The sequence below is a fragment of the Anomaloglossus baeobatrachus genome, chromosome 6, assembly GCF_048569485.1.
Source record: "Anomaloglossus baeobatrachus isolate aAnoBae1 chromosome 6, aAnoBae1.hap1, whole genome shotgun sequence".
Taxonomy (NCBI): Eukaryota; Metazoa; Chordata; class Amphibia; order Anura; family Aromobatidae; genus Anomaloglossus; species Anomaloglossus baeobatrachus.
This window is the reverse complement of record NC_134358.1, coordinates 131748578-131820666: the sequence shown is the minus strand read 5'-3', so window position 1 is coordinate 131820666 and position 72089 is coordinate 131748578. Positions and strand designations below refer to the sequence as shown.

Sequence of the window (72089 nt, the reverse complement as noted above, 5' to 3'; positions counted from 1 at the left end):
GTGCAAGGAAATAAAATAGGCATGCTTTTCTTTTTCTTTTATCAAGCAACTGTGTTTTTATCTGAACCCCTCCACAAATCAGATTTTACTATCATCTTCTAATCAGTGAGTAATACAGCCAGTGGAGGAAGGGTATTTTCCTGACCAGTGTGTACTAGAGTTACCTTTCCTAATGAATATAAACCTGAGGTTACTATCAGTGTCCATTTCTAGAGGTTACATTTGTTCATTGTATTTTGTGCAGTTTTATCACAAACTGACTTTGGAAACAAAGTGCTCATTGCCAACAAACAAGACCATATGATTTGTATAAATAACTGATGACCCCCATGCCCCTTGTAAGCAAGTATTTGAAGGACGAATAATAACAAGAAATGCAGAAAACACAGTGGCTACAATCAAATGAATACACAATTGCGCATACACCATGGCAGAAGTACAAATAACAAATGTCAAATGTGTGTGTATATATATATGTATATATATATATATATATATATATATATATATATATATTGCTATAATTGCTATACACATAAATGTGATATGCTTAGTGAATATATATGTGTGTATATATATATATATATATATATATATATATATAAAAAAAAATATGTATACCGGTACATATATATACAGTATATAAATAGCTATACACATAAATGTGATATTCTCAATGCATATTTTGAGTAGGTGAGTGCATCTGCTACGGTAGCTATATTTAAGGATGTGAGTGCCTTCATTTTGGTCATGTACTCTGTATGTCACTGGCAGTTGGGCTCCCACCTTTTTATTGAAATGTGTAATGTGCGGCTGTCCATGTTTTAATATTTTTAATGTCTTTATTTTAATAGGTCATTGAGTATAGAACTGTTTTCCACTACAATTGCCAACCCATTGGTTCCAAAAGTAGAGAACTTGTGTCCAGTGTCCAGAAAACTAAACCAGGACAAGAACGTAAAATTGTTACCAGGACCATGAACCTCATGTGAACCTGGTAACGTATACCACCCACCTGGTCTGTATTTGCTAAAGTCATGTAACCATTTGGTGGCCGTTTTATCAAGGCTGGTGCTTTTCTATGCCAACCTTCATGAAGTGTCTATTGGAGTAAGATGCACCAAATCCATTAAAATGTGTGCACCTCTTAATGAATTTGACTCTTCCTTTAAGAGGTTGTTACCTTTGAGTAAGTGAATATTACAACAAACAAACAAACAAATGTTACTTGGCTTTCCTGGCTGTGCCATCAACACTACCAGTGTCTTGCATTGCCTACGGTGCTGATGTTTCATCAACAGCGCAGCAGGCAATCAGTGCGCTCAGCGGCTCTGAAGGGGGAATTCCATCTGAGCACATGGGTTATCTGCTGCGGTTTTGACATGACATCAGCACCGTAGGCACTGGAGCCTCTACGTTTTAAAAGTGAACACAGGTCTGTGGCTGTCGAGTGGGACGTTGTCACGATCACTGTGGTGTTAGTAGAGTCCGTGACCGTTGTACTCTGATTTTAAGAATGGAAACATCTCTGCATATAAAGAGGCGGTGTCAGTGGACTTGATCTCAGCACTTCAGGTCTAGGAGTACGAGGGAACTTTTATTTCATCTTGTACATTCTGCTTGCCTGTTGTTGGGGACATTGTCTGCCTTAAGTACTGAAGTAAAATTCCCTAAATATCCAGGGTACCGGATTGAAATATTTCACAAGTTTTAATATTATATTGGCCAATTGTCATCACAATAGATATTGATTTTAGAGTTAATGTATATATATATATATATATATATATACTAGAAGGTGGCCCGATTCTAACGCATCGGGTATTCTAGAATTTATTGTGTAGTTAATGTATGATTTTTGTTATATATATAGATGTTCTTGTGTGTAGTTGCCAAGTGTTTGTGTAGGGGCTGTAAATGTTCTGGGTGTTGTCTGGGTGGGGGGGGGGTGTGAGAGCGGTGTTGTTTGTGTGGAGCGCTGTGTGTGTGTTGTGTTGTTTGTGGAGCGCTGTGTGTCTACAGTGTTGTCTGTGTGTGGTGCTGTGTGTGTTGCGCGGTTTGTGTGTGTGTGGGTGTGGGGTGTGTGTGTGTGTTTTGGGGGGAGGTATGTTTTGTGAAATGTGTGTGTGTTGCGCGGTATGTGCGTATATTTGTGTATGCTGCAGTGTTTGTGTGTTGGGTGTTGTGTGTGTGCGGCGTTATCTTTGTGTGTGGGTGTCTGTGTAGGGCGGTGTTTGTGGTTCCCAGTGTGTGTGTGGTGTGTTGTGCGGTGCGCGTGTGGCAGTGTGTGTGTGTGTTTTGGGGGGAGGTGTGCACCCCCATCGTGCTCCATCCCCCATGCTGCGCACCCCCCATCGTGCTCCATCCCCCATGCTGCGCACTCCCCATCGTGCTCCATCCCCCATGCTGCGCACCCCCATCGTGCTCCATCCCCCATGCTGCGCACCCCCCCATCGTGCTCAATCCCCCATGCTGCGCACCCTCCATCGTGCTCCATCCCCCATGCTGTGCACTCCCCATCGTGCTCCATCCCCCATGCTGCGCACTCCCCATCGTGCTCCATCCCCCATGCTGCGCACCCCCCAATGTGCTCCATCCCCCATGCTGCGCACCCCCCATCGTGCTTCATCCCTTATGCTGCACACTCCCCATCGTGCTCCATCCCCCATGCTGCGCACTCCCCATCGTGCTCCATCCCCCATGCTGCGCACCCCCCATCGTGCTCCATCCCCCATGCTGCGCACTCCCCATCGTGCTCCATCCCCCATGCTGCACACTCCCCATCGTGCTCCATCCCCCATGCTGCGCACTCCCCATCGTGCTCCATCCCCCATTCTGCGCACTCCCCATCGTGCTCCATCCCCCATGCTGCGCACTCCCCATCATGCTCCATCCCCCATGCTGTGCACCCCCCATCGTGCTCCACAGTCACACATCAGACAGTATACACGCACACATCTGATTGCATACACTCACACCCCACTTCTGCCTGTGCCCTCCGGTGGGCGGTCCCAGCAGCTGTGCTGTACGCAGTGCTCCTCTGCCTTCTGCCGACACGCACACATCCGATCGCATACACGCACACATCCGATCGCATACACACACACACCCGATCGCATACACGCACACACACGATCGCATACACGCACACACACGATCGCATACACGCACACACACATTGACGATATCGCACATACGCGCTCACACTCACAACATCCGGAGATACCACATGCTTCCGGCCATGTGATCCTCCGGCAGGTCCTGGAAGGTCATTGCACGCACAGTATCGCCGCCGAGAAGCAAGCGATATCACTGGATGTTGTGAGTGTGTGGATGCGATCTGATGTGTGTGTGAGGTGTGTGTGAGAGTGAGTGTGATCTGATGTGTGTGTGTGTGTGTGTGTGTCTGTTCTTATGTGTGTGCGTGTGTGTGTGTTACGCCGCTGCAGGACCTTGATGCGCTCACCTGGTTCCGGTCGGCTTCTGGTGAGTATGATCGGGGGTCTTCTTTCTTCTGTCTTCTCTCTTCTGCACATGTGTACCGGGAGCTGGTGTACGCTGGTAACCATGCTACACAATATTACCCGATGTGTACCATGGTTACCAGCGTACCCCGCCCCCCGCACGCACGGGAGCCCACACCATCGTACGCCGGCAACCCCAGCAATGCGAGGGTATGTGTCGGCTGGGTTGCCGGCATACACTGGTGTGGGCTCCCGGTGGAACAGCACTCACCTGGGAGTCGGGGCTCCGTGTCGATTCGGGGAATGCGTGCGGGGCCAAAGCGAGCGTGCAATGCGTGAGGGGGGCGGGGCGTGGCCGAGTTGCCAATGCGTGCAGGGGACCGGGGCGAGAGGCCAATCCGTGTGGGGGGCAGAGCCTGGGCGAGCGGCCAATCCGTGCGGGGGGCAGAGCCGAGGTGAGGCGAGCGGCCAATGAGACGCTTGTCGCGGTAACGACAGAATTTTGGAGCAAGACAGACAGACAGATAGAATAAGGCAATTATATATATAGATTTTCTTTTCTGCACATGTGTACCGGGAGCTGGTGTACGCTGGTAACCATGCTACACAATATTACCCGATGTGTACCATGGTTACCAGCGTACCCCGCCACCCGCACGCATGGGAGCCCACACCGGCGTACGCCGGCAACCCCAGCAATGCGAGGGTATGTGTCGACTGGGTTGCTGGCGTACGCTGCTGTGGGCTCCCGGGGGTACAGAACTCACCTGGGAGTCGGGGCTCCGTGTCGGTTCGGGGAATGCGTGCAGGGGGCGGGGCCAGAGCGAGCGTGTAATGCGTGAGGGGGGCGGGGCGTGGCCGAGTTGCCAATGCGTGCAGGGGGCCGGGGCGAGAGGCCAATCCGTGGGGGGGCGGAGCCTGGGCGAGCGGCCAATCCGTGGGGGGGGCGGAGCCGAGGCGAGGCGAGCGGCCAATGAGACGCTTGTCGCGGTAACGACAGAATTTTGGAGCAAGACAGACAGACAGACAGAATAAGGCAATTATATATATAGACTAGAAGGTGGCCCGATTCTACGCATCGGGTATTCTAGATTTTACGTATTGTGTAGTTCATGTATGATTTTTGTTATATATATATATATATATATATATATATATATATATATATGTTGTTGTGTGTAGTTACCAAGTGTTTGTGTAGGGGCTGTACATGTTCTGGGTGTTGTCTGGGTGTGACGGGGGGTGAGAGCGGTGTTGTATGTGTGTTGCGTGTGTTGCGTTGTTTGTGGAGCGCTGTGTGTCTGTAGCGTTGTGTGTGTGTTGCGCGGTTTGTGTGTGTGTGGTGTGTTTTGGGGGGAGGTATGTTTTGTGCAATGTGTGTGTTGTGCGGTATGTGCGTATATTTGTGTGTGCCGCGGTGTTTGTGTGTTGGGTGCTGTGTGTGCGCAGCGTTGTCTGTGTGTGTGGGTGTCTGTGTAGGGCAGTTGTTTGTGGTTCCCAGTGTGTGTGTGTGTGTGTGATGTGTGGTGTGTGGTGTGTTGTGCAGTGCGCGCGCGCGTGTGTGTGTGTGTGTGTGTGTGTGTGTTTTGGGGGGAGGTGCGCACTCCCAAACGTGCTCCATCCCCCATGCAGCGCACTCCCCATCGTGCTCCATCCCCCATGCAGCGCACTCCCCCTCGTGCTCCATCCCCTATGCTGCGCACCCCCCATCGTGCTCCATCTCCCATGCTGCGCACTCCCAAACGTGCTCCATCCGCCATGCTGCGCACTCCCAAACGTGCTCCATCCGCCATGCTGCGCACTCCCAAACGTGCTCCATCCGCCATACTCCGCACTCCCCATCGTGCTCCATCCCCCATGCAGCGCACTCCCCATCGTGCTCCATCCCCTATGCTGCGCACCCCCTATCGTGCTCCATCTCCCATGCTGCGCACTCCCAAACGTGCTCCACCCGCCATGCTGCGCACTCCCAAACGTGCTCCATCCCCCATGCTGTGAACTCCCCATCGTGCTCCATCCCCGATGCTGCGCACCCCCCCATCATGCTCCATCCCCGATGCTGCGCACCCCCCATCGTGCTCCATCCCCCATGCTGCACCAGCATCAGCCTCTCTGCCCCCAGCATCAGCTTCTCTGCCCCCAGCATCAGCCTCTCTCCTCCCAGCATCAGCCTCTCTCCTCCCAGCATCAGCCTCTCTCCTCCCAGCATCAGCCTCTCTCCACCCAGCATCAGCCTCTCTTCTCTGTCCCCAGCATCAGCCTCTCTCCTCCCAGCCTTCCCCAGCATCAGCCTCTCTCCTCCCAGCCTCCCTCCTCCCACCCTCCCCCAGCATCAGCCTCCCTCTCCCAGCCTCCCCCAGCATCAGCCTCCCCCAGCATCAGCTTCTCTTCTCTCAGCCTACCTCTCCCAGCCTCCCTCCTCCCAGCCTCCCTCAGCATCAGCCTCCCTCTCCCAGCCTCCCCAAGCATCAGCCTCCACCAGCATCAGACTCTCTCCTTCCAGCCTCCCCCAGCATCAGCCTCCGCCAGCATCAGCCTCTTTCCTTCCAGCCTCCTCCAGCATCAGCCTCCCTCTCCCAGCCTTCCCCAGGATCAGCCTCTCTCCTCCCAGCCTCCGTCCTCCCAGCCTTCCCCAGCATCAGCTTTCCCCTCCCAGCCTCCCTCAGCATCAGCCTTCCCCAGCATCAGCCTCTCTCCTCCCAGCCTCAGCCTCTCTCCTTCCAGCCTCCCCCAGCATCAGCCTCTCTCCTTCCAGCTTCCCTCAGCATCAGCCTCCCCTTCCCAGCCTTCCCGAGGATCAGCCTCTCTCCTCCCAGCCTCCTTCCTCCCAGCCTCCCTCAGCATCAGCCTTCCGCTCCCAGTCTCCCCCAGCATCAGCCTCCCCAAGCATCAGCCTCCACTAGCATCAGCCTCTCTCCTTCCAGCCTCCCCCAGCATCAGCCTCCCCTTCCCAGCCTTCCCCAGGTTCAGCCTCTCTGCTCCCAGCCTCCTTCCTCCCAGCCTCCTTCCTCCCAGCCTCCCCCTCCCAGCCTCCCTCAGCATCAGCCTTCCGCTCCCAGTCTCCCCCAGCATCAGCCTCCCCAAGCATCAGCCTCCACCAGCATCAGCCTCTTTCCTTCCAGCCTGCCCCAGCATCAGCCTCACTCCTTCCAGCCTCCATCAGCATCAGCCTCCCGTTCCCAGCCTTCCCCAGGATCAGCCTCTCTCCTCCCAGCCTCCTTCCTCCCAGCCTCCCTCAGCATCAGCCTTCCCCTCCCAGTCTCCCCCAGCATCAGCCTCCCCAAGCATCAGCCTCCACCAGCATTAGCCTCTCTCCTTCCAGCCTCCCCCAGCATCAGCCTCCCCAAGCATCAGCCTCCACCAGCATCAGCCTCCCTCGTCCCAGCCTCCCCCAGCATCAGCCTCCCCCTCCCAGCCTCCCCCATCATCAGCCTCTCTCCTCCCAGCCTTCCCCATGATCAGCCTCTCTGCTCCCAGCCTCCTCCAGCACGCCGTGCTCCTCTGCCGACACTCACACACCCGATCGCATCCACTCACACACACCCGATCGCATCCACTCACACACACCCGATCGCATCCACTCACACACACCCGATCGCATCCACTCACACACACCCGATCGCATCCACTCACACACACAGACACTGACGATATCGCACATACGCGCTGATACTCACAACATCCGGACATACCACATGCCTCTGGCCATGTGATCCTCCGTCAGGTCCTGGAAGATCACAACAGCACAGTATCGAGGCCAAGAAGCAAGCGATATCGCCGGATGCTGTGAGTATGTGGATGCGATGTGTGTGAGGTGTGTGTGAGGTGTGTGTGAGGTGTGTGTGAGAGTGAGTGCGATCTGATGTGTGTGTGTATGCGTGTGTGTGTGCTGTTATGTTTGTGCGTGTGGAAGTCCCGCCGCTGCAGGACCTTGATTTACTGGTAACTATGCAAGCATGGTTACCAGCACAACACGTCCCCCGCTCGCACGGGAGCCAACACCAGCATACGGCGGCGGCGTACGCTGATGTGGGCTCCCGTTGGTGAGGGGGGAAAGGGGGGGGAGTACATTACTCACCTGGGATTCGTGGCTCCGTGACCGTGTCAGTTCGGGCAATGCGGGGGGGGGGGGGGCGAGAGCTAACGTCTATTGCGTGAGGGGGGCGGGGCGTGGCGTGGGCGAGTTGCCAATGCCTGCAGGGTGCCGGGGCGAGAGGCCAATCTGTGGGGGGGGGCAGAGCCTGGGCGAGCGGCTGGCCAATCCGTGTGGGGGCGTAGCCGGGGCGAGAGGCCAATCCGTGTGGGGGGGCGGGGCCATGGCGAACCCAGCGGCCAATCAGCTTTGTGTCACCGTAAGGACATGTCACGGTGACACAATTTTGGAGCATGACAGACAGACAGACAGAATAAGGCAATTATATATATAGATGAGAAACATCGTGTACAGATAAACACCTGTCCACATTTGTAAAGGTGCTGCCAGTCCGGTTTGAAGTTAGGTTAGTATCAGCGTGGGAAACCAGCAAGGGAACCCCTGTTTCATTCTGTTTTTTTCTCTACATTTTCTGTTTTGTCTCTACTTTGTATACTGTCTTTATTTATAACAGGGAAAAGGGAAAGGGGAAACATAAAATGAGGTGCAGCAAGCATTGAAATTACTTATTTTACAATTTTTGTCATTTTTTAACAAACAATAGGCTTTAGATATAATTTGAAAGGCAACATTAAAAAAATAAAGAAATAAAGAAAAATATACAACTCCAGGATTCCTAGCAACTATTACTATGCAAAAGAAACATACTGCAAATATACGGTAAGGCAAATTTTGCAAACAGTAAGAAAACTCAAACAACTAATATATGAAGAAAAAAAAACAAGAGAATAACATCAAAGGTCGTATATCTTAAGGGTTGGGTTAAATTTAAGAGACCACAGATACCACCTCTCAGCATATCTAGAAAAGTTACCTTCCTTCAGGGCTATGTTGTACTCATATATGTTGTGTAAGGAAACCCTATGTATAACTTCTTGTATTGAGGGGACATCTATTTCCTTCCATTTGGACGCTAGTAAAGATTTAATGACCAAAAGAATATGGCAAGTAATTTGTTTACACCGCTTTTTCAACTCCTCCAAAACAATAGATAGGAGAACTAGCTCAGAGGTCAAATGAATTCTAACTGAGGTCACCGTATATATAAGATGTTCTGTGTCTTTCCATAGGGTACACAACAAAGGACAACTCCAAAAAATATGGAAAAAAGAGCCAGTACAGCCACAACCCCCTCCATTTGTCTCTACTTTGTATGTAACAGGGAGTGGTGCTCTGTTTGCTGGATTTGCCCCCCAGCTCTTGGCTGCTTCATTAGCCTCCATTTTGTTTACCAGCCGATCTTGTAGGTTTTTAAAACCCAGAAAATATGCAGTTTAGTGTAGGACCCAGCAAAGGAGGGTGCCATGAAGGGGCGCTGGGCTAGTATTACAATGGCCATTATAATATTCTAAATACCTCCATTAATATTTTTTAGGTAGAATTTATTTTGTTTTTTGACAGTGTACGACTGTTCCTTTTTTCTCATATATTTCACATCACGTACAGATACGCACCTGTCCATATTTGTAAATTAAAAGGAACCTGTCACCAGGTTTGTCCCTTATATTTATAGTGAGCCCTTATATACAGCATTCTAGAATACTACATATATGCGGGGCGGTCAGGTCAAATGGGTGTTGCTGGTCTCGGTCCAGAGCCTCCTCTCTTCCTTCCATCGCCGTCCTCCTAACCTGCTCCGTGTGGATCATTGCAGTGAATATTCATGAGCATACTGAGCAAGTATTACAGCAGCGCTGGAAACACGTAAGTATATATATATATATATATATATATATATATACAGTCAGGGCCAGAAATATTTGGACAGTGACACAAGTTTTGTTATTTTAGCTGTTTACAAAAACATGTTCAGAAATACAATTATATATATAATATGGGCTGAAAGTGCACACTCCCAGCTGCAATATGAGAGTTTTCACATCCAAATCGGAGAAAGGGTTTAGGAATCATAGCTCTGTAATGCATAGCCTCCTCTTTTTCAAGGGACCAAAAGTAATTGGACAAGGGACTCTAAGGGCTGCAATTAACTCTGAAGGTGTCTCCCTCGTTAACCTGTAATCAATGAAGTAGTTAAAAGGTCTGGGGTTGATTACAGGTGTGTGGTTTTGCATTTGGAAGTTGTTGCTGTGACCAGACAACATGCGGTCTAAGGAACTCTCAATTGAGGGGAAGCAGAACATCCTGAGGCAGAAAAAATGAAAAAATCCATCAGAGAGTTAGCAGACATGCTTGGAGTAGCAAAATCAACAGTCGGGTACATTCTGAGAAAAAAAGGAATTGACTGGTGAGCTTGGGAACTCAAAAAGGCCTGGGCGTCCACGGATGACAACAGTGGTGGATGATCGCCGCATACTTTCTTTGGTGAAGAAGAACCCGTTCACAACATCAACTGAAGTCCAGAACACTCTCAGTGAAGTAGGTGTATCTGTCTCTAAGTCAACAGTAAAGAGAAGACTCCATAAAAGTAAATACAAAGGGTTCACATCTAGATGCAAACCATTCATCAATTCCAAAAATATACAGGCCAGAGTTAAATTTGCTGAAAAACACCTCATGAAGCCAGCTCAGTTCTGGAAAAGTATTCTATGGACAGATGAGACAAAGATCAACCTGTACCAGAATGATGGGAAGAAAAAAGTTTGGAGAAGAAAGGGAACGGCACATGATCCAAGGCACACCACATCCTCTGTAAAACATGGTGGAGGCAACGTGATGGCATGGGCATGCATGGCTTTCAATGGCACTGGGTCACTTGTGTTTATTGATGACATAACAGCAGACAAGAGTAGCCGGATGAATTCTGAAGTGTACCGGGATATACTTTCAGCCCAGATTCAGCCAAATGCCGCAAAGTTGATCGGACGGCGCTTCATAGTACAGATGGATAATGACCCCAAGCATACAGCCAAAGCTACCCAGGAGTTCATGAGTGCAAAAAAGTGGAACATTCTGCAATGGCCAAGTCAATCACCAGATCTTAACCCAATTGAGCATGCATTTCACTTGCTCAAATCCAGATTTAAGACGGAAAGACCCACAAACATGCAAGACCTGAAGGCTGCGGCTGTAAAGGCCTGGCAAAGCATTAAGAAGGAGGAAACCCAGCGTTTGGTGATGTCCATGGGTTCCAGACTTAAGGCAGTGATTGCCTCCAAAGGATTCACAACAAAATATTGAAAATAAAAATATTTTGTTTGGGTTTGGTTTATTTGTCCAATTACTTTTGACCTCCTAAAATGTGGAGTGTTTGTAAAGAAATGTGTACAATTCCTACAATTTCTATCAGATATTTTTGTTCAAACCTTCAAATTAAACGTTACAATCTGCACTTGAATTCTGTTGTAGAGGTTTCATTTCAAATCCAATGTGGTGGCATGCAGAGCCCAACCCGCGAAAATTGTGTCACTGTCCAAATATTTTTGGACCTAACTGTATATATATATATATATATATATATATATATATATATATATATATATATATTTTATTTTATTTTTTTTTTAAGTGACATGTTTTCTCTGGTACATGTCACAGTAATGTCACACAGATCACATCAGTGAGCGTTCCGTGTGACACCCTGCTTCCAGCAGAAAACGGACATGTTACCGTGTGGAGCACACAGACACGTGTGTGCTCCACACAGACACACAGTCCGTATTTCCTTCCATTTGGACGCTAGTAAAGATTTAATGACCAAAAGAATATGGCAAGTAATTTGTTTACACCGCTTTTTCAACTCCTCCAAACCAATAGATAGGAGAACTAGCTCAGAGGTCAAATGAATTCTGAGGTCACCGTATATATAAGATGTTCTGTCTCTTTCCATAGGGTACCCAACAAAGGACAACTCCAAAAAATATGGAAAAAAGAGCCAGTACAGCCACAACCCCTCCATTTGTCTCTACTTTGTATGTAACAGGGAGTGGTGCTCTGTTTGCTGGATTTACCCCCCAGCTCTTGGCAGCTTCATTAGCCTCCATTTTGTTTACCAGCTGATCTTGTAGGTTTTTAAAACCCAGAAAAGATCCAGTTTAGAGTAGGATCCAGCAAAGGTGCCGTGAAGGGGCGCTGGGCTAGTATTACAATGGCCATTATAATATTCTAAATACCTCCATTAATATTTTTTAGGTATAATTTATTTTGTTTTTTCACAGTATGCGACTGTTCCTTTTTTCTCATATATTTCACATCACGTACAGATACGCACCTGTCCATATTTGTAAATTAAAAGGAACCTGTCACCAGGTTTGTCCCTTATATTTATAGTGAGCCCTTATATACAGCATTCTAGAATACTACAAATAAGAGTACAGGCCGCTCTGTATAACATAGAAAACATCTTTTATTATACTCACATGCGGGGCGGTCAGGTCAAATGGGTGTTGCTGGTCTCAGTCCAGAGCCTCCTCTCTTCCTTCCATCGCCGTCCTCCTAACCTGCTCCGTGTGGATCATTGCAGTGAATATTCATGAGCATACTGAGCAAGTATTACAGCAGCGCTGGAAACACGTAAGTATATATATATATATATATATATATATATATATTTTTTTTTTTAAGTGACATGTTTTCTCTGGTACATGTCACAATAATGTCACACAGATCACATCAGTGAGCGTTCCGTGTGACACCCTGCTTCCAGCAGAAAACGGACATGTTACCGTGTGGAGCACACAGACACGTGTGTGCTCCACACAGACACACAGTCCGTATTAAAATATGGGTGTGCGCGCAAAATCATTGAATTTAATGGGTGTATGTTTGTCCATGTCTCCGGTACATGTGGAAAATGGCTGTCATGCGTATTGGAGACACGGTTGTGTGAAGGAGGCCTAAGGCTGCTTTCACACATCCGGCTTGAGCTCTGCGGCTCAATCCGGCTGTGCAAGCTATGCAACGGATGCGGTGAAAACAACGCATCCTTTACATAAGTTTTTCCTTTGCGGCCAGTCCGGTTTTTGCCGCTTGCGGCATGCTACTGAGCATGCGCAGTGGCAAAAACCGCATGCGGCGACCGGATGCGGTTATTGCCGCATCGCGCCGCATCCGGCCGCCATAGGCATGCATTGAAAAATGCGCCGCATCGGCCGAATGCGGCGCGATGCGGTTTTTTTTTGCTGCACGAAAAAACGTGCCAGGCAACGTTCCATCCGGCCACCGCATCGGCTAAATCTGCCGCATGCGGCAAAAACCGGACGGAACGCAAGGCCATGCGGCACAATGCGGCACTAATTAAAGTCTATGCAGGAAAATCGCAACCGGCAGAAAAAAAAACCGGTTGCGATTTTCCTGCAAAGTGCCGGATTGTGCCGCATAGCAAAAACCGGAGGTGTGAAAGCAGCCTAAGACAAATACCAACATTTAGAGGGAAATAGCTCTAGTTAGTTAAAGGGGGTTTCTCATGAGCAAACTTAATTTTAAAGTTAATTTTAATCAATAGATCTTGGAATGAGAATAAGTTCCACAACTGGATGTGTTTAATAAAAATGTTCCTGTGCCGAGATAATCCTATATATGAGCCCCTGCTATGTACTGTGTAATGGCCGTGCCTGACCGTACAGGAACATGGCCTGATCATACCACAGCTCTTGGGCCGGGGAGGAAGTAATAAAGTATACAAATGTGACGCCCTTGCGTAGTCACAGGTAGGCCCTTGCACAACACCCGTCCCCTCCAAAGGGTAACGCCAGTCAACCCTTAAAACCCTAGTCACCTCCCTCAGGGTTTGATGTACACACCAGGGGGCGTGCCCAGGCAGTTGGACACGCCCACCGAGGAGTTCACAGGCCCTGAGGTAGGAAAAACCAGAGAGTCGGAGATTAGTTCTGACAGTGGAGGAGTGAGGTTCAAGTGCAGAAGACCTGTGCCCAGGTCTGCCGCGGTCTAACACCAGGTGTTTGGGTTGGAGCCCAGTCACCTCTGACTAGGAGGCATACCATGGCCTCAGCCTGCAGGAGCCGGAAAGATGGCCAGGTGGAACCGTAAAGGACCGGGACAGGGTAGTGGCCCGCCGTTACCGAACCGGGAACCGACCGGAAACCGGAGCACAAAGGGGGGTACTCAGACCCTGACGTTTGGTTTCCTAAACTACCAGACTAAGTTAATTAACTGATTGAGGTCTGGACTTTAGGTCCTTTCCCACACAAGTCCCGACTGAATACAACAGCCCACCGAGGGGGATAAACGCAACCGCTCAGGCTTAGAAATCCCACGGGCCAGCATCTGCGAGCAAACGGGCTCTCCCAACACACAACGTTGGGGAGCGGGACTCCTGTTGCTGAAGCACGGGCTGTCCACAGCTACACAGAAGGTGCAGAAGAAAGGCGGAGACCACCAACCCGATTGGGGGACCAGACGCAGCCGGCTGCGGGCACTGACCACCATCTTTTTGGTTTACCAGAGACTCTTGTGCATCTTTAATAGTGAGTACCACTGTGCCCTCAGGCCGCGCACCGCCCTGCATCGCCAAGCACCCAAATGCCGTCCCAAACGGGACCCGGGACCATCACACCTGCCTACGGAGGGGTTAACACCTTTGCTGCGCAACATCTTCCCCAGGTGCCTAGTAAACAGCAGCGGTGGTGCCCACATTCACCACAACCCGTGGGTGGCGTCACGAGCTCTAACAAAAACCATGGCCTCGACCATAACCCTAAACCCCTATCAAAGCACCAGCCCCTTTCAGACCGAAGTGACCCCTGGTCCGGAGGCACTCGAGCCACCGACAAACGATCCAAGCGACTCGGCTGCAGCCGAGCACGGGGCAGTACACAAACATTAAAGCATGGGTTTGCAAACTATTCTTTCTTTGAGGTAAAACATTTTTTTAAAAAGGCAAGGAAATACTTTACCTCACAAAAGGATCAGCTGTGAACCTGTTCTGTAATGTTTTTATACTATTTTGTACCCTCCAGAAGATGTGGTATGATCAGACCATGTTCCTGTATGGTCAGGCACGGCCATTACACAGTACATAGCAGGGGCATATAACTGTATATAAGATTATCTTAGCACAGAAACATTTTTTTTAAACACATCCAATTGTGGAACATATTATTATTCTAAGATCTATTGATTTAAAGTAACTTTGTGGGAAAACCCCTTTAAGGTTGAATTAAAAGCAAAGCCACAGAAAATGTTTTGTTTTTGTTTTTTTTTGCAATATTGAACTTATGAATATTTGGTGAATTTTAATTCCTTTTTCTGTGACTTTGCTGTTAATTTCAGGTAGGGAATCACAAGATAATGAGGACCCTTGATGTGGGTTGCTAGCTTGTGTATTTTAGCCAATGCCACATAAATTTATTTTATATATACTTTTTGCACATTATATCCTCTTTTATGCAGGATACAGCTTAGCCCATCTATGTTGGTCTTGTAAACTAGGGTGTCTGTCCTGATGGGGTGCACTGATGGAGTGCAGGGCAGCCCGCCTAATCTAATACTATGGGTGTCACTATGTAAGCCAGACACTGTGCACTTCGTGTGTGTGACCAGCACCTTTACAAGCCTTATCTGTGTGCAATGTTAATACTGAGCAATCACCCCCTCCATGAATTGTTAGGTTGTGCGTAGTTGTCTCATCGGTATTTTGTGTTACCTCCATCTTTATCATGGAGGGGCTGCTGCCTCCTGTCACTCCATTAGATTCTGTGACCTGGGCAGATAAATACTGTTACCTTTTTTCTCTGTTTCACTGAACTTATGAAATTTTGGGGAATTTTAATTCCTTTTTCCATGGCTTTGCTTTTAATTTTAGTATAGAGTCTTACAAAATAATGAGGATGCTTGACATGGGGCTGTAAGTTTGCGTATTTTGGCCAAAATATCAACCAATACCTCCTATATTTATCATATTTTTTATACCATATATTTATTTTTATGCCGAATCTGTGTTGGCCTTGAAACTCGGGTGTCTGCCCCCAGTGAAGTGCAATGATAAAGTGGTGGGCAGTCCATAGGATCTAACAGTATGGGCTTCAGTAATAGGCTGTAAGGCGGGCGCTGTGCACTACATGTGTGTTACCAGGGCCCTATACAAGCAATATCCATAATAGAAGCAATTTCCATATTCGCATATTTTAATATACTATACAGTTAGGTCCAGAAATATTTGGACAGTGACACAATTTTCGCGAGTTGGGCTCTGCATGCCACCACATTGGATTTGAAATGAAACCTCTACAACAGAATTCAAGTGCAGATTGTAACGTTTAATTTGAAGGTTTGAACAAAAATATCTGATAGAAATTGTAGGAATTGTACACATTTCTTTACAAACACTCCACATTTTAGGAGGTCAAAAGTAATTGGACAAATAAACCAAACCCAAACAAAATATTTTTAGTTTCAATATTTTGTTGCGAATCCTTTGGAGGCAATCACTGCCTTAAGTCTGGAACCCATGGACATCACCAAACACTGGGTTTCCTCCTTCTTAATGCTTTGCCAGGCCTTTACAGCCGCAGCCTTCAGGTCTTGCTTGTTTGTGGGTCTTTCCGTCTTAAGTCTGGATTTGAGCAAGTGAAATGCATGCTCAATTGGGTTAAGATCTGGTGATTGACTTGGCCATTGCAGAATGTTCCACTTTTTTGCACTCATGAACTCCTGGGTATCTTTGGCTGTATGCTTGGAGTCATTGTCCATCTGTACTATGAAGCGTCGTCCAATCAACTTTGCGGCATTTGGCTGAATCTGGGCTGAAAGTATATTCCGGTACACTTCAGAATTCATCCGGCTACTCTTGTCTGCTGTTATGCCATCAATAAACACAAGTGACCCAGTGCCATTGAAAGCCATGCATGCCCATGCCATCACGTTGCCTCCACCATGTTTTACAGAGGATGTGGTGTACCTTGGATCATGTGCCGTTCCCTTTCTTCTCCAAACTTTTTTCTTCCCATCATTCTAGTACAGGTTGATCTTTGTCTCATCTGTCCATAGAATACTTTTCCAGAACTGAGCTGGCTTCATGAGGTGTTTTTCAGCAAATTGAACTCTGGCCTGTCTATTTTTGGAATTGATGAATGGTTTGCATCTAGATGTGAACCCTTTGTATTTACTTTCATGGAGTCTTCTCTTTACTGTTGACTTAGAGACAGATACACCTACTTCACTGAGAGTGTTCTGGACTTCAGTTGATGTTGTGAACGGGTTCTTCTTCACCAAAGAAAGTATGCGGCGATCATCCACCACTGTTGTCATCCGTGGACGCCCAGGCCTTTTTGAGTTCCCAAGCTAACCAGTCAATTCCTTTTTTCTCAGAATGTACCCGACTGTTGATTTTGCTACTCCAAGCATGTCTGCTATCTCTCTGATGGATTTTTTCTTTTTTTTTGAGCCTCAGGATGTTCTGCTTCACCTCAATTGAGAGTTCCTTAGACCGCATGTTGTCTGGTCACAGCAACAACTTCCAAATGCAAAACCACACACCTGTAATCAACCCCAGACCTTTTAACTACTTCATTGATTACAGGTTAACGAGGGAGACGCCTTCAGAGTTAATTGCAGCCCTTAGAGTCCCTTGTCCAATTACTTTTGGTCCCTTGAAAAAGAGGAGGCTATGCATTACAGAGCTATGATTCCTAAACCCTTTCTCCGATTTGGATGTGAAAACTCTCATATTGCAGCTGGGAGTGTGCACTTTCAGCCCATATTATATATACAATTGTATTTCTGAACATGTTTTTGTAAACAGCTAAAATAACAAAACTTGTGTCACTGTCCAAATATTTCTGGACCTAACTGTATGTTAACTCCACTTACATGCAGTTGTGAAAAATAGAAAAAGGAGTATTTCCGCATATATATAAAAGTGAACAATTTTATTAAAGATTTTTTCAGTGTATGAATCATAGTTCACTTGTGCCTCAATCCACATAGCACATCTATGTAATACAGTACATAGGTAATAAATTTGCATATCCAGTCGTCAGGTTATAAGACTTGGGTACAATCATTTATATAAGTATATGCTCTAGTTACACCTGTACAATTTGCAGTAAATCCATCAATTGTACAATCAATTTGTACAACTGATTTGTACAAGTTATGTGACTCCTCTGGACTATCAGGTCGTCACAGGGTATTGCGCAATCTGCCCTCCCATGCAGTATTCTGCCTCCCTCTTTGTTCTTGGTCCCTAACTAAATGGTGTTGCCTCCAACAGCAAATCAAATCCTAGATACACCCTGCACCACACCCACCAGACACACCAGTGGATGGCTTGAGTGGAATAGAGTCGCCCACCTGGGGGGTCGGGGAAGGGAGGTGAGAAGTGTAGTGAGTAGTAGTTAGTCAGTGAGTTGGGAAGTAGCCCTCGAGCTGTGAGGAGCTCAAAGGAAGTCGGGAGTGGTGACTCCTGAAGGAACTGTCTAGGTTGCAAATGGCGGTCTGAACCTAGAGGAGTTGGACCCCCGGTCGCAGGGGATTGAGGCGAAGTGCTCGGACCTGTCAAGGAAGACAGCCGGCAGCCTAGCTCTATCACCGGTCCGGGACGGAAAGCACGACGGGGTACACGGACCCTAGGTCGGGGAGTAGCTTCAGTCAACCCAACAATTCACCTGAGGAGAACGGAGCCTTTATGATCTATTCCCACCCGCTCCAGAATCGGGGCACTAGCGCAACAAGGGGGATAGGACTTTCCAAATCCAAACGGTCCAGAAAATCCCAAGCGTGAGCCCTGAGAGCAAGCTCCCATACTTAGCCATAGTGGGTAACGGATCACCAGGCAGCACCAATGGGGACGGGACCCGGACGAGCTCCCCTCAGCGGCAGCGGTACCCAGAGACTTGGTTTACCCAGTTGTCAGTGTCTGCTTATGAACTGAGTGAGTATGAGAGTGACCCCTGTGCCTCACGACACCCCTCACCGAGTCCCAGGGCACCCCCCTACCCGTGGAGGGTTACAACACCTTGCTGCCCCACTTCATCACCCCGGGTACTTCCAACGGCAGCGGCGTTACTCCCCAAATTACTGTACACCACGGGTGCCGTCATGAACTATATACCAATCCCCTGTAAATATTCCCCTTATATTTGAGTGGCCGCACAAACCCCGGGTCCAGAGACCCTCGAGCTATAGCGAACCCGGATCCGAGCAGCTCGGCTGCTTCCATGGGGGCGGCAGTTACACCTGTACAAATCACAGTAAATCCATGGATGTTACCTATATAGGTGCAGTGGGCAGTAATACATGAGCAATGCTCTATAATTTGTATCTGTAGTTGTGAGCAGCAGAAGATTTCGGCCTCCTACCTGTGGGGCCCTTATATGGATTGTCCCTTGCTGCTCATAATTTCACTTAACAGCAGCCATAGTATGCTGAACACATGTGCCTTCAATATGTGGGACATTCAAGCGTGTACCCACAACCTGGATAGAAAATGTTAATAGTGTAGCACTTTACCCATGATGAAGATGAGTAGGTCTGCAAACTGTTACCCATTATCCATGTGCAATTTTAATAGTGAGCAACCGACCCCTCCATGAATTGGTAGTTTGTGAGTTATGGTCTCATCATTATTTTTCACCTGTGTTACGTTCATCTTTATCAAGGAGGGGCTGCTGCATCCTATTAGTGCATTAATTTCTTTGACCTAGGGAGGTAAATACTGTTGCCCTTTCTTTTGCTACATTTAACTTAGGATTGAATCAGTCAGTAGCCTCAAACTCGCTCCTCCGGCCAGCAGCTACTTTGCAGATACAAGCTTGGGCCTGTGGTGAGTTTATATCCCTTTACAGGAGTGTAATGGTGAAACTAGGGTTCGTCTGAGACCTGCAGAATGGAGTGGCTTGCTCCAAATCTGGTAGAGGAAGATTTTTGGAGCTGTTAGCCTTAAATCCTATCATTTGGGGAAAAGTTTAATTTATTTCTCCTTGGGTTAATTCAACCACTCAAGCATCAAGCTCCTAATTCCCTTTGTCTTAAGCAGTCGAGGGGAACCTTTTTTCTGCCAAGGTCGATTTGGAAATTTCTACCAACCTTTGAGAGCCGCACAAAAATAATCAAACTTGAAAATTACCCTGCTATATTTCGTCAAAAAGTTGTGATGCCCATTGCCCACCCTTTTGTGGTGTCAGGAGCTGCTTCTCTTTGGTGCAGCTGTGCTGTTAGGTGATATTAATCATGTTGCTTGGCACATCTGCTTTTCCAGGTTTGTCTCGGTCTGGAGCACAGTCAACCTTTTGTGATAAGTTTTGTAGAGCATATACATCACATAGGAGACGCTGGGACTGCTGTATATTCATCACATAGGAGACATTGGGGACTGCTGCATATACATCACATAGGAGACACTTACATTACAGGAGGGGTTGGGGACATAATTATGTGGTGCCCCTGAGGTTACCGTCTCCACAGAGGTACTGCACTTCAGCCAGAGCTGTGGTGCCCCATCCTGGTGTTGAGGAGGACCTTTCCATCAAATACTTAATTAACCTCTTGACAAGGGATTGTGGGAAATATGTCAATTTGCCTTACATAATTCAGGTTTCAGATCATACACATGACACAGATATAAAGATGGCTGCCATTGCCTGTTTCTCCACACCTTGCCTGGAATGCAAGGAATGTCCATATGTAAGAAGATACCATATAAGGGAAGACCCCTGGTCAAGCTAGAAGACCAACCCTCAGATCAGATGACATTACAGACCAAACCATCCAGCATGGATCCACCAGATGACGTCCCTCCCATCACCATCACCATGGATCCATCCAATGATGTCATAGACACGCCTACAATGACGCCTACCAATCAGCTCATGGACTAACACATTGTTCGACCCACTGACCAATGAACACATCCGGACATGCCCCTTTGCAAGGTTATATCAGAGCAAGCTCAGTTGTAATAAAGCAGAGCATGGGCTGACTTCTGTCGAGGAAAGATGAATATCCGACTGTGTCTGATCTCATTTTTCAAGCATGCACTCGATCCACACCAATTAGACCAGGCAGTAGGCAACTAGTGATCTCTGGTTAAGAGTTCACCCTAACATTATTGGTGCCCAACGTGGAGCCAATAGACGGAGACACCTGAAATCCTGATGAACCGGCAACTGGAATGGCATGACGTGCTGGACACTCCAGGAAATTGATCACTTCCTAACGAGAATACGGTAGGTCTGCTGATTTTTCAGAATCTGTAGTCTTCCTGTGGTCTCGGTGGGGTGTGTGGCACTGATTGCCTGACTGTGTCCGGTTTGTTGGGGTATCTGTTGATGGGCAGACGGGTCTCACGGCTATTGGCCATATTAATCTCGGAAGAACCGTCACATATTCAGTTGCCTGCTGCCTGTTGTGTATTTGTGAAGAGAGCATGTGGGTTTGTGAGTGGTGTCTGTAAAACGTGTAAAGTATATGGTTTGTGGTTGCCTGTGATACGGTTTGTGGTTTTTGTAGTGCCAAGCTCAGACTGAGTGCAGAGCCTTTTTTGTAGTGCCAAGCTCAGACTGAGTGCAGAGCTTTTTGTAGTGCCAAGCTCAGACTGAGTGCAAAGCCAGATGTAAGTGCCAAGCTCAGACTGAGTGCAGAGCCAGATGTAAGTGCCAAGATCAGCTAGACTTAAGTGCAGAGCCATATGTAAGGGCCCAGCTTTGGCTAGACTGAGTGCAGAGCCTTACATTATACATAAATCTAACCTTTTTAAAGTGTTTTCCTGGAGTGAATTGGCTGGTATAGACACCTTGTAGTCAGGGGTGATACTAGGTGGTTTTTTATTAGGCTAGTTATAAGTCCTCCAAGAGAGGCGAATCGGCCGGTATAGACACCTTGTAGCCAGGGGTGTCTTTATGAATTACGGACCATGTAGAAACTGGGCAGGGACACCGTGACGAGGCGCCTGCTGCAGACTTAACAAAACTTTACTTAGTGTTCAAGTTGTGTGTCACTTGTGAGTCATCTACTCCTGTGTTTGTTTGTTGGTTTTGTTGGTGTTGTTTATCTTGAGAGAAAGATGGAGAAATTGATGAAGTTGTGTGGATGAAGCACATGGCTACAGCATGATTGAGACAAAGAAAACAAAGTGAGTCAGGGGATGTGTGAAGACCATGTGCTCTGTAAATGTTTGAGCAATGGATTGGATGGAGTACAATATACTTAGACCGAAAAATAAGTGTTTTTATCTATAATTAGACTTAGATCTAGGACATATGTGTGTGTATAAATATATAAATGTATGTGTGGTGTGTATGTATAAAATCCAGACTATAGAATATAGGGGGAAATAGTTGAGAAAGAAAGAAAAAAAAAAAAAAAAGTTTACCTTCCCCTCCCCCATATGATGCTGCAATCCCAACAAAGAAGGAAATCACGTGCTGTGGGGCCATTTTCTATAGGCCTCAGTGGAGCTGACAAAACTGCAGCAACTGAATAACATGAAGTGTTAGTAAATGTTTATAGCACTAAAAGATGGAATATTGTATGATTGGGTAGTTGTGGAAGACACTTAATATAGATCCAGTGTGCAGGTTGGATTGAGTCAGGACAGTCACAAGGAGCAATATCTTATTAATTAGTAAGCAATAAAAGAATAAGAGAAAAACCTTAAAATAAACGTACCTTTGCGGCAGATGTCATGATAAATAATACATATTCCAATTACGAATGTGGCGAATAATCCTGAGAGTTGAATGTTTTAAAAAAAATAAATAGATAAATATATCCATGGGATATCCATGTCTTGCAGAAAGGAAAATAAAATAAATAATAATTATATATCCAAGGGAAGAGATGGACCCCAACTTGCATCTTACAGAGAGAGACAAAAAAAAAAATAAAGAGAGGAGGGAAATACAGGCTTTTCCACTAGAGTATCAGGTTACAGGGGGGGGTTTAGTTCTATCTATTTAAATCTACACCTTAAAGAGCAGCCCAAGCAAAAAAAAAAAAAAAAAGAGCTTTCTGCATTTAATTCATTGGAAATTATACTGGAAAAAAGTATAATTTATTTTACTAATTTTATCCCAAAGAAATAAAAGTTAACTGTGGACATGTTTAGATTCATTGATAGCTTTTCAAGCATAGAAGTATGTTAGATAATTTTTCTATGGCAAATCAACATTTTGTTTTCCCACATGGCCAGTTTATTTGTTCTAGATTCTTTTATCCCTTCAAGTTATAGGACAGTATCACAGAGATGCTGATAATCTCCTCAATGTTTCAAATATGAACGCCCCTACGTCCAATATCCAGAGGTTGTGCTACGTTATTATTATAGTTATTAATAATAATAATAATAATAATAATAATAATCATAATAATAATCATTTATTAATAATTACAATAATTTGATTTAAGGAATGTGGATGATTTATGGCATTCTGTGTTTTATATTTAATGTATTGAATAATCTGCTTTCTTTTTATAGAAAGAATGATTGTAATGCAGATTTCTGTGGTCCAAGCAAAGGTTATAAAAGCCATTGAAAGGGTTTTCCATTATTAAGTTACAGATAAAAACAATATTTCTGGTGTTCCCGATTAGGTACAATCTATACAATGTGACTTTCATGCCTAAATGTAGAGCTCCGGGGCCACACACTTTTTGAATCTAATTATGTTTTGGATAATAGATTCAAAAAGGGGGGGGAAGATGATGTGGAAAGTCACACGTATTATTTAAGGTTTTAATTTGTTCATCGATTGAGTTTTTCTATTAAGTTGTCTTTATATTTTTATCTGTAAGGAGGATACAGCAGACAGACATATATCTCATGATTGCTCTGATGTAACAAGAATTGTCAGGTTTTGAACATGTCTCAGATGAGGCCATTGCTAATGCAGATTTTGAGTTTTTCCGTAGATGGATCCAGATACCAAGATGCTGGTTGATTCTGCACTGGATATGCTGAGGTTACGCAACATGAGGTATTAAAAATCAAACCACTCCTCTCTTATCGGAATAGGAGAATGAGATGAAGATTTGCGATCACTGTGGTTCGTAGAGCGGAGTGGGGTAAGATGGTCAAATGTGGATTGTGACGTGATAAACCTATAAAGACCGTAGAGAGTGTGTATGAACCCAGGTGGAGGCGCTCTCCTGTTATCAAAAGAGCCGGTGACTGATGGAGCAGACAACAAAGAAGCAGTGAATGGGCCTAGAGTTGAGAGTCCTTTACCAATGCAGACCAGTACCAGTACCTCGGTGGCTCCTGTCACGTCGTCCGTGACATCTGTCACTCCTTGTGTTCTTAAATCCTTACAGGAACAAGCGATTCAGAAAGGAACGGAGTGTGAGACGCAGGGAGCCAGTGACTGAGGAAGGTCTGTGGATAAAGGGCGGTAAGCTTTCTCTGCCATGAGCGCTCTACTCAATAATGGCCCAGGTAATCAATGAACACGTGACAAATAGTGTAGTGGTGGACAAGATCTGGGCAGCACCACTGCTCAGTACCCAGGTGACCAGATACATCCAGTCTTGTAAGACTTGTGTCTATTAAGGTAGAAAAATTGTAAAGACCTCGTAGAAGCACCCCCTCATCCGCTCTACTGCTCCGGTGATTGCAGATTAGTCATATACATCTACCATGAGTAGGTTTATATGAGTTTTGTGAGTGTTGTGTGAATTTCTTTCCAGGCCTGCTGTGAAACATATCAAGTATGCAAAACATTACTGCTGAAAAACTCATGATGCTGGTGGTATGTAAAAATGGAGTTCCTAAAAAGTGGTAAAAGTACATATTCTATAGCACAGGTCATTATAGAGATCCTACAGTACCTGGGGATGCCCCTGATGAACCCCTGTCTGCCACTGCGAAGAGGGGAGAAATGCGTTGCGCTTCTTTCATGCTAAGTGTCTGATAAATATGCGTTTATTTTATTAGCCTGAGTGTGAATTGTACAGTGGAGGGTCTGTGATTGGACGAGATCTCCTCATGACTTTACCTGGCCTTATTATTATTATTATATTGATACAGTGGGTACATGTTATACATGTGAGATATTTAATTTATTTTAGGGTTTGGTCCTTGAATTTGCTGTATCATATTGATTTAAGCTACCAAACAGCTATGTAAATACAGAGTGTGAATATTTAATCTTTGGGAAGGAATTGGATATATAATTGCATATTGATGCCTCTTTATCCCTGTATCTCACGGTTTCTATATTCCCTCACTGACATTAGCAGCACGTATTAGCATTAGCAGTGTAGGGATAGGAAGGGTGAGCCGTCGGTGAGCGGGGGCACCAATTCGCCTTATAGGGTGCCGACCTCCGCTGCGAGGTAGGGAGAGTTTAGGGCTATTGCCCCAATCCCTGTCCCTCCTTTATTGGAATATTTAATTGTGTCTATACTCACATGGGTGTATGTTGTTTGGAATTTTAATGATCATAACATAAACATGTAACGATCCCCAAGATAATGGTGGACGCTGGCAAATCATGTAACAAATGTTCGTTTTCCTTAATAATTAGATCTTTATATAAGGTATTTTTGGTTTAGTACCTAGAACGTGATTATATTTCTCACAGATACTGCAGATACAGTGTGATATCCTGACCAGTGATGTATGAGCCGTATACAACTGCTTATATAGTGTGTTAAACATGTGTATCCTCCAATTACAGATCCTAAATCAGTGTCAGGAGCACGTGGTCTCCAGCCAGGAGACTGGGTGATCCTAAAAAGACAAGTCAGAATGAGCCATGAGTCAGAATCAGATGGGCCGATCCAGCTTTTCCCAACCACAGCGACTTCCATGAAGCTTGAGGAAAAACCCATCTGAGACAACAGCCGCTGTAAAGAGTCCATCATACCGGCAGAATGAGAGTCACAACACACATAGTGCTGGGTTATCTCAAATAGAACCTTATGGAGAATTTCTAGATTGGGGATGAAACATGGGAAATAACCATGATAAGGGAACAATGGGTACAGGAACATTATACAAATAAGGGCTCATGGTGGAAAAAAACATTATCTGACCTGAACCAGCTCATTAGTTTAAGGATGTAAGTGACGTTTTAAGGGTAACATACACTTGCAGGTAACTGGTATTGTCTTATTTGTTGGTATTTGAAGCCGTAAAAGTGCTACTCTGTGTTACTGAAGGTAATCGGATCCATGCATAAGGGAAATCTTGTTAAAGGCCTCCTGGTGGTAGATTAGGGACCCAAGACAAGAAGAGATCCATTAGTGTTGTGATACAATTAGGTGTATTAAGGTAGAAAAGTCTCGAAGACGCGGACAGCACTTGGATATTGACTGAGAATCAGTCTTTCAGAAACAGTAACGCTAAAAGCTGCAGCATAACGGTAAGAAGCTTATTCTTACAATTGCCTTACTCTTTCTAATCGATTAATCTCAAAATCTGAGTGAGCTCTTCAGCATTAAATAGTCTGTTCTAAGGACTGGGACATTACCTGTGCCTCTGTGAACTGTGTGTGCGAGATGGGATCAACTCTCTGATCAGCAGTCTGTACCAGCGGGGGCAAAGGCTTAGCATTGCTTGTATAGCGGATAGAAAAGGTTGCAGCTAAAGCATTAGAGCTGATTTGTTAGAGGACCACGGTAGGGTCAGAAGGTTAATAAAGTATTTAGGGGAGACTGTTGAGGAGGACCTTTCCATCAAATACTTAATTAACCTCTTGACAAGGGATTGTGGGAAATATGTCGATTTGCCTTACATAATTCAGGTTTCAGATCATACACATGACACAGATATAAAGATGGCTGCCATTGCCTGTTTCTCCACACCTTGCCTGGAATGCAAGGAATGTCCAGATGTAAGAAGATACCATAAAAGGGAAGACCCCTGGTCAAGCTAGAAGACCAACCCTCAGATCAGATGACATTACAGACCAAACCATCCAGCATGGATCCACCAGATGACGTCCCTCCCATCACCATCACCATGGATCCAGCCAATGATGTCATAGACCCGCCTACAATGACGCCTACCAATCAGCTCACGGACTAACACATTGTTCGACCCACTGACCAATGAACACATCCGGACATGCCCCTTTGCAAGGTTATATCAGAGCAAGCTCAATTGTAATAAAGCAGAGCATGGGCTGACTTCTGTCGAGGAAAGATGAATATCCGACTGTGTCTGATCTCATTTTTCAAGCATGCACTCGATCCACACCAATTAGACCAGGCAGTAGGCAACTAGTGATCTCTGGTTAAGAGTTCACCCTAACACTGGGTGAGAAAGGGGCCATCTGCCGGTTCACGTACCAAAAGCTGCAGACACCCGATTGTTAACTCACAAATTAGATTAGGGTCGGGGCAGTTCCTATTAATGCTTGTCGACCAGTAATCTGGTTATGGCACTTAAGCCCCATGCACTGTCACTGGAACCAGCCTGGGGTGGAGCTTGGTGGGTGAGGTGTCTAAGGTAAAATGGGCAGAGCTAAGTTTGAAAGTTGACAGTTGACCGTTGACAGGTCAGTCAGGAGCGGGGAGGAGACCTACTAGGGGTCCGGACCCTGGGGGTCTTCCTCGACCCTGGTGACGTTGAAGAGAGAATACCAGAGAATTACCGGAGGGGTGCCATAGTCCCCTATAGTCTTGTTCCACAAGCAACATCTTCCGGTTGAGGGATTTGATTGCAAACAGGGTACTGGTCCCTAGAATAGAAAAAGACTTTCTAGTAACATCGGAGGCCAGAGTGGCTGTATGCACCTTTGGGCCACAAGCAGGATACAAATCCGCTAGAAGGGGGTCACAGAGGATCAGGGAGCCAAATAGGCCGAAGTCCCTTTAGAGGTCCGCGACCCATGGCTCAGGGCACTGTGTGTGTGTGTGTGGGGGCGCAGGACCGGAGGGAGAGAGTCAGCGCAGATAAGACTGTCATCAGACTTACTCGGGATCGGCGGATGCCCATCACTGGAGATCACAACATACCGTGGTGGACTAAGCTGGCTGTCAACTTGGAACCGGTGCAGTGAGTAAAAGACTGTTATTGCAAACTGCCACGGTGTCGTCTCCATTCCTCCTGCATCACAAGCTGCCCTCATAGACTTTTAATATTTCCAACGGTCGCCCTGGGGTCCCGCTCCACCTGTGGGGAGCAAGATTACCTCAGCTGCGCCATTATCACCTGCCCCAGGGAACACCCAGTGCAGCGGCGGCCCACATAGCCGCAAAACCACAGGTGGCGTTACGAACCTGGCCCTGGAGTTGGGCGTGTCATATAAATGACAGAAGATTCTGGGGACATATATACATCACAGGAGACACTAGGGGCATATATGTCACAGAAGGGACTTGGGCGGAGTGGCTGAGGCATATATACACATCATAGGAGACATGGGGGCTACAGTATATACATCACAGGAGAACCTGGGCCATAGACATCAAAAGATAGGCTAGGGCATATGCATCACAGGAGTGGCTGGGGCATAAACATTCTTTGACGTGGCTAGGGGCATATACATCGCATGAAATGTTGGGGGCATATACAGTACAGACCAAAAGTTTAGACACACCTTCTCATTTCTAGAACAACTGTTAAGAGGAGACTGTGCAGCAGGCCTTCATGGTAAAAACGCTGCTAGGAAACCACTGCTAAGAACAGGCAACAAGCAGAAGAGACTTGTTTGGGCCAAAGAACACAAGGAATGGACATTAGACCAGTGGAAATCTGTGCTTTGATCTGATGAGTCCAAATTTGAGATCTTTGAATCCAACCACTGTGTCATTGTAGAAAAGGTGAACGGATAGACTCTACATGGCTGGTTCCCACCGTGAAGCATGGAGTAGGAGGTGTGATGGTGTGGGGGTGCTTTGCTGGTGACACTGTTGGGGATTTATTCAAAATTGAAGGCATACAGAACCAGCATGCCTACCACAGCATCTTGCAGCGGCATGCTATTCCGTCCGGTTTGCGTTTAGTTGGACCATCATTTATTTTTCAACAGGACAATGACCCCAAACACACCTCCAGACTGTGTAAGGGCTATTTGACTAAGAAGGAGAGTGATAGGGTGCTATGCCAGATGACCTGGTCTCCACAGTCACCAGACCTGAACCCAATCAAGATGGTTTGGGGTGAGCTGGACCGGAGAGTGAAGGCAAAAGGGCCAACAAGTGCTAAGCATCTCTGGGAACTCCTTCAAGACTGTTGGAAAAACATTTCCGGTGATTACCTCTTGAAGTTCATCAAGAGAATGCCAAGAGTGTGCAAAGTAGTAATGAAAGCAAAAGATGGCTACTTTGAAGAACCTAGAATATAAGACATATTTTCAGTTGTCTCACACTTTTTTAAGTATTTAATTCCACATGTTTTAATTCATAGTTTTGATGCCTTCAATGTGAATCTACAATTTTCAGAGTCCTGAAAATAAAGAAAACTCTTTGAATGAGGTGTGTCCAAACTTTTGATCTGTACTGTACATCAAAGGATGAGCTGCGGGCATATACATCACAAGAGAGGAACATACATCCCAGGAGACGCTAGGGGTATACATATCACATCAGACATTGGGGGAATATACATCACAGGAGACACTGGGGAACAGACATCACTAGGAGGCATAGATATCACTGAAAAACACAGACATCACTGGTAGGTATATGCATCACTGAGATAAGAGGAAGAGGGTATTTGTTTTTTACCATAAGCTGATTAAGACCATTGTAGCCTATGTAGGGTTAAAGAGAACCGTCCTTCTTCTTGACAAAGAAGAATCCTGCTCCGTCCGCAGAGGGGGACTTCCATATGATCCCTCTGGCAAGGTTCTCCTTGATCTTTTCATTCATGGCCAGTGTCTATGCTGGTAACAGAGGGTAGATACGTCCTTGAGGTGGAATGGCTCCTGGCAGGTCTATGAGGCAATCATATGGTCTGTGTGGAGATAGCACTTCAGCCTCCTTTTGTTGATGACATCCGCAAAGGACTCCAAGGTTGCTGCACCACGGTCGGACGGGGAAGAAGACACTTTTAGTGGCAGGACTGCCCCCAACGAATGACTTCTCTGGATCGCCAGTCAAGGACAGATTCATGGATCCGTAACCATGACAGACCCAGTAGGAGCGAGTGAACAAGATCTAAAAAGAACATAAAAAATTGATATGCAATATGCCAATCCAGAGTTCCACAGGCTCAGTAACAAAGTGCACTTCGAGAGGGCTCTTACATCTACAGAAGGGGAGTAACAGGAATCCGATGACGATCCATGATGGCCTGCTACATGTTGTTCCCAGCTGAACAAGAGTTGAGATATGCCACCTCGATGAACCAGTGCCTACTGACACTTGGACGGTTATTATCAGAGGCGAAAAGGTGTTATCTTCACCTAAGGTGGCCTCTCCAACCAACCCTAGGTTTTGGAGTTTCTCAGGACAGAAACGGATACGGTGTGTGGTGTTACCGCAGTAGAAGCACAACACTTAAGCCAGACAATCCTCTTGGCACTATTCAGTCACTTCTATGTGATCCACTTGCACAGGTGTGGAGACAGATGGAGACAACTGAGGGGTGAGTGATTTCTGGAAGGAGGGAGCAAGACGTATAGGCTTTCACTCATGGGCCACCTCACTGGACCATTCCTGGAACCTCCAGGTAGCAAGGGAGATCAGCCTGTCCAGGTAGGAGGGCTTGCAGCCACTTCAAATGCAAAGCGGGGGTGTTATTTACAAGGGATAGTTCATGATGCCACCCGTAGTTCGCGGTAAGGGGAGTACCGCTGCTGCCGATGGGAGTACCCGGGGAAGATGGAGTGGAGCAGCCAGATGATCATCCCTCCACGGGTCGGGGAAACCCCGGGACTCTGGAACGAGGTGGATGATAGCGTTGTGCAGGCTATGCGGGCAGGCAGGACGCAGGGTGTGCAGTGTAATCACTCAGGCTATGTGGATGTGACGCAGTCATTAAGCAGACTCTGACACAGAAGTAAACCAAGTCTCTGGGTGCTGCTGCCACTCGGGGGAGCTAGTCCGGGTATCCGTCCCCAATGGTACTGCTTAGTGGTCCGGAGCCTGCCTCCATGCACAATTGTAGAAGTTCCGAAGTGATCCTTCGGCCTGAAGCTGTCAGGGTCCCACTCCCTATGTTCAAATACTGAAGCTGTGCTATCGATGGCTGACACTTGGGATTTCTGTAGGCCGCATAAGGTGAAAAGCCCTATCCCCCTCGTTGTGTTGGTGCCTTCAATTTCTGAGCTCTTGGGGAAAGTTCATAAAGAGACTATCCTCCACAGGTGAATTATCAGGTTGCATGAAGCTACTCCCTGATCTAGGGTCCAGTACCCCGCCGTGCTCGGTACCGGTCCGGTTACTGGACTTTCCGGAACCGACCGCTCTCCAAAACTAAGTCAGTGCACTCTTCTCCAATACCCTGCGACCCAACCAAGGTCACACAGGGAGCTCCAACTCCCTCAGCTCCTCACTCTCTGAGGGCTACTACTGAACTCCAGGGAGCTGCTACTCCCAGCTCCTCACTCTTTGGGAGTTACTGGTAAACTGACTATGTCCCTCCCACCAGTCTGCCTGACCCCTAGGTGGGTGGCCCTTTTCCAGCAAGACCACCCACTGGTGTGCCTGACAGGGTGTGGTGTGAGGTGTGGTTAGGATTTGAGTGTTGATGGAAGCAATACCAGTAGTTAGGATCCCAGAACCATGGAGGGTGAGTTCTGCACCATAAGAGAAAGGAGTGCAATCCCCTGTGACACCCTGATAGAGTCAGGGACGTCACAAAATACCTTGCGGAAGGTTTCCAAAAAAATCTTAAGGTTGGTGGTAACAGGATCTTCTGGCTCCCACAATGCATCCTGACTCCTCCTGTAACTGTTAAACTATCTGTTACCTTGAATTATCTTTCTTATCTTTAAATGTTCCTGATTAATTGTAAAGTGCTGTGGAATATAATGGCGCAATCTAAATAAAAAATATTATTGGCCACAATTTGGACATTTTCACTTAGTCATGTACTCACTATGGTTACCAGCAGTTTAGAGATTAATGGCTGTGTGTTGAGTTCTTTAGAGGACACCAAATTTACACTGTTATACAAGCTGTACACTGACTACTTTACGTTGTGTCAGAGTGTCATAGCTACAGTGTTGTCCCATGAAAAGATATTTTTTTTTTTTCAAAAATGTGGGGGTGTGCTCACTTTTGTGATTTACTGTATGTAATAAGGGCAGCCTTATAGACACCAAGAGGGGTTGTTATGTAATAATGTAACAGCATTATACATAACAATATAGGAAGCTACAGTATAGACTAAAAGTTTTGCATTTTTTTTTAAAAGTGTGATTACTTCTGTCTGCTGGTTGTGATGCCATTTACCTGGTGATTTTAGTAAACCACGAGCAAATAGTTTTCAGCTCTAAGGATGAAAATTCTGTTTAATATTGTTTTATCCCTTTATGTGTTAGTTTTCCACATTTGCTGGGCCAAGTGTTTTGCGTACTTTGTCATAGGTAGTCTAATGTGTGTATGTGTCCCTGTGTGTTTTTTTTTTTTTGGATAAAACAAGGCAAAGACAAAGTCAGCTTTATCAACAGATGTCAGGAAGTGTATTATTCTGAAAGTGAAGTCATGCAAAAGCCAAAAAGAGGCGGCTATGGAATTCAACTGTTCTCAGAGTCAAGTGTCACATATAAAAAAGAAAGAAAAAGAAGGTTATGGAACAGCTGACAAACCTAGAAGAGGACGACCACCAAAAATGTCCTCCAAAGTTGATCACATTTTTAAGAAAAAGTCTGCATATGATGTCCATAAAAGTGAGTCACCAAACTGTGGTGCAACGGCTAAGAGCAGAAGGCTTGAATGCACAAGTTCCAGTCAAGAAGACTTTCATCTTTGCAAAGAACCAGAAGGTTCGACTGGAGTTTGCCAAAAAACACATGCAATGGAAAAAGACAGATTGTTTTAAGGTGTTATTGACAGATAAATCCAAGTTCACTCTGTTTGGTAGTGATGGCAAGCACTATATATACTGCCCAATTGGAAAAAGTAATGATGTAAGGCACCAAACACCTAAAGTGAAACATGGTGGTGGCAATGTCATGGTTTGGGGCTGCTTTTCTGCATCTGCCAGAGGCCCTCTTCATAGAATTGATCGAAATACGACTGCTAACATGTACAAAGATATACTGGAGAATGTAATGCTACCACATGGTAAAACCAAAGTAGCTAGGGGCTGGAAATTCCAGTAAGACAATGATCCTAAGCACACATCCATTTTAGTAAAAAATTGGTTAGCAAAGAAAAATGTTCACCTGTTTCAATGGCCAAGCCAATCACTTGATTTAAACCCCATACAGTACCATTGGAATGAGTTAGGGTGATGAGTTGGGGTCAGTAACCATAGGAATAAAGGTGAATGTATGCAGATTAGCAATTTGCAAATGGAATGGAGAAAGATCCCTCAAGTTTTCTTGAATACCCTAGTGACGTCAATGCCCTGTCGGTGTGGTGCAGTAAATAAAGCAAGAGGTTATGCTACAAAATACTAAAGGCCCCGTCACACACAGAGATAAATCTTTGGCAGATCTGTGGTTGCAGTGAAATCATGGACATATTGTTCCATTTGTACACAGCCACAAACCTGGCACTGATTGTCCACAATTTCACTGCAACCACAGATCTGCCGCAGATTTATCTGTGTGTGTGTGACAGGGCCTCAAGTTATGGCATTGTAAACAATAAATTACTCTCTATCTTGTGATCAATAAATAGTGTTTGCAAAATTTTTTGCAGTCAGCTTTTTTAATTAAATGACCAGACCTATAATCAAAAGCATTTTGGGTAAAATGAAGGTCTTGCATGATGATAACTTTATGCACTTTGAATTCATTATCAGGAAAAAGGGATAAAACAATATCAAACAGAATTGTCATCCTTAAGGCCCCATCACACACAGCAACATCGCTAGCAACATCGCTGCTAACGAACAACTTTTGTGACGTTGCTAGCGATGTTGCTGTGTGTGACATCCAGCAACAACCTGGCCCCTGCTGTGAGGTCGTTGGTTGTTGCTGAATGTCCTGGGCCATTTTTTAGTTGTTGCTGTCCCGCTGTGAAGCACAGATCGCTGTGTGTGACAGCGAGACAGCAACAACTAATGTGCAGGCAGCAGGAGCCGGCTTCTGCGGAGGCTGGTAACCACAGTAAACATCGGGTAACCAAGAAGCCCTGTCCTTGGTTACCCGATATTTACCTTCGTTACCAGCCTCCGCTCTCTCACTGTCAGTGCCGGCTCCTGCTCTGTGCACATGTAGCTGCAGGACACATCGGGTTAATTAACCCGATGTGTGCTGTAACTAGGAGAGCAAGGAGCCAGCGCTCAGTGTGCGCTGCTCCCTGCTCTGTGCACATTTAGCTGCAGCACACATCGGGTAATTAACCCGATGTGTGCTGTACTAGGAGAGCAGGGAGCCAGCGCTAAGCAGTGTGCGCTGCTCCCTGCTCTCTGCATGTGTAGCTGCGTGCGCTGGTAACCAAGGTAAATATCGGGTTGGTTTCCCGATATTTACCTTAGTTACCAAGCGCAGCATCTTCCACGCGGCGCTGGGGGCTGGACACTGGTTGCTGGTGAGCTCACCAGCAACTCGTGTAGCCACGCTCCAGCGATCCCTGCCAGGGCAGGTTGCTGGTGGGATCGCTGGAGCGTCGCAGTGTGACATCTCACCAGCAACCTCCTAGCAACTTACCAGCGATCCCTATCGTTGTTGGGATCGCTGGTAAGTTGCTTAGTGTAACGGGGCCTTTAGAGCTGAAAACTATTTGCTCGTGGTTTACTAAAATCACCAGGTACACAACAACCAGACAGAAGTAATCACACTTTAAAAAATGCAAAACTTTGGGTTGCCACTGTACGTAATAAGAAACTGCAAATTGCATAATTAGTAGTGATGAGCAAATATACTCAGCACTATACATTACTCGCACGAATATTAAGGTATTCGGGATATTCATTATACGTTGAGTATTTTAGTATTCACCTCGTGTGTTTCATGTCCCCTCCCCACATATTTGACGCCTGATTTTCATCCAATAAACATGCTGGGATTGCCTGCCAATCACAGTAATACCATAGCCCTCTTTGCTACTGGCATTACTGTGATTGGTAGGCGCAGTGAAAAATAAAATTGGGATAACCAGTGCAGATAAAGCAGACAGCTGGAGACTGGAATTCTCAGGCTAGGAAGGTCCATGGCTATTGGGCCCTACCCAGCCTAAGAATAGCAGCCTGCAGTGGCCCCACAATTGGAGCAGCCATTAGATGCACCAATTGTGGTGCTTTACCGGACTCATCCCGATTGCCCTGGTGAGGTGACAATCAGGGTATTATATGAGGTTGATGTCAGCTGTGCTTTGTAGAAAAAAAAATGTTGCCATCAAACCCTGGGTTGGTAATGGAGCTGTGTCTATGAGACCCCCCATTACCAACTCTTTAAATAACAATAAAAACACAAACACAGAAAAATCCTTTATTTTAAATAATAAAAAATACCCCATCTTTTACCAATTTATTGACCCTCTAAACTCACCCGCAGTTCCGAAGTAATCCACACGATATCCCACTATGATCCCGACACAACTACATGAAGATGCTGCAGTGATGGAAAACGTGACCGATCACTGCAGTTCCTGGGATACACTGAGGGCAGTGGGGCACCCAGGTGTGAACTCCAGTGGCCTGACTGACGTCACCACTTCTCACAGCCCAGTGTGACCACTGGTGAACCCACTGCCAGATTGCAGGACACGGAGGCACTTTAATCTGGCAATCTGGCAGTCAGGTCACTGGAGTTCACACTTGGCCCTCTGTGCTCAAAGAACTAAATTGAACCCATTGCTGGATTTTTGTACTGCTGTGGAGCCGTGTCCCGCAATCTGACAGTCCAGCAGCAGGTTTAACAGAGTTAATACCAGTTCCCAGCTATCTGCTTTATCTGCACTGGTTATCAAAAATGGGCATGAGTCCACGTTAGTTTTTTTTAATTATTTATATAAATGCTTTTTAAAAAAATGTCATGGGGGAGTCTCTATTTTTGATAATCAGCCAAGATAAAGCACACAGCTGGGAGCTGCAGCCTACAGCTGTCTACTTTTCACATTCAATTACAGCACTTTTCCATCCATTTCAGCAGTTTACTGTCCCTGCAGACATCCTGGGAGGTTCCGCTGAGAAAATATTTGAGTTTCCATTCGACTTGCATTAGAATAATTATTCATGACAAATACACGAATAGTACGAAATATTCAAGATGAATAATCTAAACCCGAATGTTTTAGTATTCACCCATCACTAATAATTAGGAATGATGCTATGAAATAATGTGATGATATTACAATATATACTGTGTATATATATATATATATATATATATATATATATATATATATATATATATATATATATATAAAAAAGTGTATATGTATATATATACATATATATATATATATATATATATATATATATATATAAAAAAAACAGAGAAAGCTATGTAATAATGGATTGTGTGATATTTAATTAGGAAGAATACTGTGTAATAATGGGAATGGGCTATACCAGTCATGGCGAACCTTTCACAGGCCGAGTGCCCAAACTGTAGCCCTAAACCCATTTTTTTTCCCGAAGTGCCAACCAATCCTATTATGTAAATAATTGATTGCAACCTTACCTTTGCCGTCTTCTCTTCTCTTCAGCAGAGGGCATCACGCTCATGCATGCTTACCACAGATTGAAGCTGAGCCCCTGCCCTTTACAGACACAGCAGTTGGATTGATGTTTCTGGAAAAAATTGCAGCATATTAGACAGAGATTTTAGCCTGGAATGCAATCAGATGTCACCCTGTAATCCACATCTACATTTCAAAGTCTGAACATCCTGAAATCCCATAGAGACGTACGAGTTGTTCCCCTCCCCTTCATTGTGTAGTTATGTCCCCCTTCCTGGCCACTTTTTGGTAAACATGCCCCCCATCCTGATATATATTTCCTACATTCTGGTATATTTGTCCCCATCATGGCCCCATCCTGGTAAATGTGCCCCATTCCTGGTAAATGTACCCCATCCTGGTAAATGTTCCCCATTCCTGGTAAATGTTCCCCATCCTGGTAAATGTTCCCCATTCCTGGTAAATGTACCCCATCCTGGTAAATGTACCCCATCCTTTTAAATATACCCCATCCTGGTAAATGTACCTCATCCAGGCATGTTCCCTTATCCTGGTAAATGTCCCCATTCCTGGTAAATGTATCCCATCCTGGTAAATGTACCCCATCCTGGTAAATGTACCTCATCCAGGCATGTTCCCTTATCCTGGTAAATGTCCCCATTCCTGGTAAATGTCCCCATTCCTGGTAAATGTACCCCATCCTGGTAAATGTACCTCATCCAGGCATGTTCCCTTATCCTGGTAAATGTCCCCTTTCCTGGTAAATCTACCCCATCCTGATAAATATCACCCTTCCTGCTAAATGTTCCCCATCCTGGCATTTTTCCTCATCCTGGCATGTTCATGTACCCCATCCTGGCATGTTTCCCCCATCCTGGTAAATGTATCCCCCATCCTGGTAAATGTACCCCATCCTGGCATGTTCCCCATGCTGTTAAATGACCCCATCCTGTTAAATGTACCTCATCCAGGCATGTTCCCTTATCCTGGTAAATGTCCCCTTTCCTGGTAAATGTACCCCATCCTGGTAAATGTCACCCTTCCTGCTAAATGTTCCCCATCCTGGCATTTTTCCTCATCCTGGCATGTTTCCCCCCCATCCTGGTAAATGTACCCCATCCTGGCATGTTTCCCCCCCATCCTGGTAAATGTATCCCCCATCCTAGTAAATGTACCCCATCCTGGCATGTTTCCCCCCATCCTTGCAGCCATGTTTTCCCCCATCCTTGCAGCCATGTTCCCCCCATCCTTGCGTGTTTCACCCATCCTTGCAGCCATGTTTCCCCATCTTTGCATGTTTCTCTCCCTCTTTGCACGTTTCTACCCATCTTTGCACATTTCCCCATCCTTGCAGCCATGTTTGCCCCGTGCTCTGTTTGCCTCATGCTCTCTATGTTTGCTCTCGTGCTCTGTATGCCCCGTGCTCTGTATGCCCCGTGCTCTGTATGCCCCGTGCTCTCCATGTTTGCCCCTGTGCTCTCCATGTTTGCCCCGAGCTCTGTTTGCCTTGTGCTCTCTATGCTTGCCCTCGTGCTCTGTATGCCCCGTGCTCTGAATGCCCCGTGCTCTCCATGTTTGCCCCCGTGCTCTCCATGTTTGCCCCCGTGCTCTCCATGTTTGCCCCCGTTCTGGCTCTGTCCCCCGTGCTGCAATGTTTGCCCCGTGCTGGCTCTGTCCCCCGTGCTCCAATGTTTGCCCCGTGCTGGCTCTGTCCCCCGTGCTCCCATGTTTGCCCCGTGCTGGCTCTGTCCCCTGTGCTCCATGTTTGCCCCGTGCTGGCTCTGTCCCCGTGCTCCATGTTTGCCCCGTGCTGGCTCTGTCCCCGTGCTCCATGTTTGCCCCGTGCTGGCTCTGTCCCCATGCTCCCATGTTTGCCCCATGCTGGCTCTGTCCCCCGTGCTTCATGTTTGCCCCATGCTGGTTCTGTCCCCCGTGCTCCATGTTTGCCCCGTGCTGGCTCTGTCCCCGTGCTCCCATGTTTGCCCCGTGCTGGCTCTGTCCCCCGTGCTCCATGTTTGCCCTTGTGCTGGCTCTGTCCCCCGTGCTCCATTGTTTGCCCCGTGCTGGCTCTGTCCCCCGTGCTCCATGTTTGCCCTTGTGCTGGCTCTGTCCCCCGTGCTCCATTGTTTGCCCCGTGCTGGCTCTGTCCCCCGTGCTCCCATGTTTGCCCCGTGCTGGCTCTGTCCCCCGTGCTCCATGTTTGCTCCGTGCTGACTCTGTCCCACCACACCTTGGCCGCACACAGCCTAAAAATAAAATAAAAAACCCCTCACCTTGCAGCACAGGTTCCCGCGCGGCCACAAGACGCCGGCGCTGCTTTCTGATGCTCCTCCGTCTCCTAGGCAACAGGCCTGCAGCCCAGGAGAGGAGGAGTGAGAGGGAGGAGAAATGTCTCCTCTGCTAAAAAACACTTTGTACTGTCGGCGCAATCACACCAACAGTACAAAGTGTCTCAGTGTGGCGACAGCGCGCGTGCCAGCACAAAGGGCTCTGCGTGCCCTGTTTGGCACGCGTGCCATAGGTTCGCCATCACTGGGCTATACAAACAAAGGGAGGAAGCTATGTAATAAGGGACTGGGCTAAACATAAAAGGGAGTGCGTTATGTAATGAGGGATGGTGTTATACATAAAGAAAGAAGACACTGTAATAAGCAACGTTGCAATATATAATAAGAGAGGAAACTCTGCAATAAGGGAATGGCACTATACATAATAAGATAGGATACTATATAAAAAGGGACAGTGTGACATATAACACAAGCGAGTACACTATATACTAAGGGACAGATACAACTTAATTTGCTGCACTGATCATCGCAGCCTTGAAAATAACAAGGTTAGATATATTGTACATGTACATTGGCATCCTGAATACATCCCTAAATAAAATATGTACCACACCATTAAAGGGAATTTGTCACCAGGTTTTTCTATCTCATCTGAGAGCAGCATAATGTAGGAAGATACCCTAATTCCAATGATGTGTCACTACTGGGTGCAGCAATTGTGACACAATCAGATTTCTTAGATGTAGCATGTAGCAGAGCTAACAAAGCCAACCACATCCACACCACCGCTTTCTTGTACATTGTCTATTGACAGTGGACTGCTTATCAGAGGAGGGCTCATGGTCGGCCAACTGCTTACAAGCCCAGTAGGCCAAGCAATAATAATTAACTGGTGATAAAAATCGTTCTATATATGTAAACAACAGCACACAGTATAATAAGTGACACATCTCTGAATTCAGTGTTTTAATCTCTACATCATGCTGTCCTCAGATTACATAGCAAAAACCTGCTGACAGATTCCTTTTAATATATAATTAAGCATGCACTACACAAAATTGAAATTGATAAGGCAGCAGTATACCACCATTAACTATAATTAGCCACTTTTCAGCTGCCCATTAAATATAAATTACTTAGCCACAGTGACTATCCCTGAGATTTATTACAAATCCCCACCCTATGTTGTCTCTTCCATTGGCCAGTTAAGAATTCCTGACCTGTTTACTCTCTCTCCCCCAATTCATTGTTAGTTTCTGTACTGTGTGTACCTCTCCCCCTACAATCTTTATAAGCTCCTGTATTGCTTTCTTTCCCACCCCAAAAACCATTCATTATAAGTCCCTGTATTGTCTTCTTTCCCACCCCAATTCATTATAAGTCCCTGTATTTTCCTCTTTCCCACACAAAATTCATTATATAATGCTGTGGTTCCCCCTCTACCATCCCAAATTAATCAGTATTTGTACTGTTCTCTCTCTTTGCAGCAATAAAGTAAAATGTCTGTTTTATATGACCCGGTTATCAGAAATAGGTGGGAACCCATGTCATTTTTTTTTTTAAATCTTTATTGTTCAGCAGCGTACAGTCATGTTCCAAATGCAATCATGCTTGTTGATTGGCTGTGTTGTAGACTTTCAACAAACTTTATTAACATACGAACAGTACCCAAACTCGGATGCAAACTTTTTTTTAAAAGTCTGCATTCAAGTACAAGCCCCGGACACCTAGTGTCTGGTACGAACCCCAAATTTTACAGTTCAGGTTTGCTCATCTCTTTTTGGATGTAGATATGGCAGGTTCTACTATATACTGTATGAATGTAGATATGGTTATTATTACATGTCACAATATTTTAGAGACTATATTATGTTATAATTTTACTGCTATTATAATACTGTATAACGTTATTTGGGAACTCTGTGGCACAACTAATATTATTTAAAAATCCTATATAGAGACTGTCACATGCTCTCGAACGTAGAATGAAATAAATCCAATGTTGTTTCCTTCTTCATTTATCAGTATGGACATTTGGTGCACCTCTTTTTGACACTGGATGCATGGAAATATACAGTTTTTTGTTTACTTGGTAATTTGCGCATAATATATACATTACAATGGGGTCTAATGAAATAAACGGGCAGTGTTTGTGAAAAACATTGTAAGTTGGATCTATGGAGAAGGGTGGAAAGGCTGTGACTGATACTCTTTATTTAGTCTATAGGTTGTAGAAGAGAGAATGCAGCAGGTCCCTATGAGCAGTAATATTTGCATAAAATGTAACTGTATTCAGATTTCAAATGTAATTTATAGGGGTTTTCTGGGATCAGAATATTAGTGGATCAGCATTAGGTTTGGTCATCAATGTTAGATTGGTCAGAGTTCGACTTTGGGCACCCCCTCTGATCAGTTATTTTGTGGTCCACAGCCGTGGTGTGAATTCTGCAGTGTCTTCAATATTCACATTGGGGCTTTAAGGGTGCTATACACGCTGCAACATCACTAGCGATCTCGTTAGCGATGTAACACACCAGATCGCACATACGATTTGCCGAGATCGCTCATAGGTCATGTTTTAAGTGGCGGTCACATGAGCAAGCTTGGCAAATCTTATCTGCTATCTGGCGTCACATCACTAACGAGATCACTAGCGATGTCGCAGCGTGTAAAGCACCCTTTACCGTAGACAAGGTGCAAGCAGAGTGCACTTTGTAGACATTGAATTGGCATATTGCTCTCATAAGAACCACCGCCCCTTTAAAGAGCTTATTGATGGACATGCTAAAAATTAGAGGGTCGCTGGTCTAATATTGATGGTCCTTTCTAATCATAAGCAGTCAATATTGCAAACCAGAAAACCCCTTTAAAAGGTATTTCTATCTTCACAAGTTGCGTTTTGCTAGATGTCACACTGTTAGGACCCCCATTGATCTTGAGATTGGGGTTCTGAAATGCCCTATTTGAATGGAGCTGTGTCAGTACATAGGCACCATCAGTATATTCTAATGGAACATTTCAGAGACTCTCAGGATGAGTCGTTATCCCAGTGGTGGGAACCTCAGCAGTCAACAAGTGAGGACACATCTTGTGGAGAGGTGAGAGCATATGAATATGGGTACACCCTGTAAAGCTCCTGAACTCCAACACAAAATCCCAAATACAGAGACTTTCATCTACAATGTGCCATTTGTAATGGAAAAGCCGTTGTACCATTTATACCTTAAAGGAGCTGTCTAATCAGTGCTGGCTTCTGTTTCCCCGCCTTTCAAAAAAACAAGTTAATCAACAGGAAGTGAGGGCTGCGGCTGCACTCACTTCCTGTTGATTGCTCCTGTCTCCAAATGCACTCATAGGACATGAGGCTCATGTGACGTCACAATCCCATGAGAGCCCCAGCACTGCAGCCACGGCACCATTGGAAGGACGCCAGTATTGGAGGTATGCTTTATTATTTTACCTGGGGGCAATATGTGGAATCAGAAGGGGTTGTCTTAGTAGTGGACATCCCCTTTAAGGAACCTGGATGCTACTGCTATGCTGCACTATGCTTTTCCTTTATGAACTGTTGTCAAATAATCTGTTCCAGAGCAAAACTATCCTACAATGATTCCAATAAAGAAATTAATGTATTAAAAACAAAAATTAGTTTATTTACAAGTAATTACAGAACAGAAATAAGTCCAAATTTTGTATATAACAGGAATATTTTCTATGCAAATGTCAGCACTTTATTATACAGACCTCGGTTGTGTAATAGACATTGAAATGCAGAATACAGAGTATAACGCCACAGATTAATTCCTTTATTCATTGAACTCCTTGTAGACCATTATTTCTGATATATGTAATCAACAAATATTATATACAATGGGATTTATAGTTAAAACACTATAAATACTTATAGATAGAACACTGAATCATGTCTCACAGTACACAATTTAAAAAGATAACTACAAAATATACAACTCCATAAGGCTCTGTTCATATTACTGCCTTCTCCATTCCATCAGGTATTAAAATTTTACGGCAAGTATGGCGTAGTCTGCAGCACTAAATAAAAATGATGGACCCCATGGAAGTATTCAATGCTCTCATGACTCCATGATGGTTATGAGATGGTTATCCAGCCCTTTAGTGACTGCTTCTTATACTCCACTTTAACTCAACCTGTATTTTATGATGAATATACAATTTTACATTACGTCAAATAATAGTGAGTACTAATTAGGCCGATTTATTTAATGGGCTTTTAACTTGTATTTGAAATCAACATCATGAGTCGGCTGTAAGATGCCAAGGCCTGCGCGAGACTGATCCAGGGGTGGGCACTTTACATTTCTATCTACAAGGTCCATCTCGAAGTAAGAAATCAGCAGGGTCACCAATTGTTTGATCTCATGCACTGCAAACTGACGGCCAGGACACTTGGTTTTCCCGGATCCGAAGGGCAAATAGTAATATTTCAATTTCTTTCCCTTAAGGTAAAAATCTGTCTTTTCTTTGCCGTGCTCGTCCAGGTACCGATCATATTTGAATGTCTGAAAAGTGAAGATATAGGAACATAAGGACAGATCTAATATTCATAAACAACAACGCTCATTCATCCAGCTATGTCTCCCGATTCGCCCATACACAGAAATATTTGGCTCAGCCGAGTGTTTATGGGTTTCCAACAAAAAGAGCACAATACACCGATGCCAGACTCATCTGGCAGCAGCTTATCTGCCTGCATAACGAAAGCATTGGGTTAAAAAAATCTGTAGAAATGAGTGAACACGAGGTTCAGTGTTCATACCAAGCACAGATTTTACAAAAAAAAAAACCAGAGTTTGGATTCGGAGTTCAGGTGCTTTACGTATGCAAACCACTTACGCGAACATGCCTGTGCTCAGGTACACTGGGTACTCAGCCCAGTGCGAGCCACTTGCAGTGTTTGAATGTCTCACACTGGGGGGTAACAACAACATTAGTGATCGGATGTAGTGTATAGTTCCCCCAAAAAAATGGAAAAACCTTGGCCATCCTCCCCCGGAATTGATATGTTTGTGGCTGGCTGCATGTGGGCGGAGACCAGAACTACCCAAACAGTGACTTTCATTGGGGTTCAAGCCAAGTCCGGGTCCCAAACCAAACTTTGTCAAAATTCCGAATGAACACTCCGAACCGGACTGCTACGGATCCGGTCGTCTCTAATTATCTGTATAGGGAGGGTTGTAGGTCCCATACACATTAGACAGATGCGAATAATTTGGCTGAGTTTTATATAATGTGTATGGGACCTTAACTTCTTCCTGTAATGGCCAATATGGCCACCCTTTCTGTAGCTATCCAGTAATAAATGGAAGGTTATATGTTATTGTACCCACATAATGGTTTGGAAATACACAGTGTAATACTCACAAAAGGGTCCTCATAAACTTCAGGGTCTAGGTGAACAATCTGGGGGTAGAAGGCTACAATATCATCTTTACGGATGGAATATGTCCCTTTTTCTTCCAGTTGTAGCGCAAAATTCTCCTTGGCCACTCTGACATTGAGAGATGCGCTGGATAGCCTCATTGATTCCTTGATTATGCTGTCTATATAACAAATGACAAGAAAAAATATACCGTAATTTAGTGATTGTTTGAGTACCAGGCTTGGCAAAGAATAGATAACCTATCACCAATGTAAAACTTACCTAAAACAGGCATATCATCCAGCTGATGGCGATTCAGACAAATGTGCTTGTCATCAAAGGTCACTTTCTGAGAAGCTTTTTCCAAAACCTGGCTGATTTCCTCAGTGGCTGCCTTCATTGCTTTTGGACATCTGTTAATTCATAATAAAATGTTATTTTTCTATTGAAATTATATAACACTTGGATGGTACTAGGCAAGCTATGGGGAGGCAGTGATTAAAGGGGGGATGCAGTGATTATAGAGGGGAAGCGGTGACTATAGAGTGATGCAGTGATTATAGAGGGGGATGAAGTGATTATAGAGGGGAAGCAGTGATTATAGGGGGATGCAGTGATTATGGGGGGGGAAGCAGTGATTATAGAGGGATGCAGTGATTATGGGGGGATGCAGTAATTATAGAGGGGAATCAGTGATTATAGGGGGATGCAGTGATTATAGGGGGTAATCAGTGATTATAGGGGGATGCAGTGATTATAGGGTGATGCAGTGATTATAGAGGGGAAGCAGTGATATAGGGGGGATGCAGTGATTGTAGGATGGAAGCAGAGATTATGTGGGGAAGCAGTGATTATAGGGAGGTGCAGTGATTATAGGGGGAAAGCAGTGATTATAGGGGGATGCAGTGCTATTGGGGGATGCAGTGATTATAGAGGGTAAGCAGTGATATAGGGGGATGCAGTGATTGTAGGATGGAAGCAGTGATTATATGGGGAAGCAGTGATTATAGGGAGGTGCAGTGATTATAGGGGGGAAAGCAGTGATTATAGAGGGGAATCAGTGATATAGGAGGGATGTAGTGAATGTCGGATGGCAACAGAGATTATAGGGGAAGCAGTGATTATAGGGGGAAGCAGTGATTATAGGGAGGTGCAGTGATTATAGGGGGGGAAGCAGTGATTATAGAGGGGATGCAGTGATCAGTCTTACCTGAGGAGGTAAAAGACACACCAGAAAGCTGCCGGAAGGGTGTTGGCTAGAGATGCCCAGAGGAGTGCCAAGTGGGTCTTTGCCTTATCTGCATCATTTAGAGTGGAAACTGTGTCATTCAAATACATCCTAAGGGTGACAATGTCTGAAAGGTTGATTCTTTCCCTAAGTTTTTCATGGAGCAAACCATTTGCTAGTTTCTCCCTGGCATTATGAGCTGATTTGAAGACATGAATGGGGAGACCGGCTACTAGGGCAGGGAAGATCTTGTCAAATTCTTTGAAGTTTTCAATGGCGTTGAGTATGAGTGCTCTCTGTGCTTCCTGTCTAGCTAAACTTTGGTCATTCTTAGCATTTAACTCTTTGCCAAAAAGAGTCAAGTAACTGGACTCAAACATCACTCGGTAGCAGAAGGCGTAGAGACCGTCGTTTTTCCATTCATTTGCTTTGGATGCAATAGATTGCATCATCGTGTGTTGAAGATTCTCCATCATAGCACTTATAATGGCATCCAGCGCGTCTCCCTGCATTGTCTTATTAAAGGTCTCGTGTATATTTTCGGTGGTTCTACCATGAACGGGATTCATGCTGCTGTGACCAAAAGCCTGGCAAAGAACACAGTTTATTCTAATTAATATACAATTAAAGTGACTAGAGAGACAAAGCAAAACTACTCAGAAGCTGTTCTAATTAATATACAATAAGGACAACATTAAATAAAAAGGAAAAATACTAAAAAGCAATACTGCATCATGTATATATGTTTAAAGCACTACTCCAGCATTTTTTATTTCTCTGCTACAGTGGTGTTTTAAATCTAAGTCCCTTGCCCCCTATCTTATAGTCACCCACTCTGGCTTCTTCATCTGTTTTCAGCATTGCTCCGGTCTGTCTCCTGCGATTTATGACCTACCGGCAGCTCCAGTGTTATCATGGAGCACGTCGGAGCTCACAACTCAATAAAAGTCTGAGAGCCTCATTCTGGCTCTCATAGACTTGCATTAAGAGTTTCTGAAGTAACTTCTCACTTAAGGGCAGTCAGAAATTATAGGCACAAGATAGTGCTACAGGATCGGAGAGATGCTGAATAAAACAAGAAGCCACTGGAGGGTGAGTGTAAAGCCCGCTACATACGCTTCAATATATCTCACAATCCGTCGTTGGGGTCAAGTTGTAAGTGACGCACATCCGGCATCGTTTGTGACGTATCTGCGTGTGACAGCTACATGCGATCAGGATTGAACGCAAAACCGTTGATCGCAAACACATCGTATCATTCTCTAGAATTGAGCGTTTTGTTGCAAGAACCTAGTGAATTGTAACGTGTGGCATCCCTCATACGATTTTGTTGTCTGATGCTATGTGCGCAGGTGTGCGCTCTGCACCGCAGCGTAAAAAAGGTCTGCTTCAGAGCGCAGCTGAAAAGCTGCGTTCTGAAGCGCCTCACAATGTCTGTCATGCACTAATCTCTGTCAGTCGGTCACTATCTCTGTCCCTCACTCTCTGTCCATGTCAGTCTATCCCCCTCTCTCATATACTCACCGATCCCCGATCCCTGGCGCTGCACGGCATTCACACTGCTCCGGCGGCTTTTACTGTTTTGAAAAAGCCGGCCGCCCATTAAACAATCTCCTATTCCCTGCTTTCCCCGCCCACCGGCGCCTATGATTGGTTACAGTGAGACACGCCCCCACTCTGAGTGACAGGTGTCACACTGCACCCAATCACAGCAGCCGGTGGGCGTGTCTATACTGTGTAGTGAAATAAATAATTAAATAATTAAAAAAAACGGCGTGCGGTTCCCCCCATTTTTAAAACCAGCCAGATAAAGCCATACGGCTGAAGGCTGGTATTCTCAGGATGGGGAGCTCCACGTTATGGGGAGCCCCCCACCCTAACAATATCAGCCAACAGCCGCCCAGAATTGCCGCATACATTAGATGCGACAGTTCTGGGACTGTACCCGGCTCTTCCCGATTTGCCCTGGTGCGTTGGCAAATCGGGGTAATAAGGAGTTATTGGCAGCCCATAGCTGCCAATAAGTCCTAGATTAATCATGTCAGGCGTCTATGAGACACCCTCCATGATTAATCTGTAAGTTACAGTAAATAAACACACACACCAGAAAAAATCCTTTATTAGAAATAAAAACACACACATATACCCTGGTTCACCACTTTAATCAGCCCCAAAAAGCCCTCCTTGTCCGGCGTACTCCAGGATGGTCCAGCGTCGCATCCAGCGCTGCTGCATGGAGGTGACCGGAGCCGCAGCAGACACAGCCGCTCCGGTCACCTCCACGCAGGTAATGAAGACAGCCGTGCGATCAGCTGCTGTCACTGAGGTTACCCGCGGCCACCGGTGGATGCAGCGGTGGCCGCGGGTAACCTTAGTGACAGCAGCTGATCGCGCGGCTGTGTTCATTTGCTGTGTGGAGGTGACCGGAGCGGCTGTGTGTGCTGCAGCTCCGGTCACCTCCATGCAGCAGCGCTGGATGCGACGCTGGATCATCCTGGATTACGCCGGACAAGGAGGGCTTTTTGGGGCTGATTAAAGTGGTGAACCAGGGTATATGTGTGTGTTTTTATTTCTAATAAAGGATTTTTTTCTGGTGTGTGTGTTTATTTACTGTAACTTACAGATTAATCATGGAAGGTGTCTCATAGACGCCTGACATGATTAATCTAGGACTTATTGGCAGCTATGGGCTGCCAATAACTCCTTATTACCCCGATTTGCCAACGCACCAGGGTAAATCGGGAAGAGCCGGGTACAGTCCCAGAACTGTCGCATCTAATGTATGCGGCAATTCTGGGCGGCTGTTGGCTGATATTGTTAGGGTGGGGGGCTCCCCATAACGTGGAGCTCCCCATCCTGAGAATACCAGCCTTCAGCCGTATGGCTTTATCTGGCTGGTTTTAAAAATGGGGGGAACCGCACGCCGTTTTTTTAAATTATTTAATTATTTATTTCACTACACAGTATAGACACGCCCACCGGCTGCTGTGATTGGGTGCAGTGTGACACCTGTCACTCAGAGTGGGGGCGTGTCTCACTGTAACCAATCATAGGCGCTGGTGGGCGGGGAAAGCAGGGAATACGAAATTGTTTAATGGGCGGCCGGCTTTTTCAAAACAGTAAAAGCCGCCGGAGCAGTGTGAACGCCGTGCAGCGCCGGGGATCGGGGATCGGTGAGTATATGAGAGAGGGCTGCTAACTTCAGTTACTCAGGAGATTAGCGGTCACCGGTGAGTCTTCACTGGTGACCGCTAATCAGGGCGCGACACAGACAGAGCCGCAGCATGACAATGAAGTCGGGTTAAGTTCACCCGAGTTCATTCTGACAGTGCGGCTCTGTCTGTGTCTGCTGTCATCTGCCATTCAGCTCTGCTACATGGCTGTCTGTGTCTGCTGTCATCTGCCATTCAGCTCTGCTACATGGCTGTCTGTGTCTGCTGTCATCTGCCATTCAGCTCTGCTACATGGCTGTCTGTGTCTGCTGTCAGCGGCCATGTAGCAGAGCTGAATGGCAGATGACATAGTAAAAACGCATCCCTACACATTACACACGCTTGGCAAGTCAATAAATAAAAAAAAAAAAAGGTGCTCAATGCATACGTCACAGAACACATGATCTAAAGGAGCGCACACAAAATTGACCAATTTAACATAGACTACTAACGCTCGTGTGACAGCAAATGAACGACCAACGTGAAATCTCATAGATCCCGTATGCAACCTGGGCGTGTCACATCGCAAATGCGATTGTACAACTAATTGCAACGTGTAAAGTGGGCTTTAGAACGGGGACAGGGGACTTACATTTAAAGCGCAACTCCAGCATTGAAAAAAAACAAAAATGCTGGAATGGTGCTTTAAAGAACAATCAGCTGAGACTATATACCCTAATGATGGTATCGACAATGCCCACTGCAAAACTATGTCCATAATTCCCAGAAGATTACCTTACAAATATAATGAAATACTGAAATATTTCCAAATGCAGAGAATATTATCTAGATTTGCAGTGACAGGGTTCTTATGGCTGAAGTATATTTATTAAATTATCAAATATTTATTTATTTCCAATAAATAATTGTCATTTTCACAAGTGAATGATAGGCGGGTATTTACGATCTGTGAAATGTTACAATATAACTACGTGGTTTCTTAAGATAACATTGAAATGGTTATCTGCTAATAGAGTATTGTAAAATAAGTCATTATCTCGTACTTTACCTTGGCAGATGTTGCATAGTGGAATTTCTGCCAATCGAAGTGTCGACCATGACGCATTACAGCGTTAAAGGAAAATGGGTCAGTCACAAAATGGACAAATGTTCCAGCAATTTTGCAGGTGAAGACATCTCCGTATTTTTTCTGCCTTGATCTGAGAAACTCTAGAGGGTTGGCACCAAACTGCAGGGCACATCCGAGGTATGGAATCAAGCCATTTTCCAGAGGTGGCTCTCCTGGTTGCCTACAATGATAGAAAGATATATGCACATGTATATATTAGCTCAGTGACCTATATAATCACATTGAATGTTTATACTGTACATAGCCATTATTTACTTAACTTGCTTTTTCTTTTGCCAAATACATGTTGTACTGACCATTACAGAGTCAACTAAAAAGCCGAAGTCAAATATTTGATAAAGGTGGACACACTGCTATTGGCACGTTACTTACCTTTTTTTTTTCTTTTTTTAGTTTTATTTATTATTTAGTTATTATAAATAACAAAAATAAATTAATTTAATGCATCATAAAACACAGAAATGGAAGTATTAGCATTTCCTATCTATGCATCTAGTAAAAAGCAAGCCATCACTACTGTAGATAAAGTAAAATAAATAAATAATAAAACTATACAAATAATAATAATAATGATAATTATAATGATATAATAAATAAATATTGATATAATGTTATAAATTTATATAATAAGAATAATAATAAAAAAATAAATCATTTTTGTTTCTTACCGTCTTCTAATGCCAACGATAAGCCAGAAGAAACAGCACAAAGCCACCACTAATCCCCATATCAGTGAGATGGTCAGCATCTTTTCGGGTATAGCCTTGATGGGGCAGGAATGTGGAGCACACTTGTAGCTAAAAGCCAAGAGCACTGCAGCTCCAGCATGGTGAACGCCGCCTATATATACCAAAAACTAATGGGGGCTGTTGACTATTGAACTCTAGTAGCCATGAAAAAAAGGTACTAATTAACCTCTCCACCAATAGGTGGCTTGCTTTTGGAGCTCTCACAGGTATCTGTAAAAATTAAAAGAAAAAAAAAAATCAACCTAGACCATTGCAGAAATGGCCTTGACCGTAGTCCATAGGTATGTGATGAGTTTCCAGTGTAAGCAAAGAGTTGTAATAGTAGATAATTTGAAGGTCACTGGGGTGTGTGCTCAAACTCTCATGCAACAATATGAGATACTGACTATAGTTCAAGTCCAGCGGTTACTGTAGAGCAAATTCAAAAACATGCATGTCTATAGGGAGTCTTCTTCTAAGTGTATGTATGCACATATATTTATACTTGGAAATTGAAGAAACACCTAGATTATTTTATGTCCTTTAAGCCATTTATGAATAATTTTGATATGGTGGCCAGGTTCATTCTCTGCTGAATAAACATTATGAGAATACACTTGCCATGAAGGGTAATAATGTTTAGGTGGGTGGTATATATCAAAGTAATATCCAAAAGAATATCAGACAGTTCAGCACACTGCATGGAAATCTACAGTACAATGGATTGGTGAGATGTGTCGGATCGCTGGTGGTCTTACTGCTTTAATATTAAAATCTCTCCCTAATATTGTGTATTGTACAAGGCAGCAGAAAATGTTCAATTCACAGAGGAACCAACTCTGCACATGCTCAACTCATGTGAAATGCAGCTCAATCAAGGCTGCCATCACACAGATTATCCACCATGAGATTATCCACCACAGATGATGTCTATGGTACTCCTCACTGCCACATACAGACAGCCTTGCCCTCATAATTATTATCTGTCCATGGCATGGTCAGGCATGATTAAACAAAGGCATCTGATTGTGTCTCTAAAGCTGGTGTCACACTAAACGACAGCGACAACGACGTCGCTGTTACGTCACCATTTTCGGTGACGTAACAGCGACCTTGTAAGTCGCTGTTATGATCGCTGCTTAGCTGTCAAACACAGCAGAAGCAGCGATCATAAGGTCGCTGTGCTACATGTTCAGAGAGCAGGGAGCCGCGCTTAGCGCTGGCTCCTTGCTCTCCTGCAGCACACATCGGGTTAATTAACCCGATGTGTGCTGCAGCTACATGTCACAGTTCAGAGAGCAGGGAGCCGCGCTTAGCGCTGGCTCCTTGCTCTCCTGCAGCACACATCGGGTTAATTAACCCGATGTGTGCTGCAGCTACATGTCACAGTGCAGAGAGCAGGGAGCCGCGCGCACTGCTTAGCGCTGGCTCCTTGCTCTCCTTGCTACAGTATGCATCGGGTTAATTACCCGATGCATACTGCAGCCACATGTCACAGTGCAGGAGCCGGCACTGGCAGCAAGAGCGGAGGCTGGTAACCAGCGTAAACATCGGGTAACCAGGGAAAGGTCTTCCCTTGGTTACCCGATGTTTACGCTGGTTACAGCTTACCGCAGCTGCCAGTGCCGGCTCCTGATCGCTTCATTTCGTCGCTCTCTCGCTGTCACACACAGCGATGTGTGTGTCACAGCGGGAGAGTGACGACCAAAAAATGAAGCTGGACATTCAGCAACGACCGGCGACCTCACAGCAGGGGCCAGGTCGTTGCTGGATGTCACACACAGCGACAGCGACGGGACGTCGCTGCAACGTCACAGAAAATGGTGACGTAGCAGCGACGTCGTTGTCGTCGTCGTTATGTGTGACACCAGCCTTACACATGCTGGGTCCTTGAAAGGATCAAACTGGGGAAATGTTCCACTTTTATCTTAACATGATATACTTTGATATTTTCAGCAAAAAGCTGGAAGATTAAACCTGTCTCTCTCCTCTCTAAAGTCAGAAAAGGTTATCAAGAGCTATTGGTGTGTCGCCCAAGGAATACCGATCCAGCTTCTGGGACGCCACCGGGTCTTCTTCTGTATATGGCAACAGGTATGTTAGTTTTTATTATCGTGATGCCACTCATGGCTTGCGGTCAGGGATATGGGTGACCGCCACTGCAGGTTTAACGAGCGTCTGGGGCTGATGGGGTCTGCAGTCGGATGGTGTGGCCTCCCGTGAGTGAGGCTGGCCCCAGGGGCTCGGGTAGGTAGGATAGCGGGTCAGGAATAACTCAGGCTCAGTCCAAAAGTCTTTCAACTGCTTTTTACTCACTTCTAGATGTTTCTGTGAGCTGACCCAGGCGATGCTTCAATAAACCAGGTGAAACCAGGTATTCTTCAAGCCAGTCTGAGCGTGACACTTAGCTTGCCTTCCTAGCACTTCTGTTTTCCGATAACCCCTGACTTGAAGTACCGAGGGGTCTATCCAGTGAGTCGCAACTGCCTTTTCTCCCCTGTGTTTGGCCCGTTTGCCGGCAGCGTGGACCAGGTGAGATGGCTTCAGGCTCTATCTCCTTATGGGTCTCTGCGTTGCTGTTGAGGCTTGGACTCTGTAGGTTGGTGAGGTACTTGTAGTTCAAATACATAATAGCCACTGGGTAAATTTCAAATATCAAATTATAAGATAGCAACCTTTCTCTTTTTGCAGAATTGGTTTTTTTTTAAATTTAACTTTTAATGGATCCTCTAAAATTATGGTCAGTACTCACAAATAAAAAGACAAACAACCAACACATAAAAGGTTTGGCCCCTCCTGTCTATTCAAAGGATATGTGCAAACCAAAACTATAGTTGGACTTCCACCGCTATAGTAATAGGACTTATCTCACCACATTGATAGGTGCCACTTACATTAAACTCCACTGCTAATAAATAATCGGATTTGTCTCACCAAATTTCATAGGTGCCACTCGAGAAGCACGGCCGCTCCTGCCACGTGCATGTTATTTAGGTGATAGGTCCATATTTTGTGGGACCTGAATTGGATATGCCGCATTTTGACTCTGTAATGAGTCTATGCTAATTGCATATGATGCAAATAACAGGTTCATGTTTTATGAGACCTGAAAAGGATTTGCCGCATTTATGACTCCCCTGAAGAGTTTTCCTGAACGAAACGCGTAGGGGGGTACACCTGGTTCTTTAAGGGGTTCCATTTTGAGAGTTTTTGGACCCCAATGACCGAAAAAGTGGCACCTATGAAATTTGGTGAGACAAATCTGATTATTTATTAGCGGTGGACTTTAATGTAAGTGGCACCTATAAATGTGGTTTGCACATATCCTTTGAATAGACAGGAGGGGCCAAACCTTTTATGTGTTGGTTGTTTGTCTTTTTATTTGTGAGTACTGACCACAATTTTAGAGGATCCATTAAAAGTTAAATTAAAAAAAAAATTTCTGCAAAAAGAGAAAGGTTGCTATCTTATAATAGGTACTTGTAGTTCCCCTCATCGGCAGGTTTAGCAGATAGTTAAACTGGAGTCTGCTATTGGGACCTTTATCCCGTACATGCCTAGTCACCAGGAGCACCTTTTCAGCGCCCTCACTCGATGACCGTTCTCCCCCACTAACTGTAACTACACTGCGCAGGGTCTGACTAGTGGCAGCGCGCGTGTCTGCGTCTCCTAGCTACCACCATGCTCCACTACCAGACTGGCCCTCCTCTCTTTCCTTACAGCCTCTGCACTTTAGCCCCCAGCCCCTCCACTACACCTGTTGATGAGATTTGAAAACTAGCCCTCTTTGGAGACTACCCAAGGGTCCCCTCTAAAGGTGTGGGAGACCTGGTTGCTATGTGTCTGTGCATACACACCTCATTCTGGCCTTTAGGATTACCTGGAAGTACTGTACCAGCATGGGTGCAGTACTCAGTGGTGCCTGACCGGGTCAGGGGTGCCACATTGGCAGACTCAAAACAGCAAAATCAGGAACCAAAGAGCTCATCACTCCAGCTCCAGAGCAGCAAGTGGCCAAGTGGTCCCCTCTATATGGATGACATGACCATACTCATTAGTGCACAGTAATACATTTCATATAGATTTGATCAAAGCTCAACTTCAAAAAGTCGAAGACTATGCTTGGGATGCTCAATGGGCGAGCAGGGGGATAGTGGAACTACTGGACTGAAGCTACCAATCACTGGCCTGGAGAAATATACTGGATCTGCCGCCAAGTCTTCACTAAAGCCACCAGAGGTGGCAATAGGCACACATGCTGGTAGACAGTCGACAGAGGGAAACCCTGGAGGATCAACGGTGCCATGGATACAATACATGTAGCAAAAAAGATCCACAGTACTCTGGTCAAAAAATGAAGCCGCCTATGGGATCACCACACATTCAGCGACATAGGGACGCACGTCCAAGTCAAGTGATCACTTGATATAACATATTATAAAAAATAAGTAGTGACAATGTCCCACTGGGTGAAGTTCAATTCAGTTCATCTTTATTCCATTGGTTGAACACAGCAACGTTTTGACCGTGGTCTTTTTCAAGCATTTTTATGGATACAATACAGTCTCTGGTTGTAGAAACAGCAGCAGCCGATATCATGGACTCGGTTGGGATGGATAGATGGATGGATGTGGCAGAAGCTGCCAATGTAGATAATTGCAGCAGTGGCAGTGGATATCATGGTAGGCGGCCGGTGTGGATGCTTGCTTTTTCAACCTTTTTTTTGCTGTACACTACATGTGATCATGCTGTTGTTACACCCAGTGTACGCCGTTCAATCTCTGCAAGCGGCTCGCACAGGGCTGAGCACCGAGTGTACCTGAGCACAGCTGTGCTCTCTCAAGTTTTTTTCGCACGTAAAGCATCCAAACCCCGAACCTGAACCGTGATTTTTAAATTCGGTGTTCGGTTCGAAAACGGACGCTTAGGTTCACTCATCTCTAGTTAGCATAATTACCTAGTGTGAATATGGTTGACTTTGTCAAGCTAAAAATATTGGCAAAAAGTGGACATTATAATAAAATAACAAGATGACCTATTTTTGCCCATTATAACCCATTTCACTCATTACACAGTAACTCCCTCCAATATTACTTGGCTGTCGTTTCAGCTGCATGTCTGTCCACAGAATCCAATTACTGATGTCACTGCTACAGACAAGTCAATAGAGACAATCGTGGAGTATTGGAGTGGCGGCACTCGATTGTCAGTGGATATGAAAGGGTTAATATAGGTTATTTGCTGTTTTATCATAAGGCCTACCTTTTGGCATTTTTTGCTCATAGAGCCCCCACTAAATGGGTTTGTAGGTTCTCGACATCGTTCCCTTGCTTTCCACTGAGTGCTCCCTTTACCTCCCACATAATTTTCCATAATAAGATTTATGAATATGTGCAAAAAGCAGATTGTAAACCATGTTCAATACCCTGCTGTGTACTCATTGTATATATCTATAGAATATGATGGAATCAATTTTTAAAGAATAAGTAATACATAATCCTAGTAAAGAAGATAACTCCCTTTCATATGTGTATTGCGGTTACTTCTTATAATAATAATAATAGCTGATCACTGGAGTCGTGCCATCAGATATTTGTATTGTGGCTTTGATTTTGGAAGAAACGGTTTAGATGGCTTTGAATTATGGTTAATATGCTATAGTTACATCACGTTAGTACTAAATATGGCATCTGGTGGCCTCTGGTCATACAGTAATTGTGCCTGTTATCTGATGTGATAAGACTATGCATAATATGAGAACGTGTAAAGTTTTAAAATCGATATGACAGGCCATAAAAAGATACACGTGGAAGAATGACATACTATTCCATACCATGCAATTCTGTAATGAACCTAACAATGAAAGAAAGCCAAGCACAATGCATTTTAATAAAATTAATATTTTGCCTTTCACACTAAATGGAATGTAGTGTAGACAACTTAAACTAAGGTTATTATTCTTTTTTTGTATTGCAAGGGTTGTCTGTTTTTTTTTATACTGATGACATATCATCAATATCAGATCAGTTTGGTTCCTACACCCAAATAACATTGTATTGCCTGAATAACAGACATACAGAGCCAGCACAATACAAAGAATTTAGGATTCGCAAAGAGCTGATGAACTGTCCTTGTTATAGTATTTTCCTCACTTATATAGCACCATCATATTCTACAGCGCTGTACAGACATCATCACTGACCGCATTGTGGCTCACAATCTGTCATGCGATGTTCGGCTCTGCACACACCTGCTGGCACGGCGTTGTCAGACACTGTTCACACCACAGAGTCTGACAAGCAACCTGAGGCTTCTGGATTGTTCAGCCAGGGCCAGGTATCACCTGGTTCAGGTTCTCTGGTCTTCAGGTCTGCAGGAGTTAATTCCTGCAGACTTGTGAGTAACACCTAAGAGCTCAGGTTGCCACGTGCTGCTGTCTCCTCCCTATTTAAAGCACAGCTTTCTGCCAGTTGTCACGCTCCCTGGCTCCCCTGTCACGCTCTCAGGCTCCCCTGCCACGCTCCCCGGCTCCCCTGCCACGCTCCCCAGCTCCCCTGCCTCGCTCCCCGGCTCCTCTGCCAGGCATCCCCCGCTCCACAGCCTCCATGCCCCATCACCTGCGGTCCCCAGGCAGCCCGGTCCCCGCTCCCGGCGCCCGTCGGCAACTCTGCTCCAGCCCGGCTCTCCTGCCTCCTGTTCACCGCTCCCTGCTCTGGCTTCTGGCACCCGGGCCTCGCGCATGCGCATTAGGGCGCGCGCGCGGTCATTGACCCTCTCTTAAAGGGCCAGTGTCCTCCAACAGGATATTGAAGAATCAGGTACAGGGTATATAGGGAGATCCTTTTCAAGTGGGCGGGGACTGTTCTTCGTGTTTTGCTAAGCTAGGAGTCAGGTCTCCTTGTGTCTTGTGGTATACTTACCTATCTCTCTCCTAGAGCCGCTCCTGCCTCGCCAACCGGTCCTGACGATACCCGAACCCCGAACGGTGACGGTCTGCCATCCCGTCAGTTCATACCATCTCCGATCCCTGTGGTGACCCGTCTTCTCGCTCCGTCGGTTCCGGACTCTGCCTGATGTCATCTCGGCCTCCGAACCTGAGCTCTGTCACCCGGACTACCTACAGTGACTCCGTGGTCCCAGGGACTTCTACACTACACTCCTCTGAACGGACTGTCCTGCTACCCGTAGTGCTCCGGCTACCGGGCACCTTGCCTTCGGTGAGGTGTTCAGCCCAGTGGATCCACCTCCTGGGTCTGCCCGTCCACCTGGCCCTAACAGTAAGAACAGGCCATGGATCCCGCCGAAGCACTAGCGACCCAGCTGGGCACCTTGCAGCAAGAACTCGTACGACAGCGCGAGACCCAGTCCCGCATGCTGGCCTTCATATCCTCGGTGGATACCCGCCTGAACACGCTGCAAGCAACTGCCACGTCCCTGGCATCTCAGGTTACTACTGCACAGTCCACGGCCACGGTTCCCGTGGCGGCTACCTCGGAAGCTTCTAAACTCCGCTTGGCCTCTCCACCCCGATATGCCGGAGATCCCAAGACCTGCAGAGGATTCTTAAACCAGTGCTCCCTCCATTTCAAGCTGCTTCCGCACCTGTTTGCCTCTGACCAAGCCAAGGTGGCATTTGTGATGTCCCATCTAGAGGGTGAGGCACTGGCCTGGATGAACCCCTTGTGGGAGAAGGAGGACCCTGTGACCACTAACATCCAGGACTTCCTGCAGGCGTTTAGAACCACCTTTGACGAACCCGGACGTGCCGCCGCATCCGCCTCATCACTCCTCAGGCTACGTCAGGGGACCATGACGGTGGGGCAGTATGCCATCCGCTTCCGCACTTTGGCCTCAGAATTGGGGTGGAACAATGAAGCCCTCACCACCGCCTTCTGGGAAGGACTCTCCAGTCGTATTAAGGACGAGCTGGCAGGCCGCGATGTTCCTTCCACCCTGGATGCCCTGATCGCACTAGCCACCCGCGTGGACCTCAGATTCCAGGAACGATCCAAAGAGGTGTCCCGTGAGAGACGTCCGATACGGCATTCCTCTCCTCCGCAGAAGCCCGCCGTACTTCAGTCAGTGTCGTCTGGTGTCTCTGTCCACGAGCCCATGCAGATTGACCGTTTGCGGCAGTCCGAACAACGGCGAGCAGACCGGCTCGCCAAGGGCCTCTGCTTCTACTGTGGAGAGGGCACACACCTGCCAGGTTCCTGTCCAGAGAGGCCGGGAAACTCCAAAGCCTAGGGTTGGTAGGAGAGGCCACCCTAGGTGCTGGGACTCTCTCAGACCCGGTTACGTGGACTGTTCAAGTAACAACGGGAGAGACGCGGTTCACGGCCGAGGCGTACCTCGATTCCGGGGCAGCAGGCAATTTCATCCAGCAGGCCACGGTGGACAAGTACCAGGTGCCTGTTACTCCACTCGACAAACCCCTCGTGATTGCCTCTGTAGATGGGAGACCCCTCTCTGACACCATCTCGTGGATCACCAAGCCGGTGGAACTACGTATCGGTGCCCTGCACGCCGAGAACATCGCTCTCTACGTCCTCCCACACATGTCTCATCAAATCCTGCTGGGACTCCCCTGGTTACGGACACATGAACCGTCAGTCAGCTGGTGTACTGGTGAAATCACCCGATGGGGCTCCTCTTGCCACGAGAACTGTCTGAAGACTATACAGCCCATCCGACGACCTCCGGTTCCGGAGTCCCTACCGGGACTGCCCTCGGCCTACTGGTCCTTTGCGGACGTCTTTGATAAAAAGGAGTCAGAGGTACTGCCTCCACATCGTCCTTATGACTGTGCCATCGACCTACTCCCGGGAACTACACCACCTCGAGGACGGATATATCCTCTGTCTCCTGCTGAAACAAGGGCCATGTCTGCCTACATCACGGAGAACCTGGCAAGGGGATTCATTCGGAGATCCTCCTCTCCTGCTGGAGCAGGCTTCTTCTTCGTTAAGAAGAAAGAGGGCGACCTACGCCCATGCATTGACTACCGGGGATTGAACCAAATCACCGTGAAAAATAAATACCCCCTGCCGCTCATCCCCGAATTGTTTGATCGGCTTAGAGGAGCTCGTGTGTTTACCAAGTTGGATCTTCGGGGTGCCTACAACCTGGTCCGCATCCGCTCTGGGGACGAATGGAAGACCGCATTCAATACTCGCGATGGGCACTAAGAATACTGTGTGATGCCCTTCGGCCTGTGTAACGCACCAGCAGTCTTTCAGGAATTGGTGAACGACGTGTTCCGGGACCTTCTCTACGTCTGTGTGGTGGTGTATCTTGATGATATCCTGGTCTTCTCTCCGGACCTCCAGACTCACAGAGAGAACGTGCAGCTGGTACTACAAAGACTGAGAGAGAATCGGCTGTACGCCAAGTACGAGAAGTGTGTCTTCGAGCAGTCTTCTCTTCCCTTCCTGGGTTACGTAATCTCCGATACCGGCCTACAGATGGACCCGGAGAAGGTCTATTCCATTCTGAACTGGCCCCCTCCTTCCGGACTGAAGGCAATCCAACGCTTTCTTGGATTCGCAAACTATTACCATCAGTTCATCCCTCACTTCTCTGCCCTGACTGCACCTCTCTCCGCCTTGACCAAGAAGGGGGCTAATCCAAAGGACTGGTCACCTGCGGCCGACGCCGCGTTTGGCTCCCTGAAACAGGCATTTGCTTCCTCCCCTGTGCTCCACCGTCCTGAGTTAAACCGACAGTTCACCTTGGAGGTGGATGCCTCCTCCTCGGGAGCCGGAGCAGTGCTCATGCAGAAGTCCTCCTCCGGGAAGATTGTTACTTGCGGTTTCTACTCCAAGGGCTTCTCAGCGCCTGAACGCAACTACTCCATCGGTGACCGAGAGCTATTAGCAGTCAAACTGGCTCTGGAGGAATGGCGCTACCTTCTGGAGGGAGCAGTGTACCCCGTGATCATTTACACGGACCACAAGAACCTGGAATACCTGCGGTCCGCTCAGCGACTGAACCCACGGCAAGCCAGGTGGTCCTTGTTCTTTGCCAGGTTCGATTTTCAGCTCCATTTTCGACCCGCGGACAAGAATGTGCGAGCAGATGCCTTGTCCAGGTCATTCATGCCCATGGAACAGGAGGAGGAGACATCCCAGCCCATCATCTGCCCAAGTAAAATCATTCCGGTGGCCCCTGTCACCCTGGCCCAGATACCGCCCGGGAAGACCTATGTCTCTGAGACTGACAGGCAAAAAGTGTTGCACTGTGGCCATCCCTCGAAAATAGCCGGCCATGCTGGTCAGAAGAAAACATGGAGTACAATTGTACGTCACTACTGGTGGCCATCCCTTCGCACGAACGTCGCTTCTTTTGTCTCAGCCTGCTCCTCTTGTGCCAGGAACAAGACGCCCAAACACCTGCCATATGGTCGTCTTCTGCCTCTGCCTATACCCTCCGTTCCGTGGCAACACATTGCAATGGACTTTATTACAGACTTGCCCCTGTCCTCCGGACACACAGTCATATGGGTCGTGGTGGATCGGTTCTCCAAAATGGCTCATTTCGTCCCTATGGCTGGACTGCCCTCTGCCCAGGAACTCGCTGACGCCTACATACAGCACATCTTCCGGTTGCATGGCTTTCCATCACACATTGTGTCCGACAGAGGAACTCAGTTTACCTCCCGCTTCTGGAGGGCTCTCTGCAGACATCTGGGAGTGACTCTGGACTTTTCTTCAGCCTACCATCCTCAGTCGAATGGCCAAGTGGAACGAGTCAATCAGATCTTGACCTCCTTCTTACGTCACTACGTTAACGCCCATCACGACGACTGGTCCACGCTTCTTTCTTGGGCTGAATTCTCCCATAACCACCACGTCAGTGAGTCCTCCTCCAGCTCTCCCTTCCATGTCATTTACGGACTTCAGCCTTCCGTCCCTTTACCTGTATCCTCTTCCTCGGATGTCCCTGCTGCTGATGCTGTAGTCCGTGACTTTACAACAATTTGGGACTCTGTCAAGACGTCCCTTGGACGTGCTTCCCTGCGGATGAAGAGACACGCAGACAAGAGGCGTCTGGATCCTCCGTGTTTCTCTCCAGGAGATCTGGTCTGGCTTGCTTCCAAGTACGTCCGATTGAAGCTACCATCATACAAGCTGGGTCCTCGCTACATTGGGCCGTTTAAAGTCCTCAGCAAAATAAATGAGGTCTCCTACAAGCTGCAGCTCCGGGCCACGATGAGAATACCCAACTCCTTCCACGTCTCCCTGCTCAAGCCGGTTGTCCTTGGTCCCTTCTCCGCTGCTGCCAGTTCTGCTCCTCCTCCTATTGCTGATGATGACATCTATGCGGTAAGGGATATCGTGGCCATGAAAACCGTACGGGGCCGACAGTTCTTCCTGGTGGACTGGGCAGGGTATGGTCCTGAGGATAGGTCCTGGGAACCCTGGGAGAATGTGGGTACTCCCCTGATACGTGCCTTCCTGTCCCGGTTGCGGGGAGGGGGGCGTGGGGGAGGGGGTACTGTCACGCTCCCCGGCTCCCCTGCCACGCTCCCCGGCTCCCCTGCCACGCTCCCCGGCTCCCCTGCCTCGCTCCCCGGCTCCTCTGCCAGGCGTCCCCCGCGGCCACAGCCTCCATGCCACATCACCTGCGGTCCCCAGGCAGCCCGGTCCCCGCTCCCGGCGCCCGTCGGCAACTCTGCTCCAGCCCGGCTCTCCTGCCTCCTGTTCACCGCTCCCTGCTCTGGCTTCTGGCACCCGGGCCTCGCACATGCGCATTAGGGCACGCGCGCGGTCATTGACCCTCTCTTAAAGGGCCAGTGTCCTCCAACAGGATATTGAAGAATCAGGTACAGGGTATATAGGGAGATCCTTTCCAAGTGGGCGGGGCCTGTTCTTCGTGTTTTGCTAAGCTAGGAGTCAGGTCTCCTTGTGTCTTGTGGTATACTTACCTATCTCTCTCCTAGAGCCGCTCCTGCCTCGCCAACCGGTCCTGACGATACCCGAACCCCGAACGGTGACGGTCTGCCATCCCGTCAGTTCATACCATCTCCGATCCCTGTGGTGACCCGTCTTCTCGCTCCGTCGGTTCCGGACTCTGCCTGACGTCATCTCGGCCTCCGAACCTGAGCTCCGTCACCCGGACTACCTACAGTGACTCCGTGGTCCCAGGGACTTCTACACTCCACTCCTCTGAACGGACAGTCCTGCTACCCGTAGTGCTCCGGCTACCGGGCACTTTGCCTTCGGTGAGGTGTTCAGCCCAGTGGATCCACCTCCTGGGTCTGCCCGTCCACCTGGCCCTAACACCAGTAGGCGCCAATGATAACTTTAGCATAAGCTCCAACGATCTTGGTCTTGGTGGTTAACCTGTGTATAGTGATCCGTGTTGCGCTTTTGAGTGGTATGAGCGTTCCCCTGTTGTGTGTGACTTCAATCCCTTTTTTGTTGTTCCCCGGTAGACATATTGTCTCTCCTGTGTGTTTTGATTTCTGTGTGTACAAGTTTACGTTCTCCCTTGTCCATGTGTTTTTTGGGGGTTTTGTCATTGTTTTTCCAGCCCACCCTAAGGGAGAGGGGGAGTAAGATTGGGGCTCGAACAGGAGTTAGGGGCATGCTGGCTGCCATTAAGACTATCTCCGAGATAAGGGACAGCACAGGGTCTCAAGTCTGAGGGCCAGTAGGGGCCCCTGTACTGTGATGACATACCGCGTGACACAATCCAATTTCCTTATCAGTATGTCTTTGAAGTGTGAGAGGAAAACCACGCAAACACGGGGAGAACATAAAACTTCCAGATGTTGTCCTTGGACCTCAGTGCTACAAAGCAAAAGTGGCAACCTCCAAGCTATCATTTAACAAGAAAGTTGTAGGTACCATATTATTAAGGATTCCACTATGGAAAAAAGTTTGAAATGGCTACTATATTCAGTAATATAGAATCTATCGGGCTCCAATGCAAAATTTTAATTATAAAATATGTGCCAATAAACATTTGATATATTTTTATCTATTTTGAGTGATTTGATTTGGTTGTTCTGGCCACATATGTTATTTAAATTAAAATGTTTACATACACTCAGAGTACTATGCCTTTAAACAATATAAGACAGCCCATATGATGATGTTATGTCTTTGGAATATTCTGATAGGTTTATTGGCAACATCTGAGTTAATTAGAGACACACCTGCGGAAGTGTTTTAATGCACACCTGAAACACACTGCTTCTTTGTGTAGTCTCATGGTCAAAAATTCAAAAGAAATAAGCCAAGATCTCAAGATGAGAATTGTGTACTTTACCACATCTGGTTGATCCTTGGTATAATTTCCAAATACCTGAAGGTGCCTTGTTCATCTGTACAAACAATTATATGCAAGTACAAACAGGATGGGAATGTTCAGCCATCATATTTCTCAGAAACGAGATGGGTTCTGTGTACTAGAGATGAACATCCTTTGGTCATATATGTGCATATCAACCCAAGAACAAAAGCAAAAGACCTTGTGAAGATACTGGTGGAAGCTAGTAAGATTTTGTCATTATACACAGTGAAATGAGTACTGTATCAACATGAGATGAAAAGCCACTCTGCCAGGATGAAGCCATTACTCCAAAAGAAACATAAAAAAGTCAGATTAATGTTTGCAAATGCACACAGAAACAAAGACCTTAATTTTTGGAGACATGTCCTGTGGTTTGATGAAACTAAAATTGAATTGTTTGACCATAATAACCATCATTAGGTTTGGAAGAAAAAGGGAGAAGCTTTGAAACCTAAGAACACCATCCTAACTGTGAAACACAGGGGTAGCAGCATCATGTTGTGGGGTTGTTTTGCTGCAAGATGGACTGGTGCACTTCACAAAATAGATGGCATCATGAGGAAAGAAGATTATGTGGCAATACTGAAGCAACATCTCAAGACATCAGCCAGGAACTTAAAGCTTTGGCGGAAACAGGTCTTCCAAATGGACAATGACCTGAAACATACTGCCAAAGTGGTTACAAAGTGGCTTAAAGATAACAAAGTCAATGTTTTGGAGTGGCCCTGATCTCAATCCTATTGAAAATTTATGGGCAAAGCTGAAAAGCAGGTGCGAGCAAGGTGACCTACAAACATGGCTCCGTTACACCAGTTCTGTCAGGAGGAATGGGTCCAAATTCCTATCAACTATTGTGGGAAGCTTAAAACAATTACCCAAACAATATGAGGGTAAAGGGCACATTACACGCTGAGATATCGCTATCGAGCGTACCCGCCCCTGTCGGTTGTGCGTCACGGGCAAATTGCTGCCCTTGGCGCACAACATCGCTTACACCCGTCACACATACTTACCTGTCTAGCGACGTATCTGTGGCCGGCGAACCGCCTCCTTTCTAAGGGGGCGGTTCGTGTGGTGTCACAGCGGCGTCACTAAGCGGTGGACCAATAGAAGCGGAGGGGCGGAGATGAGTGAGATGAACATCCCGCCCACCTCCTTCCTTCCTCATTGCTGGCGGCCGCAGGGACGGTGATGTTCCTCATTCCTGCGGTGTCACACATAGCGATGTGTGCTGACGCAGGAACAAAGAACAACCTGTGTCCTGCAACAGCAACGATAATTGGGAATAGAACGACGCGTCAACAATCAACGATAAGGTAAGTAATTTTGATCGTTAACGGTCGTTTGTGCGTTTCACACGCAACGAGGTCGCTAACGAGGCCAGATGTGCGTCACGAATTCCGTGACCCCAATAACATCTCGTTAGCGATGTCGCTGCGTGTAAAGCGGCCTTTAGAACCAGAAAAACACTGGACCACAGTTTGATGAAGAAAAGTGCATACATTTTTTAGTTCCTGTGTGCACACTGTATTTTTACCCGCGTTTTTGCTGCAGAAATTTCTTGAGAAAATGGTTGTAACCTTTCTGCAGATGTTCCCCAGCAAAACCTATGGAAGAAAAAATTAGCTGTGTGCACACTGCGTTTTTTTCTCAAGAAAATTCTTTCAGTAGATTTGAGCATGTGACTTCTTTTCTGCAGATAGCTGCGTTATTCACTCCATTGACTGTAATGTAATGATGAAATACCGCAGGGAATAACGCAGGTGGCAAATTATGTGTGTTTCATTGCGTTTTCCTGCGCTATTCCCGCGTTATTTTATTTTTCGGGACATAATGATCATCACTGTCCTGCGTTTTGCTTGGAAGTGATGTCATTATGACAGGAAGAGGAAGTTGAGCAGAAAGTAAACACACACATATCACACTCACACATAGACAAAGACATATATAACACACATAGAAATCAAACGTACATATTAAAAATAAAAAAGGGAAAAAAAACGTGGGCCCTGCCGTATTTTTACCATCTAGCCAAGGTAAACACACAGTGGCGGCCCGGTATTCTTAGGCTGGGGAGGGCGAGGGCCAGGGTTAATGCCCTCCCCCTCACACAGCCAAGAATATCAGCCCGCCGCTGCCCCGAGAATGTCGCATCCATTATGCGACAGTCCCGGCGTGTTACTGGCTCTTCCCGATTGCCATGATGCGGTGGCAATCGGGGTAATAGCGAGTTAATGGCAGCTATGCGCTGCCACTAAGTCCTAGCTTAATCATGGCAGCGTCTATGAGACTGCTTCCATGATTAACCTGTGAGTAAAGTAAATAAACACACACACTGAAAAATCCTTTATTTTAAATAAAATAATAAAAAAGCCCCCTCTTCCACCAATTTAGTAACCCCCCCAAACACACAGCTCCGACGTAATCCACAGAGGTCCAACGACTCTTGCATCCAGCCGTGTCTGACACATACTCAATGCAGCCTCGTTCAGTGAGTGATGCTGCAGGGGTACATACAGGTCATTTTTCACGGTCGGTAATTGAACACATTACCGCTCACGAGAACTGCAGTGTGTCCTCACAGGGACTCTATCTATTGATTGATTGATCTGTCGTCTATCTATTGATCTATCTATTTTCTTTCTATCTATCCATCTATCTATCTATCCATTATCTATCTATTTATCTGTCTATCGATTATCTATCCATCAATCTATCTATTCATCTATCCATTATCTATTTATTTATCTATCTATGTCTATCCATCTATCTATCCATCTATCTATCTATCTATCTATCCATTATCTATCTATCTATTCATCTATTTATCTATTATCTATCTATTTATTTATCTATTAATCTATCTATCTATCCATTATCTATCTATCCATCTATCCATCTTTCTATCTATCCATTATCTATCTATTTATTTATCTATCAGTCTATCCATCTAGGTATAAATACAATTATATGCCATATTCCAAAGAATTCTTTGTATTTCAACTTCTATTTATCCTGAAATATAATTATATAATTATAAAACAATTATATAATATGTAGCTAACATCAGTCAGTGGTTTATTGGCATAATGCCTTGAAGAATAGCAATTTACCGTAATTGCCTGTGGTAATATAGAGAAATATTTACCTAGCAGCTATAATCAGCGCCCTTGGCTGCAGAAGTAACCAGTAATTGCTGCCTCTTTCTGACAGCTGAACCTGCCATCTACCGGTCAGATCTCTGCTTCTAGGACACAGTCAGAATGCTGAATACTAGGGAGAGGTCAATAAATAAACATCTTCCTCCCTTTTGGAGGAGCACTATTTTACATATTTTAGCCAGAAGGTTTTGCACAGGTTTTTGAGGTGTTCAAAAACTGAATTTTTCAAAAGTGAAACTGCATCAGGAAACATATTTTTTAGGCGTTTTTTTTCATCTGAAGTGTTTTTTGAGCCTTTATTGTGGACAATGTCTAGTTTCCTTCCAGATTCACTTCATAGCAGTGACACGGATTTTATTTTCCACCCTTTTATACTTTTCAGGAATAAAAGAAGGGTAAGCAGATTCCTCCTATGAACAGCATAGTATATTCTCCATAGAAATTGATAAAATATTTTTAGGAGAACTTCAGATTAAATCTGCTACAAAACATTGGAAAGAAAATCTGCTGACATAGCCTAAAGCCTGCTTTACACGTTTCAATTTATATCGTATGCGATTTGCAACGCCCCCATCGTATGTGAGGCACGTTCAATTTGTTGAACGTGCCGCATAAACGATTAACCCCCGTCACACGTACTTACCCATCCATACGACCTCGATGTGGGCGGCGAACGTCCACTTCCTGGAGTGGGAGGGACGTTCGGCGTCACAGCGGCATCACACGGCAGCCGGCAAATAGAAGCGGAGGGGTGGAGCTGAGTGGGACGTAAACATCCTGCCCACCTCCTTCCTTCCGCATTACCGGCCGGGAGCTGCAGGACGCAGGTAAGATCTGTTCATTGTTCCCGGGGTGTCACACACTGCAATGTTTCCTACCCCGGGTACGATGAACAATCTGACATTCAATTCATGAGGAATGAACGACGTGCATGCGATGAACGTTTTACCATTCAATCGCACGTAGCTGTTACACACTGCAATGTACCTTACGATGCTGGATGAGCGTCACTTACGACGTGACCCCGCCGACACATTGTAAGATACTTTGCAGCGTGTAAAGCGGGCTTTAGAGAATGTTCACACTGAGGTTTTTTTTTCCAGTTGAAAAAGCCAAAGCAAACTATCTACAATTTAAGCTATGTACTCAAGTTGAGTATTTTTGCAGTATATTTGCATTTCTTGGCGGGAAAATCGCAGCGGAAAAAAAATGCAATTTTGCTGCGTTGTTTTAATTGATATCACTGGTAAAAAACGCAGGCAGAAACGCTGAAAGAATTGACATGATGCAGATTATTTTCTGCACCAAATCTTCAAGGAGAAAAAAAACTAAACGTACACAACACGTCAGGTTTCTCATTGACTTTGCTGCAGTAAAAAAGTGATAAAAATGCACTGTGTGCATCCAGCCTTAAGTTTTTTTTTTTTCCAAACGGCTTTGCAGTCTTGATTAGGTCTCTTTCTTCACTGACATGTTAAAGATGCATATGTTCCTCCGTGTGCCGTGATTTTGGCACATGTGTTCTCCGTGTGCTATCTGTATACACACAGAGATCAGGCACTCCTATACTCACCAGTCCCCGGCGCTGCTCTCCATGGTGCTAATGTCTCTGGCTCTGCCCTGTCCAGCGGCTGCTGTCTCCCCGTGGCTGCTGCTTCCATGTCGCGTTGCAGTTAAATACTCATGAGTATAATTAGCCGGCCTGGAAGCAGGAGACAGCAGCAGCCGAAGATAGTGTCACTGGAGACAGGTGAGTATAAAAATAATTTTACTTCAAATGTACCTGTTTTCTTTGGTACGTGTCACATGGATCACACCTCTGTGTGGTCTGAGTGACATCAGTGATGCCAGAGGAAAACGGACTTGTCTCCATGAGGAACACACAGACACGCATGTGCACCACACTGAGGCATGATCTGTGAGAAATCACTGATTTGTGCGTAGATCCATTGATTTGAATGTGCCTGCGTATGTCCGTGATTATGGTATGTACTGTATTTTTTCAGATTATAAAACACACTTTTCCTCCCAAAAATTTGGGAGGAAAATGAGGGGTGCGTCTTAAAATCCAAATATAGCTTACCGGGGGGTTGTCTGTGCGGCGACTAGGTGCGTTCGGGCGGCTGGGTGCCTGTGGCTGCATGTGGGCAGCCAGGTGCCTGTTGGTGCCGACTCCCTCTCTGTTCTGGAGGCCGGTTGCCTCTCTGTGCGGGCAGGTGGGCGGCCTGCTGGCTGCCACTCTGTGTGCGTGTTGGCAGGTGGCTGTGCGGTGAGTATCCCAGTTCAAATCATGGCGCCGGGAGTCAGCGCGTGCGCAGATGGAGCTCTTGGATGAGATGCGTCATCATTTGAACCGAGACTGCGGACACTGGGACACTCACCACACCAGCCTGCTTCACTACTGACCCGCCGCTGAAGCGGCCACTGACACCATGGACACGACGATGCTGCCGCCACTGCCACAATGGACCCGCCGCCGGTATCACCACTGACCGCCACTGCTGTTACCGCCACTGACCGCCGCTGCTGCTACCACCACAGACACGCCGCCGCCATGGACCCGCCGCTGCTGCCAGCACAACCTCTGCCTCCTGTGATCCGATCACCACCACTGCTGCTCCCCTCCGGTAAGACAACACCGGAGTATAAGACGGACCCTATTTTTATTTTTTTTTTACCTTTTTTTATCTCTAAATTTGGGGTGCGTCTTATAATCCGGTGCATCTTACAAAACGAAAAATCTGGTATATAATCTGCAACATACGTACCAGAATCACTGACGTGTGAAGGGGGCCTTAAGGCCCCGTCACAAGCAGCAATATCGCTAGCAAGCGTACCCGTCCCCATTGTTTGTGCGTCACGGGCAAATCGCTGCCCGTAGCGCACAATATCATTCGGCACCATCACACGGACTTACCTGCCTAGCGACATTGCTGTGGCCGGCAAACCGCCTCCTTTCTAAGGGGGCGGTTCGTGCGGCGTAACAGCGGCGTCACTAAGCGGCCGTCCAATAGAAGCAGAGGGGCGGAGATGAGCGTCCGTCACATCCTGGCCACCTCCTTCCTTCCTCATTGCCGGCAGCCGCAGGTAAGCTGTAGTTCGTCGTTCCCGCGGTGTCACACGTAGCGATGTGTGCTGCCTCAGGAACGACGAACAACCTGCAACCTCAACAATCAACGATTTTTTGAAAATGAACGACGTGTCAACGATGGACGATTTGGTTGAGTATTTTCCATCGTTACCGGTTGCTCGTTGGTGTCACACGCAACGACGTCGCTAACGATGCCGGATGTTTGTCACAGAATCCGTGACCCCGGCGATATATCGGTAGATAAGTCGCTGCGTGTGATGGGGCCTTTAGACAGTGTCTTGCTTAGAACACTTTTTCTGTCAAGAGTTGCTTCAAAGAAGTGTCAACCATATGTAAAAGAAGCTCTAAGCCTGAACATGTGAACAGCAAATTATTTTTCCACAGAAATGAATAGGATGATTCTTTTGAGTGCTTTTTCCAGTGTTTTTAGGATCAGAATTACTCAAAAAATAAAGAAAAGACGCAATGTGAACATACCCATGGTCTCCACATACCTGTTGGGTCTCTTCTAAGGAGAACCAGATTCTTAGGAAAGAATTATTTACGTTTATGATCCATAATTGTGTTTGTTAAGAGGCTTTTAGAGCCATTTATTGACAACTGATGTACAGTATATGGAAGAAGATCATGTTGTCAAAAATATTACTGTTCATGATGAGTGAATACTAAATATTTGTGATGAGTGAATACTAAATATAAATACCTTGTACTACTCCAATATTCGTCACAAATAACAAACCTATTGCAAGTCAATGGGGAACCTGAGTATTTCTTTGGAAAATCTTCAAGGAAAATACTCTGGTTCCCCATTGACTTGCATTAGGTTCATTATTCGTGACAAATACTGGGATAGTGCTAGGTATTCGGTACGAATAACCCAAACCCGGTTAGTATTTGCTTGGAAAAAAAAAACCCTGCGGTGTGGATTTTAAAGCAACAGTGTGTATAAAAACAATGTGGATATATGGAAAACCCAAAAATATAGGCTCCTGTGCTTAGGGTCAATGAAGATTTATTGTTTAATAAATAATGAGTTTTGGGGAGAAACCTTCTTCAGATAAAAACAGACATAGAATGATAAGTGTACAGACATATGTAGGGTTCAGGAGAGGTTCAAATAGTGTGTGGATAGGGAGTAGGAGCGTTTCCATTGGATAATGGTACATTAATATACATATGAAAAATTGCATTAATTACATCAGGACCCTAGCTCTTGGCAGATCACAATGCTCAGAGCTGTGCGTGAGCAGATGAGACGCTGGGGGCTTAAGTCCATGACTCATTAGATACGAGGATTGCTTGTGTCGGAATCTGTTCGGTAGTGACAATATGAGAATTAGAATATGGTATTAATCCAGCATGTCAAATTATGGTGTGGAATTTCACCTTATGTGGAGTAGCAAAATGTGCATCAAATTTAGATGTAATTGGACTTTGCCATGGATTCCTTTTGAATGTGGATTTGCAGCCAAATCCTGAGATATGTCTTCGTACAATTTACATTCTATGTGTAGTTAACCCAGAAATGTTTTTTGGCTGGGACCCTATGAATCAGACAAGGTCTAACTGTAGCTCCATAAAAGTCGCCAGTGCTCACAACTGTATTATTAGAACTTGATGGATAAGATTGACAAGATCCCCGCTCTACCACTTGACTTCACTCAAGGGTTGGTTGAATCTTTCATATATACAATGTTGTCAATTATAATTTGACTGCTTATTTTTTGCGTTTTGAGCTGATTTTTTTAATTATACCATTGCGACAACCAAAAAAAATTTAATTTTGGCCTTTGTAATTTTTTCTCGCTATCTCGTGTTATTGATCATATGAGTTGCCTTTATATTTTGATAGATCGGGCATTTCTGACAGCAGCAGATCCCCAATTTATATTTTTTTTATTGCTTTATTCACAATGAGGCAAAAGGAGGGTGATTTAGGTTTTTGTGATTATTTAATATTTTTTAAAACTAGTTTTTTTTTTACTGATTTTATTTGTCCCCCTAGGGGAGTTTAGGCTGCACTTTCCGATTGCTTGTGCTTTAGGCCTGCACTATCCGATTGCTTGTGCTTTAGGCCTGCACTTTCCAATTGCTTGTGCTTTAGGCCTGCACTTTCCAATTGCTTGTGCTGATCAGAGGGATGCTTCAGTACTGCTGTGATCAGGAGAAATGCAGTGTTAGGCTGTGTCTGCACTCTCCGTTTTCACCTGTGTTTCAGGTGCTTTTTAGGTCCGTTTTGAACTGCAGCGTTTTCCTGCCAAAAGGCATGCGTTTGATTTTCCTGCAAAGTCTATGGAAAATGTGGATTTCTAGTCCGCACTTTGCGTTTCCAAACATAGCGTTTAATTTACAGAATTTTGGGCAAAAACTCTGCGTTCAAAGAAGAAACATGTCAATTGTTTTTGCCATTTGGGCTGCGTTTTGATAAC

General features: G+C 45.9%; 1 protein-coding gene across 1 annotated transcript; it reads right to left on the bottom strand.

Annotated features, from left to right (window-relative positions):
• Positions 1–42078: 42078 nt before the first annotated feature.
• CYP7A1 (cytochrome P450 family 7 subfamily A member 1) lies at positions 42079–50215 on the bottom strand. Its single transcript, XM_075353251.1, has 6 exons — positions 50050–50215; positions 49301–49541; positions 45062–45666; positions 44134–44264; positions 43854–44032; positions 42079–42991 (listed from the first exon to the last, which is right to left on the bottom strand). Exons 1-6 carry the CDS (start codon positions 50127–50129, stop codon positions 42692–42694), a joined length of 1536 nt encoding a protein of 511 aa, XP_075209366.1. The 5' UTR covers positions 50130–50215; the 3' UTR covers positions 42079–42691.
• Positions 50216–72089: the final 21874 nt, after the last annotated feature.

Bases quoted from the DNA above. Each gene is read 5' to 3' on its own strand.
- CYP7A1 (XM_075353251.1), bottom strand. From the start codon at position 50,129: ATGCTGACCATCTCACTGATATGGGGATTAGTGGTGGCTTTGTGCTGT. The intron at 49,542-50,049 runs GTAAGAAACAAA...CTATCATTGTAG, and splicing joins ATCGTTGGCATTAGAAGACG to GCAACCAGGAGAGCCACCTC. The intron at 44,033-44,133 runs GTAAGTTTTACA...TTTGTTATATAG, and splicing joins GGATGATATGCCTGTTTTAG to ACAGCATAATCAAGGAATCA.